Raw genomic sequence first — 69425 nt, forward strand, 5'->3', positions numbered from 1 at the left:
CTGCCCCACAGCCTCCTCCTCCAGCAGTCTCTCCTTGAGTGATTCTGTCTATACAATGTCTATTTGTATACAATGTCTATTTGTATACAATCCAGAGGTGGGACACTCTAGGTCTAGCCCCCTTCAAGGTGCCTTTATTTGTCCTAGTAGACAGCAGGCAACCACTGGATCAGCACACACATGTGTCTCCCAAGGACCACAGGAATTCTCAGAGATAATGTGGTCCAAGTCCACATCAAGGAGAAGATAGCTGTCCCGATTGCTTCTTACTCACGCTCTCAGCACCAGCCCTGCTTGTCACAGAGGAGAGATCATTTTGCACATTAGGCTCTATCTGTCGGTTCCTCTTTGCATTTCCTCCTGCTTTCAGCCGATGCCCTGCATCTTAGGAAGCAAAGTCTGGGCCTCCTCCACTCCGAAATGGTCACTACCCAGTGATGTTCACGCTGGCTATGTGTTTACGAACGTTGTTTACTCTGGGACCCATTAAACTCTGCCTTAAAACACCAGCCTCCCACCCCTTTGTCTGCTGGAGTCACGTGAGAATTTAGGCTCCTCCTGAACTTGTACCTGGGATACCCCTCCATGATGGGGAGGACCCCCTGTGGCTACTGCCTGATGAACCACAGGGGGTCTGGCTCAGGTGTCCCAAGGACAGCAGGGGACCTGGGGGCCTGGAAAATGCCCTTGTATCTTTTGGAGTTGTCTCTGGTTGGATTCTTTTTTCTGGTTTTAAGATAATATTTGTTCATAAGAGGATACAGTATATGGAAAGCACGTGATAGAATATAGAAGGAAGGGGGAAAAAATCATCCCTATCACCTCCCCAAGGCTCAGCTCCTTCCATTTTGTCATATGTCCTTCAAATCAACTACGTAAGTCCTACAGTTGAGCTAATGCAGTACTGTACATTTGTATCTTGCTTTGTTTCATTCTCTGAATATACCGTCCCTTATTATTGGGATGTTAATAATCCATTAATTAGTCCTTAATAATCTCTTAATAATCTACCGTCCCTTTTTATTGGACATGAGCTTGTTTCTAGGGTGACTCTTGTAAGTTTCATATTTGGCGGTGATGTCATAGGTCTTCGTGCAAGCTGCAAATGTCCTCAGTCAAGGTGCCCTCCTCATCCTAGTTTTTGGTCTAACGCAACCGAAACCAATGCCGATGGATTTAAGTAGAAAAGGAAAACCAGATGGAGAAAACAGGCAGGAACAAGGGAGGTAAGGCAGCGTGAATCCCAACCAGACCACGCTCCGATCCTGTCTCAGGAGGGACCCATACCGTCCCCAACACCAGACCTGCAGCACGACTGCCATAGCCCAGACCCTGTCACCAGACCCTGTGACCTCAGCCATTGCTACCCCTGAACCTGGATGCCCTGCCAGTCCTACAGAAGGGATTTTCTACCTCCTCTGATTCTGACCATCTCCAGTCCCCAGTTCAGCTCATTATCGCCTCCGTGGCAGAGGAGACAAAGCAAAGGGCCACTGCGTGGACACACTCCAACTCCCTCACCACGCGGGGTGCGGTGATAAGCCTTCTGTTCCAAGGTGAGTCAGCTGCCCTGGGGGCTCTGCAGGCCCAGACCTACCAGTCAAAAGAGAGAATAATCTTGGACATGCTTCCAGACTTTTCCCCTTCCTCCCTCCCAAGTCTGGAAGCTTGTTTAGAATTATTCTCTCTTATGACAGGTTGAACCCCCTGGGTTACTCCTGGGATGTTAAAGGTACAGGTTTATTGGGTAAAAGTCAGAGCTGACACACCCTGGATGCCTTTCCGGGGTCTCGAGGAACGCCCCACCCTCACCCTGATCTTCACTGTGCATGCCTAATTAGGACACGTATCCATCCTATTGAGTTTCTTAATGTCATGCAAAAAAAGCATTTCTGGTGCATATTCGCTTATGGTTCCATGCTTTAGGACTTCCCTGTGGACGGTGTAGGAGAAAAGGTGAAAGAGAGAGGGCAAGAGAAAGAAGGGCAAGGCAGGAGGTTTGAAACCACTGAGAAACCCTCTTTAGACACGTCCAGGTCTCTTCCTGGGTCCCAGAGAGCAAAAACCCCCAAGAGTGACCCTCCACCTGATTGCATAGTAAAGATGATCCCTGCTACACAGAGAAATGAAAACATAAATGTTCAGAACAGAATTATTCTCACAGTCCAAACACGGAAGCAACCCAGATGGATACATCAAATGTGGTACATACATACAGTGAACTATCACTGAGCCACAAAAAGGAATGAAGTACTGATGTGTGCTACAAAACATAGATGAACCTTGGAAACGTCATGCTAAATGAAAGAAGACACAAAAGAACCCATATCGGAGGATTCCATCTACAGGAAACCTCCAAAATGGCAAATCCATAGACATAGAGAACAGATTACTGGTTTCCTGGGTCTGGGGAAGGGGGTGAGGGGTAGAAGAAAAGGGAGTGTCTGTTAATGGGTTTGGGGTTTCTTTGGGGGTGATGAAAATGTTCTAAAATTAAACAGTGGTGATGGTTGCACAACTCTGCAAATATACTGAAAATCACTGACTTACACACTTTAAGTAGGTGAACGTCATGATGTGTAAATTATATCTCAATAAAGCTGTTTTAAAAATAGGTGAACGCTGCAATTTCCGGGGGCTTCATAATTCCCCTTTTTCCCTTGGGTTTTAGAGTCAGAGCCGGAAGTATCCCAGTTCTGCCAGAGCTCATGACGCTGTGGGCCTCGATTTCCTAATCTGTAAAATGGGGATGAAGTGACGGTCCTCAGAGGTTGCTGTGAAAATGACTTAGCTGCTCTCTGTAAAGATGCTGTGTATAGGAAGAGGCCTGCGGGGTGGGTTCCTAGCTTTCCTTTCTGCTTCCAGATTGCTTGACTCCCCCCTCCTCCCCCACTCCCCTGCATCACAATCACACCTTCCTTGCCACCATCCTTATCTTTCATCTCCTCTTTCCAAACAGCCTCTTTCTATGACCTTGACACTTACGTGGGAGTGTGCTGGTGGGTGGATTCTGAGCTTGGTCTCGTCAACCAGTAAGGGAAAGGCAGAAGGAAGGGGTGAGTGAGGCCAGATTCCTCTTCCCAGAGAGCTACTCTGACCTCACCCTTGTGGCCCCCGACCCTGCTCTCTGCCCTCTGTGACCCTCAGTGGCTCCCTTCCTGCTGTTGTAATCCCAGTCTGGGAAGCGACAAAGGATCCCGAGACCTATTGTTTTCAATACCTCTAAAAGCACAGAGGAAACCATACATTCACCCAGGACAAAGCAATAAAAAGAAACTCTCAGATATTTTCCTCTATGTCTGGAAGGATATCAACTCGGCATAACAACTTTGCTGATCTCACGTTGATTGAACTTATTGGCAGTTACAGAAGCTTTTGATTGAAAAAAATGGGGAGACGAGTTGGTTGTGACTTAATGAAGGGGATCCTTCCCATGCCTACAGTTTCCAGACTTATTGTGAGTCTTGGCTAATAGTGGCCTCACTCCCTGTGTGCCTGGATTTACCCACCCTAACTCGTTTAGTCTCCGTGAAAACTCTGTGAGGTCAACGCTATCCTTAAAGGGAATTAATTCCCTGGCGGTCCAGTGGTTAGGACTCCGTGCTTTCACTGCCAAGGACGCGGGTTCAATCCCTGGTCAGGGAACTAAGATCCCGCAAGCCGAAAAACAAAACAAAACAAAAAAAAACAAACAAACAAAACACTATCCTTACAGCCAACCCTCATATCCATGGGTTCCCCATCATGGATTCAATCAACCATGGGTCAAAATATATTCCAAAAAAATTAAAATTACAGAAAGTTCCAAAAAGCAAAGCTTGAATTTGCCTCCAGATGGCAACTATTACATAGCACTGACTGTCGTCGGTATTACACGTAATCTAGAGATGATTTAAAGTATACGGGAGGATGTGTGTAGGTTATAGGCAGACACTACACTTTTATAAATAAGGGACTTGAGCACCTGCGGATTGTGGCATCTGAGGGGGTTCTGGAACCAGTCCCCCATGGATACTGAGAATGACTGTATCTCCATTTTCCCCCAATCTGCTTTAAAGCGTTCAGAGATTCTTTGCTTTTCAGCCAAGTGCATACCCAGCACTTTCTCCTTTCAGGGTTTCGCTTATGCTGTTCAAACATCTAGAACATTCTCTCCTCCCTCTTTGCCTTCCTCATTCTCGGGTGAAGCCTTTCTCTTTACCCCTCCTTAAAATTCTAATTGCAATCGTGCTGCTTGTGATTTTTCCCTGTCTACCTCTGGAAAGGAGTGAACAGGACAGGGATAGTGGTTGCCTGCAGAAAGCACCTGCTGACTTGGCCATGAACTTGCATTAAAAAAAAAAGAAAATTCCAGGCATTATTTCTCAGGTCCAAGCCCTGGAAGACAGAGACCATAACTCAGTCATATTTGGGCCCTGTCCCCCTGCCCCTAAATATCTTACAAGGCCTGACACAAAGCGAGACCTTATTTGATTGCCTAGTTTAAGCTTTAAGACCTGTACCATCTTTCTCCCTCTTCCTACCTGTAGTGGGCTGAATGGTGGCCCCCAAGAGACATGGTCACCTCCTGACCGCCAGAGCCTGTGAATTTGACCTTATTTGGAAATAAGGTCTTTGCAGATGTAATCAAGTTAAGGATCTTCTTGGATTATCCAGGTGCGCCCTAAATCGGATGAAGGGTGTTCTTATAAGAGACAGAAGAGGACAAGACACACAGAGAAGAGACGATCCTGTGAAGACGGAGGCAGACACTGGAGTGATACAGCCACAGGTCAAGGGACATGGGAGCCCCAGAAGCTGGAAGAGGCAGGAAGGGTTCTCCCCAGGATCCTGCAGAAGGAGCAGAGCCCTGCCAACATCTGGATCTTGGACTCTGGCCTCAAGAACTGTGGGAGAATCCATTTCTGTTGTCTTAAGCCCCCCAGTTTGTGGTCCTCTGTTACAGCAGCCTTGGGAAACTCATACAACGCCTGACTCGCCAAGGCCAAAGAAGGGTTGAGGCTTACGTTGGAGGGAGGAGCTCACGCATCTCACTCCACAAGAGCTCATGGAACATATTTTTGCCTGTTGGCTGAGCTGCCGGCACTAAGGTTGCGTTTTTGCCCGGAAGCCTCCCAGCTTCCTCTTTGGGTTAGAAAGGTGATTAGACAACTTGGTCCAAAAGAGCAAAGGAGAATGGATGACCAGAGTCCTGGGGGCACCGGGATGCCCTCCAGACTGGTGGTCCAGGAGCCCTCTCTCCCTAGCAGTCTCCAGCTATAGCTAAATGTTTAAACTAGCCTCCCCCTGCCCTTCCCTCCTTGCAGGGACCCTGAGGGCAGACTGTGCCCTGGCCATGGACTGACAACATCAGCGGCTTCGGGCTCCATGGCTTCTTGACACTTCTGCCTCTTTGCTTTTGCCAGCGTCACTGACCCGCACGTTTGGTCAGTTTCCCTTGTGATCGCCTCCCCCTTTTGTGAACAGGGCGACAGGCCCTGGGCCCCCCACCATCCAGAGACCTGGGCAGGGCCTCAGGCTGTCCCCCTCCCTTGATGCCCCAGAAATCCTTCCTTTTGTTTCTGACCCTCATCCTTGCCTTGACACGTGTGCCCTTAATTAATGCTCTCTTCCTTTTTTAATCAACCTTTTTACTCCTTTTGCATGTTGAGAAGGAAGAAGGGAAGATTAACGTGGTTAAACTTTTTTTATTTAAATGCATGTTCTAGGATTTAAACCTCATGTCCACAGACAGCTCAGGAGAAGTCACCAAATAAAAGTGAATTTATAGACTATAAAGCCATTTTTAAATCCTCTTTCTGAATATAAACTGAAATGTTTAATTAATTCCACATACAGCATGCATCACACGGCCTTCATTCCGCACAAGAACAAATACGTGAATAACGCCTTACACACATTACCGTAATTACTAGTCTCCACAGCCTTAGGAGACACAGTCATACCCGCTTTTCCAGATGGGAGAGAGATTTGTCCAAGGTTGCATGGCTACTGGCAGATGTAGGTCTGTGTGTGATACTCTTGTGCAGCCTCACAAATATGCTTGCAAACTTCCTGGCATCTTGAAAAGTGGTTTGGTTTTGCATGAATCCTTGAAAAGTAGATTATTATCCTGATCCTCAGAAAAAGACACCTCAGGATTTTTAAAAATAGTATAGGCAGCTTTACGGACGTTTCCTATGCGCTAAGGACGTCATGGATTCTGTTTCCCAGTCTCACAGGGTATTGCACTGAGCCACCTACTGATTTGGAATTATCAGAAAAAGGAGAAGAAAGCCATCAGCCGGCTGCAGCTCCTCCTTTTCGCTGTCACTGCTGGGAAGGCAGAATGGTCATCGGTCCGGTTCGGTCACGTTCCTGAGATGGACAGTCGCCCTACTGAGATACCAGCGGGGCCTGAGCACCCTTCCTGCCTGTCTTTACAAATGAGTGTGTCATTACTCCAGCAGTACTTCTCCTTATTACGTAAAAGAGCAACTTCTATCTGTGCACCAGGAGTGGGCAGGTCGGGCGCACCCTGGGAGGTCCGCACGCGCTCCGAAGCTGGGGAGTGCTCGTCTCCTCTGAGCTTTACGGTAAGCCCGGCGCGCAGAGCGACCACGTGGCGGCTGAACCCAGGCCGGGCGGGAATGCGCGGAATGCGCGGCGCGGCTCCGGAGCCGAGGCTCAGGTTCCCGCGGCGCGCGCGCTCTCGCCTCCCTTCTCTCCCCAGCGGGACCGCACCCCAGTCCCCAACCCCGTGTCCCCGGACTCCCAGGGCAGGCGATCCTAGCTCGAGCACCCCGGCGGGGCGTGGGGACAGAGCGCGGCCTATCGGGCCCCTAGCACCCCGCACGCCCATAACTCCCCAGCGAGTCCAAACCCGTGTCCCGACACCAGCCCCGACGGCGCGAGGCCGAGGGACCAAGGGAAGGCGTGCAGGGCGTTAAGTACGCAACCCCTCTCCCCGCACCTGGAACCGCACCCCGACCCCCAGGGCAAGAGTCGAGAACCCTGGAACTCATAGACCGCCCGTAACTAAGACCCCGGCCATCCCCGCACCCATCCCCAAGGCCAGTTCGAAGGATGGAAACGTTTTCGGGCATTTCAAAGGCACCAAGAAGCGGGCTGGAACGCACGAGGACTCGGGGTCCTCCCCGCAGGCACTCTCCGGAAAAGGGCGAGGATGGGGGCTGGAGGGGGGGGAGTGACAAGTCCTGGAGGCGACGGAGGGGGTGCAGCGGGACCCAACGAGGGTCTTAGCGAGGGTCCTCCTCGCGGAAGGTTTCCGAGGCCCCGCGGGCCTCCGCAGCGGCGCCCGGCTCCCGGGGCAGAGGCGGGGGGCGGGGGGGCTGGTCTGCTCAGCCACGGGTAGGCTTGGCCACGGGTGACGCGGGAGGGGTATGGCCTCCTAGGTCATTATCCCCACCTCCCGCCCGATTCCTTCGCCTTGGTTGGAGGTGGTTATCTATCTAATGAGCCTGGGCGTCCACTCCGCGGCCCTTAGTTAGAGACCGCGCAGGAGGCTGAGCCAAGAGGCCAGGCAATTCCTAGTGGACTTTCATATTGCTCAGGGCAGCAGGCGATGCGTTTTGAGGGGCGGAGGTCAAGGAGTTAGAATCTTCTTTCATCCCCAAGAGTGCACCTTCTCCCTTGGGATCCCAGCGGCGTTGCGGGAGCCAGCACCCTCCCCCCCCCTCCGCACACACACCTGTTGGGGTTTGCTTTCATCTCCCGCGCACACCTAGCCCACGGCCTTAAGAGCTGGGGGATGGGTGTCCCACCCTCGCAACCTGCCCGACCCAAGACTGGTGCGCAGGGGTCTGTGTGTGGCTGACATTAATTGATCAGAGGCGGAAACGCACGTCCGGCGCTTGGGGCGGTGGGAGATGCGGCTGCCTCTGTTCCCAGCGTGTGAGTGTCCCGGGTGGGCCCGGGGCCAGAGTTTGCTCGGGCTCGTTCCGCAGCTTTGGGGGGCCGGGGGTCCGCGCCGGGTAGCCGGGGCGGAGCTACCTCAGTACGTGGGCCGCCACACGCCCCCCGAAAGCGAGCAGTGTGGGGGAAGTGGAGCCCGAGCGCCCCCGGAACCCCGCGGTCCGCATTCGGAAGCGTTTTCCAGAACGACTTAAGCGCTTAACAATGGAAAACTCGCGGAGCCTGAGCCAAGTCCTTTCAAGTCGCCGCCAGGTATGCGGCTGCAGGTGACCCCACCTGCATGCGCGCGCCCGCCCGCCGCCCAGCCCTCACGGGGGAGGGCGGGTGCCGGAGGTCTAAGCCCGTGGAAGGTCTCCACTGGGCCCCGCACCCCCTCCCCAAAGCCCCCGGCCGGGCGGCGCGCAGTCGCGGTGCGTCCCGAGGTCGGCGCCGCGGCGCGCGGGTTCCTGAATGAACGCGCTCCCTTCCCCCGCCTTGAATGAAGGTTCCCACAGCCAGGGACGGTGGCAAACGCGCCTGCCGCGGAATTCGCCCTCTCGGGGCCGGCGATCCTCCCCGGCCGCGGTCACCTCGGCGGGGGACCAGGGGGCGAGGAAAGTGGGAAGGTGATATAAGTTACTTTTGGATTTTCTTTCCAACCAGCGTGGTCTCCTTTCCGATTGGGCCACTGGCCCTTTGTTCCACAGGGTCCCCAAGAAATAGCGCAGAGCACTTTAAATGAGCCCAGAACGTGCAGTTCCTGCTTCGCGGTCGGTATTTTAAAGGCCGTGCAAAATTAAAACTTAAACTGTAAAGTTTTTAAAAGTTGCTTTTCTCTCTGAAAAAAATAATTAAAATCAAAACTCTTCCCCGGCTCTCCTGGAAGCAGCAGCTCTCAAGGGCCCCGAGGCTATTGGCCCGCTCTGAGTCTCCGGGGGACGCAGATCTGGGCTCCCTGGGGTGGGGGCTGGGCGGCTAGCGCTCCCCGCCGGGCCCCAAATTCCAGCGCCTCCCCCGCGGGTTCCTGGACGGCTCTTCACGCTCGCCGGCCGGGCTTGCACTTTTGCGCCCGTCCCTGAGCGGGGAAATCAACGGAGTTCCTCGTCGAGATCTGCCCGGTCCGCCTAGTAACAGCGCCGCGCCCCCATTGGCTCATGCTAATTCCAGTTTCCTCTGTCTTTCTCCCGGGTTAGGGGGAAGCTCCCTCCTGGACCCAGAACCCGTTCTGCCGGAGTGGGCGATCCTCTTTATGACCCGATGCCCCTCGCCGTCGCCAGCCTGCCTCGGGCCGGGCCCGGGCGCATGCGGGGCTCGGGTCCCCTCGCCCCCCGGGACAGAAGCAGCCCGGTGGTAGCACGCAGCCCCATAAATCATCCGGGCGGCCGCCCGGTCGGGATTTTATGAATGAAAAAGCAGCCCGGCTGCCCTCGTGCGCGGGCTGATGCTCCGAGGCTCCGGCGTGCCGGGGGCCAACGCGAGCGTGGGTGCCCAGGGAGGGGGACACGGCGGTGGGTGCTCCCTGGTCGGGCCACCCACTGCTCCCGAGGCGTGAGCCGGGGGTAATTACGCTCCTGGACCCGGAATATTAGTAACCCTAAATCTCGGCGGGGGAGGGGGCGCGGGAAGAATCAGCCCTGAAAAGGAGGGGGGGGGGTCCTCGTCCTGTGGCGTGCGCCCTTGCGAAGGGAAGGGGGCTTTTTAATCCGTTTTCTTTGAGCCTTTAACATTAGGGTATATGGTGGTTTGATGACACTAAACTATATTCAGAGGGAAGTTAATGAACAGTTTTCTTAATTTGGGGCAGGTAGAGTAAAAACTGTAAAAAAAGGTATGTTAAGACTGAGCAAAATGTCCTTTTAAAAATAAGCACCAAAGAGACTGAATCTTTAATTCAAAAAGAAGCTTTATATATTCTTTTATATGTCGTACAACTTTGCGATAATATTGGGGGACTCTTATAGCCACGAACATATATAGGTTTTGTTTAAAATCATCAGATCAATACACCCATTTCTTTAACTTGTAATTGCTCTGATTGTTGCCAGCCCCCGCCATCCCCCTCAGGCTCACGAATACAGCCCCAGGGCAAGTTCTAAAGGTGAAGAGACGTCCACACCCCCAGCAAAACCAATTAGGAAGCTTCCGGTGGTCTTGTCCCAGGCGGAGAGGCGACTAATATTTCCAGCGATTTAACTTAATTTTTAATTTTAAAAAATGAGACAGGACAGAGACCACTATTTTGCAGCCTTCCTTTCAGGGTGTTTTTCTAGCTGCCGGGACAGGGCGGGGGTGGGGGGGATTGGGGACCCCCGCAAGAATGGACTGGCTAAGGTAGGAAGGACAGCCCGCAGATTCCCCCAGGCGAGGAGGACAGGATGAAGGAAATGCTGGCCACCATCTTGGGCTGCTGCTGGAATTTTCGGGCATTTATTTTATTTTATTTTATTTTTTGAGCGAGCGCATGCTAGGCTGAAAGCCCTTTAACATTTAGGGTTACCCCCTCGGGCATTTGCAACGACCCCCCCCCCGTGTGCGGGAATGAAGCCTCCACCAGTGTTGCCGGCTCTGCCCTGACTCCCTGAATGTTAAATGGTTCCTGAAATTTACACGTGTTAATGAAAATGAAAGAAGATGTAGACGCTAAGATTCCTAGGCTGCCTCTCCGCCCGTGGGTGCCCTCGTGGCGTTCTCGGAAATGCGCCCATTCTCCCGGCTCAGATATAGGGTGTCAGCGAACTCCAGAGTCCCCCTCCATGCGGTCTCCCCAGGCTGCGTGTGGCCTGCCCGCCCTCCTAGCTGTCCCCCTCTGCAGAGCCACCTTCACCCAACCCCCCAAATCCTGAGGGACCCACTCGGGGACGGCAGGCCCCCCTGCACCCCTCTTTCCCGGCGGGGAGAAAGGCAGCCTCGGGACGATTTGCATTTCTATGAAAACCGGGCTTCGGGGGCAACTCCGCGCGGTGCCGGCGCGGCGCCTCCGGGATGGCTTTTGGGCTCTGCCCCTCGCCGCTCCCCGGCGCTCGGCGCCCGCGCCCCCTCCCCCTGCGCCCGCCCCCCCCCCTCCTTCCCGCTCCCATTCTCTGCCCGGCTTTGATCTCTGCTTAACAACAGTAACGTCACACGGACTACAGGGGAGTTTTGTTGGAAGTTGCAAAGTCCTAGAGCCTCCAGAGGGCTGTCGGCGCAGTAGCAGCGAGCAGCAGCGTCCGCGCGCTCCGGCGAGGGGCAGCAGGAGCTAGAGCCGAGCGCGGACCCAGCCCCGGACCCACCGCCGCCCCAGGCCGCCTAGCAGAGCCCCAGCCATGGCACACCAGCTCCTGTGCTGCGAGATGGAGACCATCCGCCGGGCGTACCCCGATGCCAACCTCCTCAACGACCGGGTGCTGCGGGCCATGCTCAAGGCGGAGGAGACCTGCGCGCCCTCGGTGTCCTACTTCAAGTGTGTGCAGAAGGAGATCCTGCCGTCCATGCGGAAGATCGTAGCCACCTGGATGCTGGAGGTGCGGGGCTCCGGGCGGCTCTGTTAGCACTTTCCTGCGACTTGTTGCGCAAACCCATTTTTCTTTGCCACTCATCGCCCTCCCTTCCCTCCCACCCCAACTTTTGAAGTTTGCCAGAGTGTTGCTAGGAATCGTAGTTCCGAAATATATAGATATTCTGGGTATTTTTTGAACAAGGAGGGGGTGGGGGTGGGGTCATTAGATATTCCCTTGAGGGGGAGCGGTCGAGGAGGGGTGCCTTGGGGGAAAGCCACGGCCGGGGCACCCCAGTTGGCTTCAGGGTTGGGGCCCGCAGGCTGGGCGCCCTTTGCGGCCCCCGCCTGGACCGCCACTGCTCAGCCCCCGCCTGCGCCAGAGCCCCGCTGCGCCTCTTCTCCCGGCCGCGCGGCCGCTGAGCCGCCAGCTCCAGGGGGAGGGGGCATAGATTTGATTTTTAAATTAATATCCATGGACACGTATGCAAGGGCCGCTCGTGCCAGTATTATGCGCCATCTTTGTTCTTTTATTGCAAAGCAAAAGTGTTTATTAATAATTGGGGGCAGGGTGGGGGTGGGGAGCGGCCGGCGAGGCGCTTGGGGCCGCCGCGAGGGGCCGTGCGGCCACCGGGAACCGGCGGGAGGGGCGAGGGGCCAGAGCTCGGGCAGTTGTGAGGGGACCCTGCTCGGGAGAGGGGGCCCCTTTGTTCAAGCAGTGAGTCCCGGGGCGCCCCGCACGGCCAGCCTGGGCCGGAGAGCACGCCGGGCTGCAAGGTCGCGTGGCCCCCAAGACGCTGGGGATTGACCCTCATCTGCAGGGGTCTCAGCTTGGGGGACCTGCCCGGAGCGAGCCGGGGTCCAGGGGCACGTTTTCAGGCCTTCAGTGGGCTCCTGAGTGCACCGCAAATATTTAAAAATAATTTTTGAAAGTGCGGCGTGGTGCCCTTGCGAGAGGGAAACAGCGCCCGCGCCCAGGGGGAAGGGGGGCCCCCGAATTTGAATTCCTGGGGCTCTCCCTTGAGCCTGAAACGAGCTCCCGACCCCCGGCCTGGGTAAAGGACCGCCTGAGGGTCATTTTCAGGGGTTTTTTATGTACCCAGTTAATTTTTTTATATTTTTAAATATTTTTTGAAAAGATGACGTCTGGGGAAATGCGGCGCGGCGGCCTGGGACGCCACCTTTGTGTCTCGCAGGCGCTGCGAGCGCGGCGCCCATCCCCGCGGCCCGCCCCACGGCCCTGCACCCCATTTGGTGCCGACCCCAGGCCTGGAGGGTCCCGAAGCACCCACGCGGGCCGGGGTCCGCCGCCCGCGCGCGGCACACGCCGGCCAGCCGTGCCAGCTCCCGCCCCCACTGTGCCAGCCTTGCCGGGACTTTCCCTTTCAGTTTCGGGTGGGTGGGTTCGGGGGACTCTCGGGGAAGGGGGCGCGGCGGCGGCAGCTTCTGCCGCCCCCTGCCCTGACCCTCCTCGCGCTCGGGGCCCCGCAGCCCTGGCGCGAGCCGGGTGGGGGGCGCGAGGTCTCCGCAGAGGGGGCCGGGCGCTCCCGGTGGCGGCGGTCACGGCCCCCGGTGCCCCGGCAGGTCTGCGAGGAGCAGAAGTGCGAGGAGGAGGTCTTCCCGCTGGCCATGAACTACCTGGACCGCTTCCTGTCGCTGGAGCCCGTGAAAAAGAGCCGCCTGCAGCTGCTGGGGGCCACCTGCATGTTCGTCGCCTCGAAGATGAAGGAGACCATTCCCCTGACGGCCGAGAAGCTGTGCATCTACACTGACAACTCCATCCGGCCCGACGAGCTGCTGGTAACCCTGGGACCCCCACCGCCTCCGGATGCCCCGTTAGCCGTGGGACCCCGGGGGTGGGGGAGGTGCAGAGAGCCAGGGGCCCCTGCGGGCCGCTGAGAGACCCTCTGCCCCCAGGGAGGGCGGCCACATCGGTGGGGCCGCTCTCGAGGAGCGGACGGGTCCCCCGCCGCCCCACCTCACACTTTCCCTCCGACTCCCACCGCCTCGGCGCCCCTAGCGCCGCGAAAAGTGGGCGGCGCGCGCCCTCTAGCGGCGGCGGCGGCGAGGGGGCCCGCGCGAACGACCAGACCTCGCGTTCCAGGTGTCGCGGGCTTCTGGTCTCCACCCGCGGAGGGGGGGCTTAATCAAGAACGGGAGACTTTGCGAGCGGCACCTTCTCTGTTTGGATGTGGGGTTGCGCGTTGTCCCCCTAACTTCCCGGACCCTCCAGCATGCCCCATTCCTTCTCCTCGCTTTCTGTTCCATTGGGGTCCGCGCCTGCGCCTCTCTTTACGCACGTGTGCCTCCGTTTACGCAGCAAATGGAGCTGGTCTTGGTGAACAAACTCAAGTGGAACCTGGCTGCCACGACCCCGCACGACTTCATTGAACACTTCCTCTCCAAAATGCCGGTGGTCGAGGAGAACAAACAGATCATCCGCAAACACGCGCAGACCTTCGTTGCCCTCTGTGCCACAGGTAGGGTGCTGGCCGGGCCTCTGGGTGCCCCTGGAGGAGCTTCTTGCCCTCTGCCTTGGTTTCCCCATCCAAGGAGATGGTCCCCAGGTTCCTTCGCTTTCAGAAGCTTTCCTCTTTCCCTGTTCCGGGGAACAGAGGGCTGGGCTTCTTGTTGGGGCTCCAGGGAGGGGGTGTGGGCTCCCGGGCCTGGGCAGCTGAGGCTGGGCGGCAGCCTGCCTGTGTCCGGCTGATGTGGCTTCTTCTCCCCACGCCGGGCGGGGGTCACTACATGCTGAAAAGGGTTGACTTTGGCTGTCCAGCCTGCCTCCTCCCCCCGCTCCCCAGTCCTTCCCGTGTCCTCAAGGAGCCTGAGCTGCGGGGGCCCCCTCCTGGCCTCTCCCGGGCTGGGCCACCTGCCAGGAGCGCCTACAGGGGTGGGGAGTGCCGGCCGGCAGTGCCTGGACCACGTGCTCTGGGCGGCCAGCAGCAGCCCTCGTGCGGGGGCGGCCAACAGAGGCGCTTGGCCGCCTGAGGCCCCGCCAGGGGCGCCGCAGGCCGGCTCAGCTCACTGCCCTGGGAGTGGCTTCGGAGCGGCCTGGGCTTGGGCTGCTGTGGTTGGCAGCAGCAGCAGGCCCTCCGTCCCTCCCCCGGCACCGCTCTGGACCGTCCCTGGGGGCCCCTCCCTGGCACAGCCCTCTCCCCAGCCCCCAGGCGGCCAGTCACTCAGAACCCAGTGAGACACACGGTGCTGCCTTCTGCTTGTCCCAGCCCTGCCCCTGAGCCCCTGCGACCTCTTCCTCCCCTCCCCCTCCGGTCCCATGAGCTGGGCCCAGGACCCCTGGGAACCCCGATCGGAGGACCCTTGCCCCCATCCTGCCCAGCTCTGCTGTGGGTCACCTCTACCCCTGGCCAGCCCTCAGCCGTCAGATCTGTTTGGGGCTCACTCGGAACGACCTGAGGGCGACAGGGCACCAAAGGGGGGAGTTGGCATCCTTCACCCCCTCCCCGGAAGGGGTGGAGCCCCCCCCCCCCAGCCAGCCACCGCGTGTCACTCTCCTGATGTCTGGGCGCTCTGGTGGCTGGGAGTTCTGGGTTAGGAGAGCTGGGAAGGTTCTGCTGGCCTCCCCACCTTCCTTTGCTTGCTCAAGGCGTGAACCCCTCTTCTGAGTCCTTCCAAGCGAGCCATGGGGTGGGGGGCAGACGAGAGGCCCGGATGAATCTGAGGGGTCAGGGCGCCCCCTCGCCAGGCATTCCTGCCCCGCAGCACCCGCCCTTGGGCGGGGATGGGGAGGCTCTCACCCGCGTCCCCTCAGCCTCCAGGGGCCCGCGCAGCAAGCAGGCAGGGAGGCATTCTCTGGCCGGGACGCCTCTGAGAAGAGAAGCCTCCAGGGACTTCCAGGCAGCCTTTTATGGAGCTGAAAGTGGTTCAGAGAAACGGCAAAGTCTCCCGCAGATAATGCAAAGAACACTTCCTGCATGCCCTCCCCCCAGGATGGCTGGGGCAGCCTGGACCTCCCCCTCTCCCGGGACCCCAGGAAGCGGGGTGTGTAGCTTGCGTGGGGTGCTGGCAGCGCAGAAGCCGGGCGCAGAGTCTGTGAATGTGCCTGGTGCAGCTACTGAGACCGTGCCCAGCCGGCACCCCCGGCCTGGGCACACCTCGGGTGAAGGTGGAGGGATGGCCGGGGGCGACCCAGCTTTTCACATGCGTTAGCTTCGGTGGGCCCCGGTGGGGGACAGGCAGGCCAGGGGAGGGAGGGGAGTGGCACCCCACCACGACCGGGTCCCGGTCCGTTGGAACCTGACACGCAGCCGTGTCCTTAGTCACAAGGGGGCCTCTCAGGATGAGAGCGACCTATTACAGCCTAAAAACAAACAGATTTTGTGAAGTGGAGGCCTGAGTAAAAGTCCTGGGAGATATTTTGCCCTCCACGTAGCAAGGGTCCCTTTTAAAGGTTCCGGGGGCCGGCGGGGGAAGGGTGGCCTCTGCTCTCCCTGGTCCGTGCGCCCTGCAGACCTGGGTTCCCGGGTGTGCATGGGGGCGGGAGGGGGCACGTCACCCACGCACAGAGTTGGGTTTTGCTCTGCTTTTAACATGTGTACGGATGTGTGCACGCAGTAGAGCGTTTCTTGGGCTGCGGCCGGTGAGTTACCTCTTTGAGGTTGGCACGTAACTGAGCTGAATGAATGGGCCTGAGCAGGGTCAGCGGAGCGGTGCAGCTCCAATGCCCACCCTGGCCGTGGCCCGCTGGGCTCTTTGCAGCCGGGCAGTGAAGAGGAACAGCTATTGGAACTTCCAAGCTGAAATATGCAGGCTTCTCATCTAAGCCCATAAACCCGCCAAGGCGCGCGCACACGTGCGTGTGCGCACACACACACACAGCCTGTGTTTAGTTATTCCTTCCCTGTTGGACCGGGGTCTCGAGCTGCAGCCAGTCAGAACCTGTGTTCTGGCCTCAGCGATTTCTGTGCGGTCCTGATTGGCCTCCATGAAAACCTCTCATCACTGGCTCCTGGCTCTCAGACTGGGTGGAACTGCTCCCGTTTAAAGGGGAGACAGGGCGCGCCTTGTGAGGGGCTTTCTTTAAGTGGTCGGAGCGCCCAGCAGCAGCTTTGTCGCCCCTTCAGTGAGGCTGCCTTTCTTCCTTCCCACCCCTCCACTGGCTCCCGCTCCATTGAATGAGGGGCCCTGCCTGTTTATTCTCAGGGATGAAGTCTCGGGCCAGTGGGGGGGCGGGGGGTGCCCCAGCCCCCGGGGGCCGCACTCCCTTTGTGCCCAGTCCCCTCCCACTCAGCTCACCGTCCAGTTTCTGGGCACAGGATGAGGTGATAAGGGCTGACCTTCCAGGGCCCGGCTCCACGCTGAGAGGCCCCCTGGTTCAGACGCTGCAATCAGTGGCCTCCCCTGCCAGGAGTTTCTCGTTGGGAGCGATAGAAAGGCAGCCCACAGGCGCTGGGTCCCCTCTTCAGTGCCCTTACATCCATGACAAGTGTGCCGCCAGGGGGGAAACCAGAAGTTCCCATGTCAGTGAGCTGCCAGGAGGTGACCCTGGAGCCCACCTGCCCAGAGGTGCAGGGTTTCCCAGCAGTTTGCGGACAGCTGCCGAGGACGGGCAGATGAAGTAACGCTATAGCCCTGCCATGTCCCTGGAGGCAGATGAAGTGGGGAGAAGCATCTGAGGGCAGTGGGGGGCTTCCCTGGGCCCATCTTCCCATGTGCAAGACGGCCACTCCCCCTGGGACCTGGCAGCGCAGGTACTTGGGGTTAGTGTTGTAGGGAACGTGTCTGCTTCCTTTCGGGTTCTCCCCGCCTCTCCTTTCGTCAGGCTTTTGTGAATAAGTGATACATTCACAGGCTCACGTGCTAAGAGAAGGGAGTGAGCGATGACCCCTCTGCAGAGGCCACGGTGCCTCCTCCCCCCCCCACCCCGTTGTCTCTTCCAGCAGCTGTTCTCTTGGTTAGCGTTTCTGCTGTTGGCGGCGGGGTGGGGGGAAGGTGTTGGGGAGGTTTTTTGTTTTTTTAACATTATTTATTTGGTTGCACTGGGTCTTAGTTGCAGCACTTGGGCTCCTTAGTTGTGGCATGCAGACTCTTAGTTGCAGCATGCCTGTGGGATCTAGTTCCCTGACCAGGGATGGAACCCGGGCCCCCTGCACTGGGAGCGCGGAGGCTTAACCACTGCGCCACCGGGGAAGCCCCTGTGCTGTTTTGAAATGAGCGTCGCAAGCTCGTGATCAGAGAGTCCGGCCCGGCTTCTGCTGTCGCCGGCGCCCACTTCCTGACCACGCCCTCAAGATCAGCCATCTGCGGGACAGGGGCCCGGGGGGGTCCAGGTCACAGGGGTCCTGCTGCGTCCCCACTCACAACCCCTTTGCCTCCCTCCCTCTCCGCAGATGTGAAGTTCATTTCCAACCCGCCCTCCATGGTGGCTGCCGGGAGCGTGGTGGCCGCAGTGCAAGGCCTGCACCTGGGAAGCGCCAACAGCTTCCTGTCCTATCACCGCCTGACACGGTTCCTCTCCAAGGTCATCCGGTGTGACCCGGTGAGTGACCGCTCCGGCGCCGGCTGGGGGGCCTGGCCGGCGCCGGGTGCTAGAAGCATCCAGGGCCTGGGGGTCCCGAGCTGCAGTCGTCTGGTGGGAAGTGGCAGGGGCTGGGGCCACGTGGGGGACAGGCGGCCACCTGCGTCCAGAGGCACAGGACCTGGCCATGGCCCTGGCACACGCTGCCTGGGGGCCGCTCCTCCCCGTTTCCTGGGGGGCTCCTTTGGGAGGAGAAACACCTCCCAGAACTTGCCGATGGGCGGGAGGGTCCTCCCAGGCTTCTGGTGGCCCCAGGGGCGCCCAGGAGCCTAAACCCCTCCTGGGGTCGTGGCGGGGGGTCGTCAGGAAGAGGGGCCACACGGCAGGCCGGGTCAATGATCCGTGCCCTAATGGTGTGTGGGGTGAGGCCCGGTCGAGCTTTGTCTGGGCGACAGCGTGGACGCCCGATAAATGGCCGCTTTACAAGGGCCCCTGTGAGGTCTCCCATCCACAATGGGCCTGGTACAGACAACTTGTTTTTATGACCCCCTTTGAGAGGCTGCTGCTTTGGAAGCCGGAGTCCATTGTATCTTTTTACTTAAAAATGCCATTGTCTTATTCCCCATTCTTTTCTTTTCTTTTCTCAAAGAATTAAAATAACAATTACAAGGGTTTGGGGCTTCACCAAATTAGACCAGCGAGGTTGGTGGCGGGGGTCACTGCCAGGCCCACTAGTGTCCCGGGTAGGAGCAGGTGACCGCCTTGACCCTGATCCCCGGTCCAGGTCCGGCTCTGGCCGCTACTGGTGGTCCACCCTCGAACGCCCAGGAGGCTCGGGGAGGAAAGCTGGGTGTGAGATGGATGCCTTCCTGTCCTCTGCCAACGGTGCTTGGCCGCCAGCCTGCGTGACCCCCAGCGGGTTGGGGGGGGGGCCTTCTTGTTTGTAGGCGCGGGCAGCCCGGTGGCCCCCTGGGAGGGGGAGTCATCCTCGCCTGGCTGCCAGGACCAGCGCCATCCCCCAGCTAGAAACGCCACAAACAGCGCTGTCTACAGACAGTGGTAGGAAATCGCTGCGTGATCCTTTATCTGAAGAGAGATTATTTTAATTAGATCTGAAGCAAAATGCCTTACGGCTGAGGGATGGTGGGAGGAATCAGTTGAGGCTGAAATTCGTTAGTCTGGTGACCGGGTGACAAACGTCGCTGAGCTCGGACGCAGAAAATTCTGGGCTGTGGAGGCCCCGGGGCGTGGCTGAGTGCGCCCTTCCCTAGAGCTGCCCCCGTGGTCACAGTCTGCTCTCACAGGCTGAGGCTGCAGCGCCAAGCAGGCTGCTGGGAGGAGGGAGCGTGGGCCGTGGAGCTGGAGGGTGCGCCGGGGCCTGCACAGAGGGGAGGCCCCTCCTGCATCCCTGTGCTCTCCGCTCCACCGCGCGGCCCCCCAAGTTGCAGGGGCCAGGGAGCCGCCCCCGGGGGGCTGCCTTCAGTGGGTGGGTGGAGGCTCTCAGGCCTCAGTAGGCCGTGGTGGGTGTTTGGATCAGAGCCTGAGGGGGCCGTCAGGAGTCTTGGGCCTCAGTTTCCTCCTCTGTAAAATGGGGCCTTTTGCACCTTCCCTGCCTCCTTTGCTGTGATGAATACTGAAAGGGTGGGTAGGAAAGCCCCCCCGCCCCATAAGCCCTGTCCCCTTGGGAGATCTCCAGGGATTCACTCAGAAGCCCTCTTGGCCCGGCTTCACTTCTTTGGGGCGGGGTACACCGTTTCCAGCCCCATCTAGGAGGAAGTTAGCAGCGCCTTCCCCATGCTGAACCTCGTTCCTGTGGGAAAAGCATGGGTCTATTTCCCAAGCTGCCCTGGAGCCTTTCCCTGGTTCTAGAACAGAAGCCCCGTGTGGCATCCCAGGAGTTGGGACAGCCTCTCTGTTCAGATCCGGGAGCCGTGGCCGCCCGGCTGCGGGCGGCGCCTTCGAGCTGCTGGGAGACTGGCCCGCGGTGGGACCAGGAGAGGCCCCCGGCCTCCGGGGTTCCTCCTCTCCATTGAACATGCGGGGTGGTCGCTGCCGGGAGCTGTGTGCGGCCAGAGCGTCTCCCAGGACGCAGGCCCGAACGGGAGAGGACAGGGATAAAGGCCCCAGGGCCGCCCGGCATTCATCCTCGGTCAAGCACGGCCTAACGCTTTTGACGGCCATTCATCACGGAATGCTGGGTTCACTGCGAGGGCTGACACGGCAGAGGTTAAGTCCGAAAAGCGGGGCTCAGAGGGCCTCCCCATGCTGGATCAGATGGCGCTGAATTCACTGAGGGCAGCGGTGGGGCTGGTGGGAACCTGGGGCCGGAGATGAGAGCCCTGGCGAGGAGTTCCAGCGAGGGGCCGGGCAGGCAGGGGACTCGGGGCAGGTGGGCAGGAGCGTCTGTGTCCGCCGGAGCCCTTGGGTCCTGAGTGGGCTCACCATGGCCTGGTTGGCATGGGCTTTTCAGGCCGGGAGGGCAGCTGGTGGGCAAACAGGGTGCACACTTGTCGATCCTGGGGTCTGGGCAGCGGCTTCCCGGGTTCGGGGGAGGCGGTGTTTTAGGTGAGCGTTGGGAAGGGGCCCCTCGCTGCGGACCCCCCTTCTGAGGACCCGTCTCGTGCAGGACTGCCTCCGCGCCTGCCAGGAGCAGATCGAAGCCCTCCTGGAGTCCAGCCTGCGCCAGGCCCAGCAGCAGAACTTGGACCCCAAGGCCGCGGAGGAGGAGGAGGAGGAGGAGGAGGAGGTGGACCTGGCCTGCACGCCCACCGACGTGCGTGACGTGGACATTTGAGGGCGCCGCGGCGGGGGAGGGGCCGGCCCGGGCTCCGCGGACAGAGCCGCCCAGGCCCGGCCGCCGTCGGAAGGCAGCCCGCTCCTCAGTGTCCTGGTGTTTTCCTTTGCCCTTTCTCCCTTCTGTCTCTGAGTTAAGCAAAAGAAAAGAAACGTCCCCGAAAACCTATGTTTAAGAAAAAGAAAAAAAAAAAAAAAGGAGAGGAAAAAATAGAATTTGCATAACCCTGAGCTGGAGGGGGGAGGAGGGTTGTGCTACAAAAATAGAGGATGTTATAGCCCGTAATCAACTAGTTTTTATATTCATGTGTTTGTGTCTCTGTGTTATAAGGATAGGCGTTAACACAAGGAGCGAGTCTGCAGGGGAGGATTAGATTTGATTCTTTATGTGTTTCAAACAAACAAACAAACAAAAAGCATGAAAACGTTAAAAAAAAAAAAAATAGGAAAAAGTCCACAACCCATTTTTAAAGTAGAAGAGGGTTTTAGATAGAACTCTACCCGTGTGCTTTTCCTAAGGGCACAGCTTTAAAGCGGTTCTAGGCATCCTGTATCTCGCTTATGCATGTAGTCACTTTATAAGTCATTTGTTTATTTTATTTCGTAGGTAGGCATGTAACCTTGACCTTGTCCATGGCTGATGTAACCTCTCGGCTAGGGTAGCGTAGAGTTCGGCATTTTCAAGGTCTGATCCTCTTTCTGCGTGTGGACCAACCACCTGAGGGGTTTGTCGGGCGCCAGCCTGCGCCTCGGTGACGGAAGGCCACCTCCGACTCCTAGCGTCCGCTACTAGAAAGAGAAACCGCAATAGTGACCTAATATATTCTATTTTTATAATCTTCATATTTTTGTAGTTACCTGTTTATGAGGTGCTGGTTTTTCACCCAACAGATCTGCAGCCTGCTCACATCCAGGTGAAATCTACAGCTGTGTTTTTTGTTTTTTGTTTTTGTTTTTTTGTTCCTTCTCAATATTCCAAAACCATTCCATTTCAAAGCACTTTCAGTCTCTAGGTGACATCTCTGTGTATGCTGTGTGTGGAGGGGGCGGGGAACGGTTTCTTAATGGAATGGTTTGGGAATATTCCAGTACTTGGGTGCAGACAGGATGGCGAGGCAGGTGCTTGTCAATATGGTGTTAGCGAAAGGGAGATGATATTTTTGGAGGGCTAGGTTCCGGTCCAGGAGAAGAAAATGTGCATTCATTCTCACACTGCCAGGATGATGTGTTCCTTTCCTTTTCTGTAGAGAAGTTGAAGTTTAGGGATCCTTCAGTGCCAACTGGTGTTTGAAAGTAGGGGCCTTAAAGGTTTACCTAGAGAACCAGCAGTTTCAGAGTTATCTTTAGATGTTTTGCAACGGAAGGTTTTTAAACACTAAAATATATAATTTATAGTTAAGGCTAAAAAGAATATTTATTGCAGAGGATGTTCGTAAGGCCAGTATGATTTATAAAGTAATGCAATCTCCCCTTGATTTACACACACACACACACACACACACACTTTTCTGCCTTAGATGTTGCAGGTGTAGGACAGTTAAAGTTAGGTCCTTTTATAAAAGAGGGAAAAAAAATCCCGAGAAAAAAACACAAAGATGTGGATTTGGCTAATTTGGCCTGATTGGCTTTTCACAGAGTGATCCAACTGGAGAGGTGTCAGAGTTATAAGCACAATTAGGATGCTGGAAACAAGTTCAGTTCCAAGTTCAGTTCCAATACGATCTCATCCCCGAACCCTCCTTTCAAAAAAGAAATTTAGCAACCGCTAGATAATTTGCACATCTTGGCTATGTACCTTTTTGTAATTATTCTGTAGGGAGTGTTGAAGGGAGCGAGGAGGTGAGGGAGGAAGTGTGCGGAGGGGAGGTGGGCGGGGACCACGCGAGGGACAGGCTGCGGCTCCATTTTCTTTATTCGCTGCTACCGATGACTTCCCAGTACAGTTTGGAAACAGATGCATATCGCTTCTCTATTCTTTCACATTGTTTTGCTGCTATTGGAGAATCAGTTTTTTTTTGTTTTACAATGTCATATACTGCCATGTTCTAGTTTGAATTTTCTCATAGAAAAAATGTATTACGGATGCCTTTTTTTTTTTTGGTAGTGTTGTTGGGTTTTTTTTGGTTTTTGGTTTTGTTTTTTTTTTTTATGTGATCAATTTTGACTTAATGTGATTACTGCTCTATTCCAAAAAGGTTCCTGTTTCACAATACCTCAAGCTTCACTTAGCCATTTGCAGACCAGGTGGTCAGGCTCTGTCTGCTGCTTCGGCAGACAGACACGCGGACGAGATCCCAAAAAGGACCTGGTGGGGATCCCCACCCCGCCGGGCCGCGTTCACAAGGACCCCCGGGTGTCTCTGGAGACAGGCCATGTCCGTTTCCTTTGCCCTGCGCCTGTTATGCTGGACTCTCCATCTGACCTGGGATTTACCATCATCGTAGTTTTTACAGCCCATATCGTTCTTTGCGTATAGCTATGAAAGTTGCATTATTATTATTATTATTATTATTGTAACAAGTATGTTTTAATGTGCCACTGTGGTGCTGTGCTGTAGGACTCGGTCATTTGGCATGATTGGAATCGCTTCTGGCCTGTGTCACAGTTTGGGGTGTGTTGTATCTGTTATTAGTGTTCTGTTTGTTGTTCTGGTCATTATAGCAAAAATGCTCCTTTAAAGAGACTTCAAATCTCAATGAAGCCAGCCAACAGTGCTGTGTGCCCAAGAGCCGCCTAACACGCTGCCGAACCAAAAGGATTTGGATTTGCACCGTCCGCGGCGGCCCCAGGTGGGGCAGCCCGTGCGCTTCAAGGCCATTGGCAGGTGCAAACCCGCCCCACCCCACCCCTGCAGGAACACTGCTTCCGCTTACCTCAACCATTCTGGCCGCGGCGTCTCTGTCTGAACCAAACGGGGTCCATGAGGGACGGTCTGTCCGTGGTGGGGGGTGAGATGTGTGCGCTCTAAGGCCAGAGGCCAGTGGCAGGTCTGGGAGCGCAGGGAGTCTGCCCCGTGACCCGCAAGTCTGAGGGTCTGGGCGGGCAGGCACTTGGGGGTCTGTGTGTGTTTTTGGTTGCACACCACGGTGTTTCCCAGCACAGACATGTAACCGGCACGTTTCCAGCAGGAAACAAGACAAACGTGAAAAGTCTAGAAATAAAATTGGTAAAACCCCAGTGCAGTGCCCGCTTGTCTGTTTCCTGGGGCGGGCAGGGAGCCAGGGCCGTGCGCCCCAATTTCCTTGGATGGGGGTGGTAGGCGGGTAGGGGGCCCACCTCGGCCCTGCGGACACCGGGGCCAGGCCATCATCTGTCATGGGGGGCTGCCCTGGGCACCGTGGGCTGTTGGGCTTTATCCCCAGTCTCCACCCGCTAGAGGACAGGACTGACCCCGGTCGTGACAACAAAAATGCCTCCAGACGTGGCCAGCGGTCCCCTGGTGATGCAGAAGGAAAGTGTGATGCCCTCCCAGCCGGGAGGAAATCCGGACCAGGGGTCTGTAGTGGGAGAGGGCCGCGTGGACCCCCCAGAGTTTGAGGACGGGCTTGCGGGCGGCCCCGACCACCTCAGACTACAGCTCTGGCCCCGGTGACATGACCCCCGATTGATCAGCCGCCTCCCAGCCCACGTCTGGCCAGTTCGCCCTCCTAGGTTATTTGCAGATAGGAAAGTAAATAAATGCGTTAACCCTCTTCTGGCGCAAACTGCTGTTTGCTCTGGGTGAATCATGGCCCCAAGGTGCCCTGAGCTCGGGGCGGGGGGGAACAACGCCAGTGTCCGGGCAGCGGTCCAGTGGCCTTTCACACGGACCCGGCGACCTGGGAGGCCTGGTGGACACCTGTGACGTCCACCTTTGGGCTCCAGATGCCTGCGAACTGGCCGCGTTCCCAACGCCGGTGGAGGTGGGAAGTGGATCTTGGTCCCAGCTCTGTGGGGCCGGGGCCTCTTCCCAGAGCCTGGGGGTCCCCAAGGTGCCCTCACCCCCCAGCTGAGCATTCAGCGAGCGCTCCAGAGCCAGGAGGAGGCCTGGGTCACGCGCCAAGGATGGCACTCCTTGCCAGGTCAGTTCACCGCAGCCCTAATGAAGCGCCTGCCGTGTGCCAGCCTGCCTGGGGGGTGCCCACGGGGTCGGTGGGGCCTGTAGCTTCTGGAAGGAGGTGGGGTGTGCAGGCGCCGGAACTGCTGCCTCCCCCCCTCGCCGGCTGGGTGGGGACGTGAGGCAAGGTCCCCGCCCCCGGGGCCTACAGGGTGCTCTGAAAGGGGGTCCCGTACAGCAGGGGACCGAGGGACGGCCAGAGCCTCGGGAGGTGCCCTGAAGCCCAGGGCCTGCTCTGCACCACCGCGGTGGCTCAGCCCCGGGGACCCGCTGGTCTGTGTCAGCACCGGGGCCCAATGCCATCGACGACCACGGGCGTATAGAGGGGCCCAAGCGAGGCTCCGACGCCGCGAGGGCCTGGGGGTATCTTGAGGAACGGGGGCAGCACTCTGATTGCGTTAAGTTCCAGTGAGAATCCGGGCGGAGGAAGCTGGGGGGCCGCCGCACGCCACAGGGAGGTGGACGCCCAGGACGACAGACTGCGGGGCTGTTTGACGGTTTCTAATGTTTCAGGTGGAAAATCTATCTGTGGGCTGACAGGTCAGACAGTGGAAAGGAAGAGGGCATGACGGGGGTGGCCTCGTGAGGCACAGGGGGAGGAGGGGAGGCAGGGGCAGGGGCGCAGATGGGACCCAAAGTACACAGAGGGTTTGGACCAAGCGAGGAGGGGCCCGGAGCGCCCCAGGGCCGTCTCCCCAGCCGTGAGGCCCCCGGAGGACGGGCAGTGGCCTCCTCTGCTATGCCACGGGCCCAGACCTCTCCAACCGCCCGCGTCAGCTCGGGCATCCCCTCGTGGGGACCCCCCGTGGGGGTCTGGCTGCCCTGTGCGTATCAGGAAAACAAAAACTGGCCTTTGGAGACAAAGCCTTTCCGTGTCCACTCCGCTGCCCCCTCCCGGAAGCCCGAACGCCTGCTCTCACTCCGGCCCACGGCCACTCACCTGGGGCCTCCCTGCCTCCCAGTCTCCCTGCCCCAGGCGGGCCCACCACCCTCTGCCAGAACCCCCTGAGGCTTCAAGCTCCATCCGGGGTCCTGGGACCTGGCCCATCTCTCCAGCCTCACCCCCCCATCTCCCCCCAGCCTCACCCGATGTCCCCCCAGCCTCACCCCCGTATTCTCCCAGCCTCACCCCCGTCTCCCCCCAGCCTCAGACTCCTCATTCCCCGAAGTTTCTGCCCAGGGGACTGCAGGACACACCAGACTACTTCCGGCCTCCAGGTTTGTGCTGGAGTGCCCACCCCCTGCTCTCCCCCAGGCTCACATAAGACTCTCCGCGGTGTTCTCCACCCTGCCCCAGACAGGTGGCTCTGGGTGGTCCAGGAACCATTACACGTGGTGTTTCCCCTCCGGGCTGTGAGCCCTTGAGGACAGCTGTCTGGCTGGTCCTTCTCTGCCCACGCCCTGCCCCCCGCCTGCACTCAGCGGGTGCTGAGCAGTAGGGCCGCGCGCGGGCTGCGGGCTTTGTGAGCTGCCGAGGGCTGGGCCCTGCCTGACCCGGGTGCGGTGGGCAGACCCCGAGTTGTGAGGAGTCGGGGGCTGGGGGCTCCCCAGGGGCCGGGAGCACCTCGTCACCCTGAAAAGGCCCCGGGACACAGCCTGGGCACTAAGGCGAGTCAGTTGCCTGCCAGGACCCCAGATTCGAGGGGCCCCAGGGCAGGCGCGTTTGCAGAGGTGGGCACTGCTGGGACGCTGGGCTCCAGGCTCCCCACCTTCCCTCTGAGCCCATCCCTCCTGGAAGCCCGGCAGCAGCGGGGCTCAGCTGTCCCACCACGAGGCCAATCCCAACTCCGGGGGGCGGCTGCGTGGGGCATGTGTCCCGCACGCTGGGCTGGCCTCCGCCGTGCACAGGGCTCTGTCAGCCCAGGAATGTCTTTGATCAGGAGTTTATGCAGAGGGGACGCAAGCCCCCAGCCTCTAATCCGTTCCCACAGTCCCCCTGCCCGCCGGCCCCTGCCCTGAACCACACCTCGGCCCAGCAGACAATAGCCGCGGCCGGTGGGCGGGCAGCGCCGGGGACGAGGGCCGGAGGCCCACATCCGGGGGCACTGTCACCGCCACTCACAGGGCGCACAGGAGGATGGGGAAGCTCTTGGCTCAAGGGCTGCCGTCGGCCCGGAGCCTATCAAAGACGGCAGCGTCTGTTAATCCTTTCAAGTTCCAACTAGCAGCGAGATAGCCTCCCCAGGGCGGTCCCTCTAGCGCAGACCCGTCTAGCTGGAGGGTCGCCCCGCATTCTGGACCCCAAGCCCGCCGAGCACGCCGGGAGGTGTTCCTTCCCTGGTCCCATCGCAGGAGGACAATAGCTCAAGTTCACCCAGCACGTACTGGGGGCCAGGCATTGTGCTAAGGGCCAAACACACCATTTCTCCCTACATCTTTTTGCTGTTGTTGTCGTTTTGTTTTGTTTTTACGGCTGTGCCGCAGGGCGTGCGGAATCTTAGTTCCCTGACCAGGGATCGAACACGCGTCCCCTGCATTGGGAGTGCAGAGTCTTAACCACTGGAAGGCCAGGGAAGTCCTCTCCCTAAATCTTGAAATAGCCCCCCGGGGTTGATGACAGGCAGGGGACACACTGGCGAGGGGGCCCTGTGGAGCCCACGTTCCTCTCGCAGGTACAAGTATTCCCATCTTCCGGGTCAATGGTGGGCAGGCTTCTCCACAAAGGGCCAGACAGTGAGTGTTTGGGGCTTTGCTGGCCACGGTCTCCATCCAGCTCCTCGACTCCACCGCATGGAGCAGGCAGCCGCGGAGGACAGTACGGCGACGAGCACAGCCAGGCGGGATCTGGGCTGAGGGTGGGAGCGAGCCGACTCCTGTTGGGGACGAGTAAACCGGGGCCCAGAGAGGTGAAGTAACTGAGCCAGGATCACACAGCGGGGAACTGACCGAGCCAGGCCAGTGGCCGAGTTTGTGTCTCTGGGGCCTGCGCCCCTGGCAGTCAGCTTGGCTGCCTTGCTGAGAACGAGGTCTTCAAAAATGGGCTTGAAGAAAACGCACGAAGTCTTCATTTGAGTATTTTCACCCAACGGTCAGTGTGTGCACTCGGGGCGGCCCTGCTTTGCCAGGAGGCCCAGGGGTCGAGGTCAGGTCCATCCACGTCCAAGACTTCAAGTCAGCGGTCCCTGCAGTCAGGGCAGTGTCTTGGTCAGCTGGCCTGGAGAAGGGCAGCCAGGCACGCTGGCAGTGGCGTCTGACGTGGTCAGTCGTTGTTTGAAAAACACTCTCTCACACATGAGCACGTTTTAGAGGAAAAGACCCAGGAGTTGGATCTCAGCTCTGCAACTTTCAGGCTGTGCGGCTTCGCCTTCTGGGCCTCAACTTTCTCATGCATAAAATGGGGATAGTCACGTCTATAAGAAGGGCGGCTCTGCGAGGGCATCCTAGCATCTGTGACACACCCAGCACGGAAGCGGGGCTCTGTCAATCTGTTCAGTGACCGCCTCCTGGGGTGACGCGAGGACCAATGGCTCGACGTCCATGAAGCATTGAGCACAGTGCCTGGTGCACAGGCATCACTCAGTAAACGTCACCATACTGTCAGTGTGACCACCACCATCCCGTGCATCGTCCAGGTGTGCAAGGAGGCCCCGCTGGTCCCCGAGGGGTGGTCGAGGCCATGCTTATTTCCCTCCTCTGGCAGTTCTTGGTCTTTGTGCCCACACTGAGCCCCCCCACCTGGTGTTGACAGCACCCAGATTTCAGTCGGTGGGAACCACCGTTCTCAGCTCTGTGGCTCAGGTAGGACTGACCCCATCCCCAGCTCCAGGACAGGCGCCAATGGGCTCAAAGCCAACAGCACATCTGCCCCCCAGGACGAGTGGCAGGTTCAAGGGTGGATGTGAAATCTAACAGCCAGCGAGACTCGGGGCGACGTTTTCTGGAGCTTCTGGAAAAGAGAGCACTCCACCCTGTTCCTTAGGACTCCTGGGGGCTGGCACAGCCCTTCTGCCCTGACAGGGGCGCCCGTGGTGCCGCGGCCGCAGGATGGAGCCCGAGCGTGAAGCCGGTCGTGCAGGAGCGCAAGAGGGGGACCAGGTCTCCAGACGAGCTGCTGCAGACTGCCCATCACTGCCCCTTACTGTTTGAGTCCAATTGATATGAGTTTCCTAGCATTTTCAAAGCTTCTTAACTATCACACCGTATGTGTGTTTTCTACCTTTTCTAGATGTAACATGTATTACTGATATAAACAACAGGGGCTGAGACCAGGGGAGAGCTTCGAGCCCGCCTTCACTTGGCAGACCCTGTCTCGGCCCCTGTACAGAGCCAGCGGGGCCCCCCAAAGGCAGCAGCCTCTCGGGGGAGGGAGCCAGGGGGCTCCTGTGCCTTGAGATAACAGCGTCTTTCTGGGGTGTAGGTACCACCTGCTCCTCAGAGCAGCTGAGACCAGGGAGCTGAGGCAAATGCCGTAAGGAGGAAGCTCCCCACACGTCAGGCCAGGAAGAAGGGGCTGGACATCACCGCGTCCTGCCTCTTCACTCAGCAGACGGCCAAACAACAGCCCAGACCCCGTTATCAGTGTCCTGGGGATGCTATAACAAGCCATCACAGAGTGGGTGGTTACATCAGCAGAAATTTATTCTCTCACAGTCCTGGAGGCCGGGGCCGTGCTCCCTCCGCCAGGTCTCGTGGCTGCTGGAAACCCCCGGCGTCCCTTGGCTTATAGCCGCCTCACTCCGTTCTCAGTCTCTGCCCTCGCACGGCTGTCTCTCTTCCATGTGTCTCTCTTCACATGGCATTCTCCTCTTCAAGGACACGGTCATGTGAGACATAGGGCCCCCTACTCTAGTACAACCCACCATAACGTACACCCGAGTCACAGCTGCAAAAACCTTATTTCCAAAGAAGGTCACATTCACAGGTACCAGGGGCTGGGACTTGGTCATATCTTTTAGGGGACATGGTTCAACTCAACAGATGTGTCTGAGCTCTCAGAGCTAGGGAACCTGTTCGTGGAGCACCCTGGGATTTCAGGGGCGCATGCCCACCAAAAATAATGGAAGTTCAATAAATCTTTGCTGAAAGGACGCAGACAGCCTGCCACTAAGTCTTCAGTTCCATGGCCGTATACTTGGGGCGTGGGGTCCCCTGGCCCATCACACTCCTGAGTGGGTAGAAACAGGATCATATTCAGGTATCGCTCCAACCCTAGGGACCCAAAGCCCAGCTGATCTGGTAAAGGGCACCAGGGAGATGGGGCCGAAGCGCTGTCTCCACGGGGGCCCCCAAGGGACACACCAGCAAGGGCCTCCATGTCAGGTGAGGAGTTTAATCAGCCATCAGAGCTATGGAGAAGTTCACAGGCAAGGAGTGACTGTCCTTCTTGGGACACTGAAGCCCCTGAGCCCCTAAGTCCTGGTGGCTTGGATAGGCCCGTCCCTCTGGGGGCCTGGCCCAGCACCTGCACGACTCTCGTGTCCTGTGAGAACTGAACGCAGTGCCCGCTTTTCTCTGATGGATCATACTCGCTTGGGGACACGTTTCCTGGGCCGCAGACCAGTTCCTCACTTCACTAAGGAATGGAATAACTGTGGACTTGGGACGACCTCACCAGTTACTTACAGGTTTTGATCTCTCCAAATTACGTTGTGTTTTCAGGTAGGGTGGAAGAGACATTCTCCACGGTGCTGAGCTCAAATGAAAGCTCACAAAGCAAGTCATGCCAAGGTCACCTCCTCCAGGAAGGCTTCCTGCCCACCTTCCCACTCTTATCCCCCAGGCAGAGCTGAACGCTCCCCACCCCACCTCCAGGCTCCCCATCCATTCCTTAGTGAGCCACGCTCAGAGGGTCGAGGGCAGCTGATGGCCCACGCGGTCCCTGCCTCTCCTACTGCAGCCAGCACGGGTCCCTGCCCGTAAAGCCGACTGTCTCTGCCGCGATCAGCTAGATGCAAGACTGGTCAGACAGGCTGTGAATTATCGGGAAAATGAGAGTCTGTTCTGGCTAAGAATAATTTAAGCAAACCCCTTGACCCCCGCTGTGCTTAGGCCTGAGGTCAGCCACTTACTGCGACCGCTGGCACATCACTCAACTCAACTGGGAGCCCCAGGCCCCCATCTGCCGGGGTGAGCGGGCCAGGCAGCGACCCCACCTCATAGGCTTTGTGGACACTTCAGTGACCCAAGGAAGGTCAAGGCGGCCACGAGCAGCCACTCGGTAAATAAGACTTCTTATCCCTTCCTCCAAATTACTTCATTCTTTTCTCACCACTGGGTAGAGAAAAACAAGCTGAACGTGAAGTAAAAGTAAGTGTCCGGGGCTGGGATCTGGCCTGTGGGTGGGTGTTTCCCACCACCCACCATGGTGCCTCTGAGAGTATAGTTCCAACGTGGTAAGTTCAGGGGGAGGATGGATTAGCCTGCTTATTCCCAATTACTAATGTTCTAAAAAATAAAATGAAGTAACTTCAACTTTTTTTTTAATAAAATTTATTTATTTATCTATTTATTTTTGGCTGCGTTGGGTCTTCGTGGCGGTGCGCAGGCTTCTCATTGCAGTGGCTTCTCTTGTTGCAGAGCACGGGCTCTAGGCACGCGGGCTCAGTAGTTGTGGCTCGTGGGCTCTAGAGCACAGGCTCAATAGTTGTGGCGCACGGGCTTCGTTGCTCCGCGCCATGTGTGATCTTCCCGGACCAGGGCTGAAACCCATGTCCCCTGCACTGGCAGGCGGATTCTCAACCACTGCGCCACGAGGGAAGTCCCAAAGTAACTTCAACTTTTAAGTGAAATGGCCTTCTTCTCTCCCAAGTTAAGTCCGTCCAGTCAGCCAGACAGGGTGGCTATTACAGGCCACCCTGTATTCACCCTATGGCTGAATTATGTCCCCACCAAAATTCATGTTGGAGTCCTGCCCCTCAGAACCTAGAATGTGACTATATTTGGAGATGGGGCCTTTAAGGAGGTCATCAAGGTGGGCCCCAATCCAACAGGGCTGGAGTCCTTAAAGCAACACCGACACACACAGGGACGACTGTGTGAGGACACAGGGAGAAGACAGCCGTCTACACGCCGAGGACAGAGGCCTCAGGAGGAACCGGCCCTGCCCACACCTGGATCTCAGATTCCAGCCTCCAGGACTGGGAGACAGTGAATGCCTGTTGTTTTAGGCACCCACTGTGCGGCATTCGCTATGGCAGCCCCAGCTGACTAATAATATGGCACAAAATATGCTGGGAATTTCCGACAGGGCAGAGCAAGTAGGCCAGAGCCGTGGGAAATCTACGAGCCCCTGGAAAGGGGTGAAATCCAACAAGGGTTAATATCCAGCAGGACCAGGTGAGGTGTACCTGCACAGGAAGGGGTGGGGTGGGGTGGGGTGGGGTGGGGGGAGGGCAAGCAGGATCCCTTCGCCTGCTGACAATGGAAGCCCTACCGAAGTGGCCTTGAACTAGGGCGTTCATCAGCTCCTATAACCGAGGCTGGCAAGCAGAGCGCCTCCCGGGGGTCAGTCAGCACAGCTGCTCGGCAATGTCCTCGGGCTGGGTCCTCTCTGGCTGGGCTCTGCCATGCCCAGGTCTGGCTTCATCCGTAGCTGCTTGCAAGCTGCCTGTCATAATTCCAGGTGTCGCATCCCCACAGCACAACTTCCAAAAGAGATACCATCTCTCTCAAGAGTGATGTGACCTTTCCCAGAAGCCCTCGGGTGTCCTCCACCGTCTCATCAGCCAGAAGAGCAAGCTCCCCGGACCCCATCGCTGGAGGTGGCATCACAGGAGCAGAGTGGTTGTGACGCGAACAGGGGCTCTGTCTGTACTGGAATCCAGAACATCTGTCTTGGGTGACCAAGGGGTCCTGGAAACTGGGTCTCATCCTCCAAGAAGGAGCCAGGCTGGCACAGGTCAAGTCCGCTGTCCAGGGGCCCTGAAGATGATCGATGAGGCAGCTCGGCCCCGCGGGATGGGGGAGAGGAAGTGGCGGCCGGCTGCTCTGGCTGACACCTGGCGTGGGAGAGGCTGAGAGGAGAGACGGAAGGGGTGGGGGGGAGTCAGGTTTGGGGCAGGAGAGGTCAGTGGTAAACGCACGCGGTGGCTGGCCAGGGGCAGCAGGACCCGACCCCTTCCTGAACATCACGGAGCGCCGTCCTGTCGCGGCAGCTGCCGCCATGCATATTAATGAAACACACAGACACAAACACAACAGAAGGCTGTTCAGTGCGACCCTGGCACCTCAACCCCAAATATCACGGAGAAAGGAATGAATTCGCTAGATGTCGCATCAAAAATGGTCCCAGACGGCCTTGTGCTTTAAAATATACTTTTGTTTTTTCAATTATAAAAATAATACATTATCCAAACAGATTGCTTAGGAAGCACAAAAATCCACCCAGGAAAATGACAACAAAAGCCCCTCCATCCCACCAGCCAGAGATAAGCGCTGCTGGTGTCTGTGACGAAGGCGCACCTGGGGCCGTGCACCGCGTACAGATGATGCCTTTTAAGTCCAGGCAGAAGACAGAGAACTCACACTAGAAGGCAGGCTGCAGTAAGGCTCCGAAGTTTCTGCACATAGAGCGGTGGCCTTAAAGTCTCCTCCCCGTGACCATTTCTGATGCTGCAGAGCCCCACCCACCCGGGGACACAGGAGGAGCACGTCCCAGCTCCCTGGGGACAGGGCTGGCCTCTGCTCCTCTCAGACAGACACCCACGGCCATGGCCACATGAGATGCCCCAGGGCTCCACGGGGCGTAGCGGGGACCTGCGGGCAGGGACCCCGAGACTGTGGGTGCGAACGTGCATTCCAGAGCGGGCACCAGGAGACAGGGCTGGAGTCCCAGCTCTGCCGCCCACTGCCCTTGGACCAGGCAGTCTCTTGGGCCTCAGTTTCCTCGTCTATAAAATGGGAATAACGCCTACCTCATGGGCTCCTGAATGGACTAAACAAAACATGAGAAGCAGGTCACAGCACTGGCACATCTCAAAGGTCAATAAATGTCACAGTACCCATCACTCCTTCCATTAACCTGCTTCATGTCAACCCTGTGGCTCTCATTTTTTAAAAAACTGTCCCTCTGAGCGCTGACCAAAGCCCGGGGGGTAAAGGGGAGGTTTATCCTATCCAGAGCCAACCCGAATCTAGATCCAGCCAGGCCTGCCAGGTGACGAGAACCCGTGAGCCAGGGGCCTGGACCCTGGACCAGAGAAGAGCAGCCCAGTGAGGGCTCTGCCAGGGCCGCGTTCACGCTGCAGAGCAGACAGGGTCCAACAAAGGACGGGCCTATGTGGAGGGGCCCCGTGGGGGGCACCGAGGCCACCCGGCAGACCTCGGGGGAAGGAAGCCCTTTCAGCGGCCAAGCTGGAACCCTCCCTGCAAAACAATGAATCCCCCATCATTGTTTTGCCTTTAATCACATTTTTAAACACTTAACATACAAACATCTGTTCCCTGATGTTTCGTCTTTGTGCGTCTGTCATCCTCAAAATGAAAGTCCGGAACCTTCTGCACTAACTTTAAAGTCGGGATGGACGTTTAGTAATGAACAAAGCTGAAAACACAAAAGAAAACAAATGTTTTTTTAAATTAGAGCAGAACTCTCGCTCTCTAGCTGCAGCTCTACTTGTCTAGGTCACCACCCTTCAAGAAGTTCTCACACCTGTTCCCTAGACGGTCCTCGGTTTCCTTACATCGACATACACAAGGATTTGCTTTACTGACCATTTATATGTTACCGGTGGCCCCAAAACCATTAGCAAAGTGAGCCCCCAGGGCTGCCCCAGCTACATCTGAGAAAGGCCCCCCGATCAAAAAGATGCACACAGGACACAAACCTGCTTAAATTTCCCTCTAATTCTGTCTAAGTCTTCATGAAGTTTATCGTAAGTAGGATCATCATAAGGGAATTTCTGAATCATTCCAATCAACGATTCTAAGACCTTCATCTTTTTGCTGTAAAACACAGAAATAAATCCTTTTAGCCCTTCGCACACGACAGGCTCAGCTTGTGTAACAGCAACGCCGCTCGCCGGCTTTAAGGTGGTGGTGCTGAGCGTGTCTGGCCTCAGGCGCTGGTGACTGACTGTCACCACACTGAACAACCTTTACTCACCTGGCAATGTGAGCCCGCCCACAACCGCGTCCCGACATCAAGAGCGAACTGACCTTACAGGGACGGCTCCATCTGGACCCAGTGGCCAAGGCAACACCGACCAGCACGCCAACCGCCGGTCCCCAGGCCTGACCCCAGAGCAGACAGAAGCGGACGGGAAAGAGTGCCGGGCGTGGCCTTGCCTGCTCCGGACCTGGGGGTTTTCCAGGATCTGCAATCTTCACGCTCACGGCCTCTGGGAGTTTGACAGCAGGTAAACTGGCAAGCCCCCTCCACCCATAGGGCAGAAACCAGTGGCTGCTGTTTGAGTTCGTCTCCCTTTCCCAGGAAGACGAGGAGCTCAGCTGGTGGGCGGCCTGGACAACCGCCCCAAGGCACTCAGGTATTTCACATCTCCGAGCCTCAGCGTCCACATCTGTAAAATGGGGCCTCAACGGCCACCTCCCAGGCTCTCAGGAGGATAAGCCCAGAACGTGCTACTGAGTAGGGGCTCGATAAACGTCAGTCTCCTCGCTTCATCTGGGAGGGTGGGTGCCCTCTGGGTCGCGGGCAAGCGATCCTGCCGAGCCGCCTCCCCCTGACCACATCTGATCCCCAGGGTGTCAGGAGCATGCTAGATATCTGATCCCTGGCAATCTTGAAGGACTCATCCTTAGGATGAAGCAACAGCCATTCAAAGTGACCAGGACCTGCTCACATTTGCGGTTTTTAAACCAGTTCAGAAGAACTATGATGGCCACCTCTTGGAGAAAACACAAAACCGCAAAAGGTCAGAGGGAGTTAATTAAAGCAACAAAGCACTTGGTTTCCAGGGAGTTGGAAGGCAGATGCCGCCATGCGGGAAACGGGAAATGGCTGCCCCTGCCACGATACGACGACTACCACCCACTCCCAACTCTGCAAGCGCGACGGGTGGTTCCTGCCTTCCCGGGTCAGTGAAGCTACTCCAGACACACCCAGCCCGTCGCACAGTCAAAGCCAGTGCACGTCAGGAGGGTGTGACCCGCTCACGGCTGGTGTAAGGGAAAGCACCTTCACCAGGCTGCGGAACGGGCAGAGGAGCGTCTCAGGGTGGCTCAGAAAGCTACAGTCACCTGATGAAAGGTCGCCATCCTTCAGGCTGAGATACGGCTCTCCACACAGCTTCTCTGGTGTGAAAATTCCCTTAGCTCACTGAATGATAACACACGGCAGGTGTTTCTCTTTTAACATCCTTACTTGAAACATAAAGAAGCAGATCCTCTGCCCGCCTTCTACCATTTTTTAAAAAACTGTACAGACTTAGAAAATCCAAAAACCATTGCTCTAAGATAAAGGGTCTTAGGCTGTGTTTCAAAGGGCTCCCCGGGCTCTGCTGGTGGGGTGGGGATGGCGGGGCGGCGGGCCACGGGCCCTCTGATGCACAGACCAGGGGCGCGGCTTTAGGAAGGGAGGGAACCCCTGCCCTGGGGTGTGGGTTGGCAGCCCCCGGGTGCGAGACCCTTCACACCCAGTGCAGGGCCCTCCGTGAGCCGCAGATCCCGGTGCGGGGAGAAGGGGAGGCTGCCGGAGCATTCCAAGTCCGTGCGCCCCACCCCGCCTTCGTGGGCCGGCAGTGGGGAGGCACGCTCCGCTCCGACCGCCGCCCAGTGGCGCCCGGGGCTGCCAACCACTGTCCCAACCTGACCGCCAGCTACCCGCCCACTCCCACTGAATCTTCAGAGGAAAATCTCCCCAAGATGGCCCTCGGCTGACGGACGAATCCGGTCAACTCCCACTTGCTCAGTGACGGGACAAGTCAGAGAGCAGGCGACCCCACAATCACCCCGACTCTGTCTCGAGCATCCCTGCTCTGACATTTCAATATGGCTGTGGCCCAAGTTCTAGAAATTCAAAATATTCCAAATAAGATGACAGGTCACGTGGACGGGGGAATGCCAGCTTCCCTGCTCTGTCATCCACTCTCCTGGCACCCCTCCCAGGCCAGGCAAAGCCACCAGACATCAAGACGATGCAGAGCAGCCGCCGAAGCCCAGTGTCGGCTCCCATGAGCGGCAGGACGGCCTTTCACATAAGGGTGCATTTCCAGCTTAAGAGTGAAGACCGGGGGTGGGGACAGGGTCCCGGGGCTTCAGGAAGCAGCACCAGCAAGAGCACGCTCCAGAGGCTACAGACGGGCTTCCCTCGTGGCGCAGTGGTTGACAATCCACCTGCCAGTGCAGGGGACACGGGTTCGAGCCCTGGTCCGGGAAGATCCCACACGCCACGGAGCAACTAAGCCCGTGCTCCGCAGCAGCTGAGCCTGCGCTCTGGAGCCCGCGAGCCACAACTGCTGGGCCCGTGTGCCACAACTACTGAAGCCCGCATGCCTAGAGCCCGTGCTCCACAACAAGAGAAGCCACTGCAATGAGAAGCCCACGCACCGCAATGAAGAGTAGCCCCTGCTCGCCGCAACTAGAGAAAGCCCGCGTGCAGCAACGAAGACCCAATGCAGCCAAAAATAAATAAATAAGTTAAAAAAAAAAAAAAAAGGCTACAAACACTACAAATAACAGCTCATGGTTACTTAGTGCTTCCAGGTACCTGATACCTGTGAACCACATGAAATGGGTCATCTCATTAGCAGACCTTTCAGCTACATTAAAAAACCCAGTGACAAGGGAGTCACCATTTCTGAGCCCTGATCATACCAAGACTGTTCTGCTCTGTTTGCTAGAAGCTCAGAGGAAAGATGAATGAGAAGATAGTATCATTTTCATCGTGGTTTGACTGGCAGGGTAACTAAAAGCCACTTAGCGCCCTAAGGTCTCCAGGGAAAAGGCAGGGGGATCCGAGGACCCCTGGGAAGTAATAACAACGGATGTTCACCCAACACCAGAAATGCGCCCGGCGCTTTCTAGTTACTATTTCCTGTAAACCTCATGACAGCATTTCAGGTTCGGCCTGGTTATTTCCCCATTTTACAGGTGATGAGACTGAGACACTAACCGCCCAAGGTCAGAGTGAGCTATGAAACCGGAACTTCCCGTCCAGACACCGAAGAAGAAAGAAGGCTCAGCTTTACCTGTCCTTCTCAGTGGTGCAGCCGTGCAGGAGACATCTCCAAGCAAAAGCAAAACCTTGGTAGCACCCGATCTGTGAATTTACGAAACATTCAAGAGTGAAATGACTAACCAACAGCTATACTTGATCTAAATATCTAACTCTCAAATCAAAAAGGCGGGGGGTGGGGGCCAGGGGGCAGTGGTGCTTCTTCTCTTGCTGTTCTGGAAGCACCCATTGGGCACCAGGCTACAGAAGTTGGAGGTCAAGTCACCAGCGGGGCAGCCAGCCTCCAAGGTGGCCCCACTGGACCCCACCTCCCCACCCCCGGGTATTCCTGCCCTGTGCGGTCCCCTGACTGGATCGGGGTGACCTTGCTCAGCAGGAGAACACACAGGAAGAGGCAGCACACGACCTCTGAATCTAGCCACTAGCAGACAATGTCACCTCTGCCCTGCCGACGTGGGTCACTCGCACAGTGTCACGAGGACACTCAAGCAGCCCTGTGGAGAGGTCCACGCGGCGAGGACAGCCGCGGGAGCAGCCACGTGAGAAGTGGCTCCTCCAGCCCCAGCAAGCTCTCAGCTGACTGCAGGCTGGCTGACTCTTAACTCCAGCATCCAAAGAGCCGGAGCCGGAACCGGCCGGCTCAGCTGCTCCTGGACCACAGACCCTCAGAATCCGTGTGAGACGATAAACACTGCTTGTCTTAAGCCCACGTGTCTTGTGCTGATTCGTTCTGCAGCCACAGACACCTAATACAGTCCTGACGGCCTCAGACGTTACTGCTTAGGGCCAGTTATCTCCGTAAGTGAGGGCCAATCTAGGTCGAAGGGCTGGAGAAAAGGAAAATCGGGGATTTTATGGAACTCCAACAGAAATATAAACGGCATGTTTTCACATGACACAGGGCGCTCAGTCTCTGGGGGAGGATTCAGCTGGCTTAAGACACAGGCCAGCACCATGACACTGGATGTCGACTGAGGTGAGGGGGGCCTTGTTTTCTCTTTCTCCAGCCCACCCGACTTCATCATCTCCACACAGCAACACCCTCTGCGGGTTCCCTTCTGAGACGATTTCTCCATCAACGTTCTATCTAGCCTACTGCCATGGGAAGAGGCCTGAAGTGGTGGCTCGATCATACTGATCATCAAGGCAAATTGTCAATGGTCAGAGAAAAGGATTCCTTTCTAAGTCGGGGGGTCCCACTTACCTCGGATCCGATTTTAGCTCCATGTAACGTGCCATACTGTCTTCCTTCAATCATGCCCAAACTACTTCCTTTTTCATAGCCTTCCTGATAACCTTCCCCGTGAAACCTGCAACAGAGGAGAGGAAGCGTGAGCAAATAAACAGGAGAAGGCGCATTCTTCCTGCAAAAACTTTCCTCTTCCACATCACCCAGACCCAGCAAGACAAGACCTAGTACTGTAGAAAAAGAACAAAATTTAAGCCAGAAAACTTAAGTTCCAATCTCAGCTCCACCCCTCCCTAAGTCTCTCCGTCTGGCAAGTCGCTGTAATTCTGGAAGCCCCATTTACCTCTTCTACAAAGAGGAAGGTGGGCCAAATCGGTGATTCCCAAACCTGGCAGAATATCAGAAACACACAAGAAAATTTCAAAGATACAAATTCAGGGGCCTCACCCCTCGTATTCAGTTAAGTCTGGAGTAAGGCCCGGGAATCTGCTTTTCAAAATCTGCCCGGTAATTCGTCTGCAGCCAGGTCATCGAGCCCCAGTTCTGCGTCTGTAAGCTAGACTGCTTGGTCAAGCGCTTCAAAAAAACAAACAAACAAAAAAAAACTCTGCAACATGTACCGGGCTTTCCATCACATCTCAGGAGACTAGCAAGGAGAAACGCCATCAGATATCACAAAATGTACCGTGACCGTGGCGCCTGCAGTAGAATAAAGGCTCTGACTCTGAAGGCCCAGCAGTGTAACTGGCACCATCATAACCTGCAGTCACCAAAGTGAAAGGGGTGTGCGGGAGCGCCCAGTGAGGCCGAGGGGATAGCTCCCACTTACTGGCTGTGGGGCCCTGGGAGTGACCTTGCCTCCTCCTCTGAAAGACAGGGTGAAGGACAGGATCCACTTCACAAGTAGGGCTAAAATAAATAACGGGATACAACGCTTAGCTCAGCGTCCAATTCACAGCGATCTCCAAATAAACGTCAGCGACTCTTTACTGTTCACTCTCTTTCTTAACTGACATCTATTGATGTCTCAAGTGGGCAGGGCACTGGAAGACAGCCACAAAGCAACCAACAGCTCCCCCGCCCCCCCGTCACAGCCCTAGGCGCTCCCCGGGGGCTCAGGAGGGAAAAGGATGACGCCTGACACCTTTAAGAGCATGTCCGTGAACGCTGCCGTATGTCCTACCGCTGAGGAACAAGAAAAACGGGCAGCGCCCAGATGGCAAAGGCCCGTCCCACCCGAGGAAGGGGCGTCCCTGGAGGGAGGCAGTCACCAGGCCGAGCAGATGCGTGAGGCAGCCCCGGACGGGGGAGGCGGGTCTAGAGGGGCAGCTGGGCACGTGGCGCTCGCCCGAGAGGCCGATGAGCAAAGGAGAAGCAGCAGCATCTCGGGCCCTCCCGCGCCAGCCGCCTTCTGAGCCACAGCGCGTTCCCCCAGGGCCCGGGCGGCCGCCGCAGCCCAGCGGCTGAGAGCAGACCTGCCCGGGTGGGGGCCCGGCCCAGCCCCGCTACCCACCTCTCATCCGCCATCACGATGGCTTCGAACATGTCCTGACTCCCGGCCATGGCGGCAGCCGGCCCGCCCCTCGAGCTCCGGCGCCAAGCGCTGCGGCCGCAGACACACGAGCCTCGGGCACTGACGCACCGCTTCTGAGGAGGCGAAGTCCACTTCCGGGGGCGGCCGCGCGGGGCAGGCCGGGTAAGGACGGCACGCGGGAGGGCTCAGCACGCGCCTGCGCGGGGCCAAGCCGCGTGCGCGGCGGCGGCGCTGGGCGGAGCTGGGCCAGGACGCGGCCCCGCCCCGAGGCTTCTTCGCCCCGTTTCCCGGCTCCCGCCAGGGGTCAGCTGCTCCCCGGCTGCAGCATCCACCTGGCTGCGAGGGGGGATGGGGGGGTGGAGGGTGACCCGGGGTGGGGGGTTGACCCGGGGGGGGTTGGGGGGGCCCCGGGGGTGGGGGTGACCCGTGACCTCACCGTCACAAAACCAGGCAGATGCAACCGAACTGCCAAAAGCGGCTTGGAAGGAATCAGGGGAAAAAACTGGAAAAGTTACCAAAGAACCAACGCCTCCGGAGGCTCTGCCAGTGGGGTTTTGAGGGGAAAAGTTCCAGGAAGGGCAATTCCCGGGTTGGAGACACGACCCAGAGGAGAGTGGCCCGGTCCCCCACCGACCCCGACCCAAAGCCAGGGGCCACCTTCCAGGACGACGTCAGACTTGAGACCCCGCCTACAATGCCATTAAATCCATGTTAACTGTAATCCAGGGACTGCACGCCTTTGTCCAAGAAACGCAGGGCTGACGCGACCCCAGGGAAAGTGAAACAGCAGCAGGTGACAGAGAAACAGCCTGGTCGTCTTAACACTCGCTGGGAAAGGCATTATACATGTTGAAACTTGATTGAAACTCTATAGTTTTTTGAAAACTGGAAATAAAAGTTTTTGTGTTTTTATTCTTGCAGTTGTTTGATTGTAAAGCAAAAGCAGAGTAATTAATAATTCACGTAGAGAGTCAAGAATCAGCACAGAAGGGTTCACGGTTAACAGCCACCGGTGCCCTCACTCCAGCCGGAGGCATCCCTGCCTCTTGAAAAAAAATAGCTTCTAGCTTTAGTCCTCCCATTTGTCATTGCCATGACAGGTACTTCCTGAACACGATTTTTAAAAGGTACTTCAAACTATCAGCCACAATAGAACATAGATATGAAATACCAAAAGCATTCCCATTAAAATCGGGAGTTAAACGAGAATGCCTTTATGACGTGCCCATTGAACACATCTAGGAGGCCTAAACAACGCAGTAAAATTGAGCAACAAGTCTATCCAAAAAAAAAAAAAAATCCAAGAAACTACTGTTAATTGTAGGTGTGATGGTCCATCTAGAAATCCCCAAATAAGCATTTAAGACACTCAGAATTCATAATAGAATTCAGCAAGTAGCTATATACATGATGAATCGCCAAAAAAATCACTTGCTTTCTATTATTCTAACACTAATTGGTAGTAGCCTGAGCAGGTATGACTGGGGAAATCCACTTTATTAAGGTCACAGTAAATTTCTTAGAAATAACAAGATTTGAGCAGGACCTATACAAAGAAAACTACAGCTATACCACCACCCTGGATGGGAAGAAATGCAATACCAATCAGTTTCCACATGATCTGGGGAGAATGTGTCAAATTCTAAATTTTATCTAGATGAATAAATTGATAAGAATAACTAAGATGTTTTTGAAAGAATGCTATGGAGGGCTTGCCGTACCAGATTTGAAAAGATAGAAGTCTCCATAAAAATATTGTAGTATATTGGTTCAAGAATAGACAGATGAATGAAATAAAGATGGAATGGCCTGGAAGGAGACTCTAGGAAACGTAAAACCTTTCCACATGACAAAAAGCACCACAAATTAATGAGGAAAGGGGATATGCATCAATCACTAAAATGGGAAAATTTGTGGTTTGGGAAAAGTCAAGTTCCATTTATATCTCATCCCATTCATCAAAATAGTTCCAAATGAATTAAAGACTTTTTTAAAAAGACATTTAAAAATTTAGGTGGAACATTCAGGTAAGCACGGAGATGCATTTTTTTAAAAAATATTTATTTAGTTGTGCCGGGTCTTAGTTGCAGCAGGTGGGCTCCTTAGTTGCAGCAGGCATGTGGGATCTAGTTCCCCGACCAGGGACCAAACCCGGGCCCCCTGCATTGGGAGCACGGAGTCTTATCCACTGCACCACCAGGGAAGTCCCTGGAGATGCAATTTTTTTTTTAAGAAGGAATGCTACCCAGCTCTTAGGGCTCAACTGACCCTTTCAGTCAACTGGTTCTTTTTATTTATTTATTTATTTATTTTTGGCTGTGTTGGGTCTTCATTTCTGTGCAAGGGCTTTCTCTAGTTGCGGCAAGCGGGGGCCACTCTTCATCGCGGTGCGCGGACCTCTCACTATCGCGGCCTCTCGTTGCAGAGCACAGGCTCCAGACGCACAGGCTCAGTACTTGTGGCTCAGGGACTTAGTTGCTCCGCGGCATGTGGGATCTTCCCAGACCAGGGCTCGAACCCGTGTCCCCTGCATTGGCAGGCAGACTCTCAACCACTGCGCCACCAGGGAAGCCCTGGAGATGCATTTTTAACACATGAAAAGCCACGGAGGACATCACGAAGGAAAAACCAATGCAAATGTGGTAATGAACAAAATTAAAAACTAAAGAACAATCCGGGGATATATTGGTCATAAATTTTGTAACTAAAGGAATAATATTTCTGGTTTATAAAGAACTTATTCAAATGCATAAGAAATAAATGCATCTTAACGGGAAAAAATGGGCCAAGGACTTGAATATATAGTTCACAGAAAAGAACAACAGCTGACTGGCAAACAAAAGTATAGCAAAGACAGACTTACTAGTAGTAAAAGAATGAGAATCGAAAGAAAAAGTTGAATTTTTTACCTTTTTAAAATTGTAAAAAAAAAAAAAAATCATCTTTTTTAGAATGAAGATACTCTCAATGCCCATGGATGCCTAAGTTAAAGATACCTTTTGGTCCAGCAGTTTGAAAAGATAGGAAGGGCATTTAAAATGTTTTTTACCCTTCCACCTAGTAATTTCACTTCTAGGACTTCGGCTCAAGGAAATAAACAGAGAAAAGTGAAAATTTTTTGTACAGCGCTGTCCATTGCAGCATGATAGCATGATCTGTAAAAGCCAGAAAGAAAACCAGCTGATGATGACAAAAGGGAAGATGATACATGTATGGTAGGATATTCATACGGAAGACTCTTAAGCAACCGCCAAAAATAATATTTGAAACAAGAGTAATGTCACAGAGAATGCTCGTGATGTTTAAGGAAAGAGAAAAAAACTCTGGTACACCTGAAACTAACACGATACTGTAAATCAACTATACTTCAATAAAAAAATTAAAATTAAAAAATAGAAACAAAAGGGGAAAAAAAGAAAAAACTCTACATATACTCCAATTCCATCAACATTAAACAATTATGCTTTTAAAAAGACTAAAGTAAGCGCACCAAAATGTTAACAGTGATTATATCTAGATTTTGGAATTACAGTAATTTTTAAATTTCCTTTTATATTTTTTCTAAGTACTCCATGTTCGCACAGTGAACACGAGTGAGTTCTATAAGAATAAAAACGTCCAAAAAAATATATTTGGGGAAGATGAAATGAAATAGACTTTGTATTATTTGTCCTTTAAATGTCTTTTCATTTTTAGCTTTTTTTTTTTTTTGTAAGCAAATCAAATCACAAAACATTTGGGTTGTAGGAAAAAGAGCCAAACAAGAAAGCAAACAAATCCACTCTCCCACCACTCTGGCCACCGATTCATTTTTGCTAATTTTGTTACATTTTTCCCGTTGAATTTCCACACAAAAATAATCTTCATATATATACAACCTTATATCCTTCCCATACCCACTTCACACTGTATTACAAACATGTCCCAAGTAAGGGAACTGTTCTCTTATTACGACATACATAAAATACATGTCCTGACCATAAACCTTATCAGCTGAAAGAAAATAAAACAAGCTATATCTTTTGGCATAGGGAAACAGATATGTGATGAGAAAAAAAAAAAGAGACCAATCACAAGATAAAATTCGTGGGTATAAATATTTGTACAGAAGACCATGAGTCAACCTCAAGTTTTTAAAAAAGTGTGCAAAGCTTTGAAAGATTATACGCATTACAAATATCAACATTATTCATTTCACACTATTAGTTTGAAAATTAAAGCTTTAGAGGGTTCCCCGGCTGTGTTCCTAAAATATTGTTTTTAACACAGATTGTCTTAACATTGAAGGATAAGAGTTTGATTACATTATCTTGGATTTTCAATATTGTATTCAGAAATTGCTTCCTTTTGCAATAAGGGCCAGACTTTAAAACTAGGGCCTTGAAGGTAGAAAAAGGCAAAGTTTTAAAGTTCAAATATAATTTATTTCAAAAGCCTTAAGTAACTTTCAAATTTGGTGCCCATGTTAGCAACTGAACCCATAAAAAGTAGGCAGGGGACTTCCTGGTGGCACAGTTGTTAAGAATCCGCCTGCCAATGCAGGGGACACGGGTTCGATCCCTGGTCCAGGAAGATCCCACATGCCGCGGAGCAACTAAGCCCGTGTGCCACAACTACTGAGCCTGCGTGCCACAACTTCTGAAGTGCACGCACCCAGAGCCCGTGCTCTGCAGCAAGAGAAGCCACCACAATGAGAAGCCTGTGCACCGCAACGAAGACCCAACACAGCCAAAAATAAATAATGATAAATAAATTTTGAAATATATATCAACTAAAAAATTTTTTTAAACACAATATTGTGTTAATTTGGACCCAACACAGCCAAAAATTAATTAATTAATTTATTTATTTATTTTTAAAAAATAGAAATGTTTTTAATGGAAAAGAATATGACAAAAATATATGTATAACTGAGTCACTTTGATGTACAGGAGAAATTAACACAATATTGTAAATCAACTATACTTCAATAAAATTTTTTTAAAAATAGAAATGTTTGCATATTCTTGTTCAAGTTCAAAGAGAACCAGATGGATATAACTAAAATGAAAAACAAACTTCATCAAAGCTTATTGGAAAGTGCTGACTTATTGGAATTGATTTTTTTTTAATTTTATATTCACATGAAATACTAGGCAGCCTCCAAAACTAACCAAACAAAAACTGATCTGTAGCTGTACAGTGGTTAACCTGGAAACACATCCATTTTATTAGGACAAAAAAAGCAAGTTAAAAACAAAATGTGTCATTTGCTCCTATGGTGGTTGAAGAAGAAACCTGCAAGCATATTTTTTTAATATAATTTTACTTATTTATTTTTGGTCGTGTTGGGTCTTCGTTGCTGTGCACGGGCTTTCTCTAGTTGTGGTGAGCGGGGGCTACTCTTCATTGTGGTATGCGGGCTTCTCATTGCGATGGCTTCTCTTGTTGCTGAGCACGGGTTCCAGGCACACGGGCTTCAGTAGTTGTGGCACACGGGCTTAGTTGTTCCGCAGCATGTGGCATCTTCCCGGACCAGGGCTCGAACCCGTGTCCCCTGCATCGGCAGGCGGATTCTTAACCACTGCGCCACCAGGGAAGTCCCCTGCAAGCATACTGACTGGTTTTATTATATATTCAAAAATAATCTGCAGGAGGGACTTCCCTGGTGGTCCAGTGGTTAGGACTCTGTGCTTCCACTGCAGGGGGCACAGGTTCGATCCCTGATCGGAGAACTAAGATCCTGCATGCCTTGTGGGGCCAAAAATAAGTAAAGAAAATAAATTAAGAACTACCTTAAAAAATAATAATAATCTGCAGGAACAGGGTCCCTTTCCTAGTATAGATTAACTCTATCCAAGTCCTAGAGTTACAGAGCCCCTCTCTGGGGGATAGGATTGATGAGATTATAAGTAATCTTTATTTTCTCCTTTATATGTTTTTATGAGGTTGTTTTTTTTTTTAATCACAAAGTAATATCGCTTTTCATAATCAGGAGAAAAAAAGGATTTCAGTTTCTTAAAAGGAAGTCATTAAATGACAACTCACTTCCAGGAAACAAACCTCCGTCTTGTTCTCTATTCATCATACATAAGTGAGAACACAGTTGGCAAAAGAGGAGTGCTTCGGGCTTTCATCCAAGTTTGACCCCCTGGGGCAGGGGGCAGAGAATCCAAGGGTTGAATCCCTTTCAGGCTTTCTGTTGGATTCTCTTCTGCTCCTTCCCTGCAGGAGGCGCTCTGGAGCCTGCCTGCAAGGGCCATTTTCCACCTGCCTCCCCAGGAACCCTCAGCAGCCACAAAGCAGAAGACCTGGGGTAGGGGTGGGGGCCTGAGCTGTGACCAGTGACCGTGAGCAGGGGTCCTCTGAACACCCACCTGCTACAGAAGGGCCCTGGCCCCGCCACCCCCAAAGCAGCAGGGACCCCTGGGTGGCTGAACGGCATAGGCCAGTGCTGTGCAGGACAAGCTCTGAGATGCGGGCCATACTGTGTGACCCCAGCCCCCCAGCTCCTAATCACCCATCTTTCTGGCTCGGCTCCGGGATCCACAGGCACAGAGCCATCGCTTCCCAATGCAGGAAGGAGAAACGGTGGTGGCTGCCACTTCCTTTCTTGAAAGGAGAGTCCTCCAAGCAGGCAGGGCCAGACTCCCTGCCTCCTTAAACCCCGGGCCAGTCTCAGGGGAGTCACATGCAGCTAGAGAAGCAGAGAGATTTGGGGAAAGTAGCACAAAGATGTGACAACAAGCCCTCCAGTGAGGGGGGCGTGGAAGTCTAAGAGGAGACTTACTTTCCACTCTTAACCCTTGTGTTAGTCAGGCTGGGCTACGCTGGGCTGCGAAAACAAAGAAACCCTGCCGTTGCTGTGGCTTAACCCGGGAAGGGTTATTTCCCACTTACGCAGACTCCAGTATGGGCCAGGCAGCAGTTTCTCCAAAACCGTGATTTTCAAAGTAAATAAAGTTTGAAAAGACAATAGGAACGTTTGGGTGTTAGCAGATACCAAAACTGCAGAGCTTACTTTGCACAGGGTCTAGCACAGAGTAGATGCCCAACAGATGGCTGTTGAATAAATAAGTGAGGGGACGTGGGCGGCTGAGAGGTAACCCCCTCAGCTTTGGAGGGAGGAGGGGCCAGAGGCCACCATGGCTGTGCTTGTCCATGGCCTGCAGGGTCATTCCGAAAGAGATAAAGGGTTTTCTTTATCAGAGCTCAAAGATCTTTTACCAGGATGGGAGCCAGCCCTTCAGAGCTATACTACACCTGTGGCTGAGGAAGTAGAGCCCCAGACCAATCCATGACCGGTCCAGGCCTGGCATGGTCTTCCAGAGAGGGAGGGGTCCGGCCGAGGCCACGTGATGGGCGAAGGCACAAGCCAGCTCTGCTCCGTCCCCTAGCGTAGGGGGCGTGTAAGACTCATGACACCCCCCCCCATTTGTAGAGACGTGGATGGATCTAGAGATTGTCATACAGAGTGAAGTAAGTCAGAAAGAGAAAAACAAATATCGTATATTAACGCATATGTGTGGAACCTAGAAAAATGGTACAGATGAACCGGTTTGCAGGGCAGAAATAGAGACACAGATGTAAAGAACAAACGTATGGACACCAAGGGGGGAAGGGGGTGGTGAATTGGGAGATTGGGATTGACATATATACACTAATATGTATAAAATAGATAACTAATAAGAACCTGCTGTATAAAAAATACAATTCAAAAAAAAAAAAAAAAAGACACATGACCCCCCTGTGGAGGCTCTTGAAGGTCTCCACAGGGCTGACACCTCTTCCTTTCTTCAAAGGGGCCTCAGCTCTGAGCCTCCAGTGTCTGCCTCCAAGGGCTGGGGTCCCCCCTGGCCGGGGACCCCTCTCTGGACTTTTCCTCTACTGCGCCAGCAGCCCTTCCCCCTCCACGCACCCCCGCCCCATTCCTCCCCAGCTGGAGGGCAGCATCCGGAAGAACCCCAGTCAGGCCCAGAGTGCGGTCTTGGGCAACAAAGGGTGGGCAGTCCCCTCAACAGCCTTCCCTTCCCTCCTTTGCTTGGTGGCTGGTTCTGGTCCAGGAAACCAGCTTTTGCAGCATCTGAAATGCAGTCTCACCCACTGGGCATTGGTGGAATTGCCCTGGCCATGCCTCAGTTTGCCCATCTGTAAAATGGGAGGAATACTGATACCCACCTCGCAGGGCTGATAAGAAGATGAGTATCTGGCACGCGGGCAATAGAATAAATTCATAAATATTATAAATATAATACATTTAAAATGTCGGGTTGCAGAAGGGATGGAGACTTCCTCACCTTTCGCACTCTCCCCGCGTCCACGATCCGAGGTTCTCCCGCCTCCCATGGGGGTTGTCTGCGAAGGAGGGCGGGTGGGCGGTGGCTGATCAGCCAACCACAGGATGAGACAGAGGATGGGGCGGGCGGGAGCCGCGGACACGCTCCTCCGGGTCTCGAGCCCGCGCGGGGCAATTCGCACATCCGCCACCGGGGGGCGCCATTGCGCTTCGGACCGGCTCCCGCCCCACTCGGGCCGCCGCCGCCCCGCAGCCAGGGCTCAGGCACCCCCTCCTCTCTGCCCTCCTACGGGTTCTGGAACATTCTTCTCCGGAGCTTCCATTTCCCCAGCCGGGACACCATAACGACGATAAGGACCCACTGTGTGTCAGACCCTCTTCGTAGGGCATCACTGTCATTCTTAAAAGCAGCCTTGGAGATGGACTTTATCAGCATAACTCACAGAGGCTCTGGAAGGGTACGCGGCTTCTAAGAGGCAAATGTCACAGCCCGGTCCCCGGGCAGACACCTCTGTTACAACCCGACTCAGCCCCTGCCTACCCATCCCCCACCGGGGACTGATCAGGGGGCCTTGGTCCACCGCCCCTGTCGGCTCGGAGCCCTCAGATCACATATGGGAGAAAATGTGGGCCAAGTGACAGGTTACCCAGTTCTGATGGGAGAAGCGAGGTTACGGAGTCCCGCCTTCCAGGCCCCCCAGGGGTGCACTCATGTCCTGGAGCTTTGCCCTGCCAGGCGGCTTGAGTCTGGGCCCAGCTACCCGCCAAGGTCTCAGACTCCTCATGGGGGGTCCAGGCTTCAGCATCAGTCGCTCCACCTGGGGCCCAGGGGCTGTGGGCAGAACAGCTGACAAAGAGGTGACCCCCACCAGCCCTCATGTAGGGGGAAGCCCAGGCTGGTTGGTGTCTGCCACGCCGTGGGCGTGGCACTATCACCACCCGTTCTCAGTCTCCCCTAAAGTAAATTGAGGTCGGAGGTGCTGTTGAGTCTGAGTCTGTGCCCAAGTGTGTGTTAAAATTGCGCCTGGGTAGATACATTGAGAATGCAGTCTGGCAGCCTCTGGAAATGTTTGTAATGTGCCTGCCCTTTCATGCAATTCCACGTGTATCTGTCCATCTGTCGTGGGTTGGATGATGGCCCCAAGAAGATATGTTTAAGTCCTAACCCCAGAACTTGTGAATGTGACCTTAGTTGGAAAAAGTGTCTTTGCAGATATAAGAATCTTGAGGTGAGAACACCCTGGATTACCCACATGGCCCTAAATCCAATGACAAGTGTTATATTGTGACACAGAAGAGGAGACACACAGAGGAGAAGATGAGGCAGAGGCTGGAGGGATACGGCCACAAGCCCAGGGACACCTGAAGCCCCCAGAAGCTGGAAGAGGCAAGAAGGATCCTCCCCCAGAGCTCATGAGAAAGGGGGGCCCTGCCGGCACCTTGATCTCAGACCTCTGGCCTCCAGAACTGGGAGAGGACAAATCTGTATTGTTTTAATCTCCTGGCTTGTGGTCATTTGTTATGGCAGCTCTAGGAAATGAACACAGCACCCTGGAAAATGCTTGCTGATGAGCACGGAGAGACATGTTCAAGGATGTTTCTAGAGTACTGCTGATAAGAGGAAAGCATCTCAGCATCCGTGTGCCTCCACAGTCCATGGTGCCGAGAGCGGTCCACGTGTAGGACGGAATCCTGTGTAGGACGAAGTAGGCTAGTTTAGTTGTCGTGGTCAGGAAGGTCTGCAATAAAGTGAGAGGGCGCAATCACTCCAGGCAGAGCCTAAGGGTGAGTGGTCAGGTTGGAGGAGCCGTCAGGAGGCCAGAGAGGCTGGTAGAGGGATGGAGTGGGATGGAGAGAGGGGGGAGGTGAGGGCAGGGAGAGGAGAGCAGTGCAGCAGGGGATTACAGGGCTTGGGACCGCGGTGGTACCAACAACGGATGTAGCAATGCGCACAGCCCGGATGGGTGGGAGAGTGAGCCGGGGTGGGGGGATTGGGGAGGAAGATAGACTTCTTCTTTGCCCATAGAATTTGCTTTTTCACAAGAATAACTCATGCATCTTTATTAGGGTAATTAAATACACACCTTTTTAAAAGGAATCTCATGTGGAATCCAGGGACCCAAGTCTGATTCCCCATTTTACAGGTGGGAAGGTGGAGGCCCAGAAAGGACCAAGCTCTGCTGCTGGTGTCATAGCTGCAGCCAGTGAGGACCCCTCACCAGGCTCCCCACTCCCGCAGTTGTCCATCAGCCCCCCACCCACCTGGCCTGGAGGGGGTGCGTGTTTGGTGGACAGCACTCCTGCAATGATGTCCCCCGCATTCTCTTCTGCACCCCAAGACAGATGGATCTTCCCAGGGCCTGCAGGACCCCAGGGCTCTGAATCCCCCCCCCCACCCCGTGACTCACCCTCCAAGTTATACTTCTTCCTTTGGCCAAAAGGACCCCTCCTCACCTAGGTTTTCCCTCCATCACCCACGAGCAAGCGCCTCCAGGATGCAAGATGCTGGGTGAGACCTGGATCCTGCCTCCCCAGGAGCTCCTGGTCCATAGCCTGTGGTTCTGTGAGTGATACAGGCTGACATCATATCAGTGAGTCTGTGGGTGTCCTGGGGCTGGGGGTACAGCGGGAAATGAACATTAAAACCTGCCTCATGGGGCTTAGGTGCTAAGAAAATGGGCTAAGTCCAGGTTAAATTCTCTCATCTGGACTTCATTCTCAGCAACATATGTGGAGATATTTATTAGTTTGCTAAGTGTGCCATAATAAAATGACCCCAGTGATCCCACTCCTGGGCATATATCTGGAGAAAACTCTAATTTGAAAAGATACATGAACCCCAATATTCACAGCAGCACTATTCACAATAGCCAAGACATGGAAGCAACCTAAGTGTCCATCAACAGATGAATGGATAAGGAAGATGTGATATATATATATATTATGATGGAATATTATTATATTCGGCCATAAAAAAATGAAATCATGCCATTTGCAGCAGCGTGGGTGGACCTAGAGATTTTCATACTAAGCAAAGTAAGTCAGAAAGAAAAAGCCAAATGCCATATGATATCACTTATATCTGCAATCTAAAATATGATACAAATGAACTTTACAAACCAGAAATAGTCTCACAGACATAGAAAACAAATTTATGATTACCAAAGGGGAAAAGGGGGATTAATTAGGAGTTCGGGATTAACATACACACACTACTATATATAAAATAGGTAAACAGCAAGGACCTACTGTATAGCACAGGGAACTATACTCAACATCTTGTAATAACCTATAATGGAAAAGAATCGAAAAATGAATAAATAGCTATATATGTATGTATAACTGAATCACTTTGCTGTACACCTGAAACTAGCACAACATTGTAAATCAACTATATTTCAATAAAAATTTTAAAAACCACAGATGGGAGGCTTAAACAACAGAAACCAATTGTCTCTGTTCTGGAGGTTGCAGATCCAAGGTTTGGTTCCTCCTGAGGCCTCTCTCCCTGGCTGGCAGCCGGCGTCTCCCATTTCCTCGTGTGACATTTTCTCTGTGTGCACAAACGTCCCTCATGTCTCTTCCTCTTCTTTTAAGGACGTCAGTCATGTTGGATGAATGACCCACCCTAATGAACTCATTTGAACTGGATTAAACTCTTTAAAGACTCTATGTCCAAATACAGTCACATTCTGAGATATACTGGGGGTTAGGGTGTCAACATCTGATTTGGGGGAATGCAATTCAGTCTATAACACACACAGATATATGTACAGGATATATATATATCCTACAGTTATGTGCTCCCTGTACTTCCTTCCAGAGATGTCCCCCGCACACATAAGCCTCTGGGAAGGATGGCAGTTGGTGACATTTGCCTTAAACTCTAGATGGGAGGAAGAGAAAGCAAGCAGGAAACTTAAAGTTATTAAGGAAGTTAAGAGGGAGGATGGAAGGAAGTTTGTATAGATGGATGGCTGGATGGATGGAGGGACAGAAGGAAGGAAGGAAGGAAGAGGAGGGGGAGGAAGAGGAAAGATTGAGTTCTGTCTTAGTCCAGCAGGGCTGCCATATAACAGAATTTCAAAGACCAGGTGGCTCCAGAATGAAGGAGAAATAGACATTCTCTGATGAAGGAAAACTAAGAGAATTTGTTGGCAGCAACTCTACCAATAAAGAATGGCTAAAGGAAGTTCTCTGAAGAGGAAGAAATTAGAAGAAGGCTTGGAACTGCAGAGAGGAAAGCGCATCGGACTGGTCACACCAGGGCTAAATACACGAGACTATATTTATCATGCGTTTTTTAAGATCCTATTTGGTGAATCAAAAACAGTAACATCTGACGTGGGACTCAACGTTTGCAGAGGAAAGACGTAAGACGATTTTACTTGGAAAGTGGGTGGGGGAGCAAAAGATGGAAGTACAAGGAAGGTTCCTCCCCTCCACTCAGAGTGTTAAGGGTCTGATATCAGTAGGCAGTGAGGACTTGGGGGGGTGTGCTGGGACACCCAGAGCACAGCCGCTAAGAAAACTCTCTGTCCCCCAGTTCCCCTCTCTCCCCTCTCTCTCTCCCCTCCCCCACCTCTCCCTTCCCTCTCTCTCTCCCCTCCCCCACCTCTCCCTCCCCTCTCTCTCTCCCCTCCCCCACCTCTCCCTCCCCTCTCTCTCTCCCCTCCCCCACCTCTCCCTCCCCTTCTCGTGTCTCTCCACCTTTCTCTGTCTTTGTCTCTCCCCCCAGTTGCAAAAGATACACCTCCCCTCCCCATTCCCTAAGTTGAGCCTCCTTTCTGGTGCCTCGATAGTGGGGGAGGGCAGGCTGATAGCGCAGGTAGCTTGGCCTGTCCTCTGTAACTAACTGGGTGAGCAGTTTCTGCATCCTGGGTGGCCCTATGCTCACCCACCCCTTAGACCTCCCGGTCTTTTGGATCCTTTCTGGGTGGCATGTCCTGATCCAGGAGAGGGAAGCTCACCCAATCTATCCCTAAATGGTGAATATAGGCATTTAGAGGGAATTCTTCTCCCCCTGGGTTTTCCTCTAGGGAACCAACCCCCCTCCATCCCAGAGCTTCGCGGGGCTGACTCTTCCAGGTGCTGGAGGAAGTGACATGGAGCTGACGAGTCAGAGCATCCTGGCCCCAGCTGTGGACACCTGGTGCGGTATGAAGATGGGACAGGATAAGGGTCCGCCAGACCTGATTCTGGGACTCCTGCTGGAGCTGTTGGTAGGAGAGAACTGTGTGTCACCCCTGCCGAGGCTGCAGGAGGACGGAAGAGAAGCCAAAGCTGCTGGGGACCGTCTTGTCATCACGAACAGGAAAGTGCCTGGAAACAGACAGAGACGCACAGAGATGCTGACACCTGATGCTGTGTCTGGGCCCAGACCCAGCGTGCCACAGGCCTTGAGGGGGTGCAACGATTCTCACTTTACAGACAGGAACCAACCCAAAGAAAGAATGGGATTCTCTCAAGGCTTCCCTGCCCCTGGGGTCTTTCGAATTCTGCTTCTGGGCTCTGACCACTGGACAGGCTCGTCCAAATGAGCCATTTTCTGCCCCTGGTCCTCCCTCCTTATTTGACCCCATGTCAATGGTGTGGAGCTAAAGCAAGGGCTGCCAGATAAAATACAGGACACCAGTCACATGTGAATTTCAGATGAACAATGAATAGTTTTTTAGTATGTCTCAAATATTGCACAGGACATACTTATACTAAAAAACCCAAAGCGTTGCTTATCTGAGATTCAAATTTAACTGGGCATGCTGAATTTTATTTGCTAAATTTGACAACAGTATCTAAGGCAGGAAGGGAAAGACAGCAAGAGGGCAAGGCTACCTTCCTAGGAGGTAGGGCAGGCGGGTGCATGCTAAGAGACAGACCCAAAAAAATATTCTTCCCTATCTCCTGCCCGAGTGCCCACATCATCCATAGAGACAGTCATCATGACTCTTTGGCCACCAGGTCAAGTGAAAATGTGACCTGGAGGGAAAGCATATCAACCATCAACACTCTAGTGTGAATTAGTTTACAAGGTTGTGCATTAACTCATTGCCAGCTGTGCTGTAGGGAGGAGGTTCCAGGGAGGGAGGCTTTTCATTTTCCCTGTTTCCCTGCGGTCCTCAACCTGGGCTGCAGAGGAGAACCACACGGGAGCTTTAAAAAATCCCTCTGTCCATGAGAACAGACTGGTGGTTGCCAAGGAGGAGGGGCTTGGGGGAGGGGTGGGGTGGGAGTTTGGGGTTAGCAGATGTAAGCTAGTATATACAGGATGGATAAACAACAAGGTCCTACTGTATAGCACAGGGAACTATGTTCAGTATCCTATGGTAAACCATAATGGAAAAGAATATTTAAAAAATTCCACTTTGCTGTACAGCAGAAATGAACACAACATTGTAAATCAACTATACTTCAATTAAAAAAAAAAATCCCTATGTCCAGGCCACACTCATTCCAATTCAACGAGGATCTCCAGGGCTGGGGTCTAGTTATACCCCAGGGGACTCCAATGTGCATCCTGTCAACTGAAAAAATGCACTACCTTAAAGTTGAGAATTATGTTTTATTCCACGGCCTTTCTGAGGACTTGAGCCTCTCAGAGAGCTTTGAGGGACTGCTCCAAACACCCACCCCCCAAAATAAAACAAACCGCCCCCCCAAAAAAACAAAAGCCAGGTAGTCACATCAAAGCCTTGGACATCAAAATATTACTGTTACTTAAAGAAAAACCAGACAACTCAAGTTAATGAATTTAGTGCAACATTTCTCTGTACGGGGAGATGGAAGAGTCTGGGCTGATTGAAATCATTCCTTTGGTATGCACCTTAGCTATCTAGGGCCAGCATCCCGCTTTTCTCCATCCTGAATCCCCTTAGGGTGCACAGTCTGGCGGCGGGGGGGGGGGGGGGGTGTTGGCGGCTGCAGTGTCTGAGGGCTTGATGGTGGCAATATCCTTTGTTTACTGATATGGCAGATGATATTTCTGATCCACAGCCAAATCTGAGAACCAGTGGAAATAATGGTTCAGGGTGGAGAGTTCTAGCCCTGGTGAGGGCTGCTGTCACTGGCAGCCCACCATGTAACAGGGTCTTGCAGACAAAATTCTATTGGATTTCCCCAACAGTTCTGCAAGGCAGACATTGTTCATCTCACCGTCCGCACCAGGGTGCAGACTCAGAGAGGCTACAGGTCACGCAGCAGGTTAATGGCCTGAGGATTCCTTGCCGGGTTGGCCTGACCCCATAGCCCTTCCACCAGACTGCCTCTGGGCTGTGCAACTTTGGATGAGTGCCTTGCCCTCTCTGGTCCTGCACTCCCTCATCTGTAAAACAGGGCTAGAGGATGCTGTGTCAGCAAGCATCATGCAGTTCTGCCTGCCCACGATGGCTGGGGCGTTAAACAGTGAGGGGGCCTCTTGATGTGCAAATGGCATGGGTCAATTCTGAGTGACTTGGGCGTGTCATCTGTGTGAAAGGTGGTTTAGAGGGTGGGGCCCCCTTGCTGGTGGGGTGGGAGGTGCCCGGTGAAATGGTTTTCATAGACTTTAACAGTGATCTCAATCATCCTAAGGGCCCCACCTAAGCACCCAGTAATCCCCTGCTGAGCGAGTGAAGCAGACACTTGCCCACTCCAAGCAGTGTGCTGCAGCTCCATTCTCATCCCACCCTCGGCCCATTTTACAGATGAGGACGTTGAGGCTCAGCTAAGAACGAACAGCCAGTGTCTGTCCCCCAGCAGTCTGTTGCCCCGCCTTCAAACTTATCCACGCTGCATTTGTGACCTGGGCAGCTTGAGGAGCAAACATTTGTGGTTTTTATGTTGTCAGAGAACAGGTTGTTTTTGCTTTGGCAGTTGGTGAGGGGGCTTTATTTTTTATTTTGAAATAATTATAGATTCACCGTAAGCTGCAAAGTCGTTACAAAGAGGTCCTGTGTCCCCATTGCCCAGCCTCCCCCAACGGTTGCATCTTAAGTAACCTTGGTGCTACATCAAAAGCAGGGAATTGAGGTCAGTCAAAGGTGAGTGTGGTTCTGGCATTTTATCATGAGTGTAGATTTGATGCCACCATCAGGAAGATAGGGAGATAAAAAGCTGTCTCAGCACCACCTTTACATTCACACCACTCCTAACCCCTGGCAGCCCGTCAGTCTTGACTTTTAATGCACATTTCAGCAGCTGAATCCATGTATCTATACTTGCATTTAGGAGGTAGGTCCTGAATTAGTCGCCCCATGGAGACCGTCCCCCATCCCCCTTCTTCCTTGCTAACAGACACCACCCCCCCGCCCCGTTTGATCAGAATGGCAGTGTGCCCCACCTAACACCTGCTTTCCCAGCCTGCCCTGTAGCTGGGGGTGGCCCTGGGATGTAAGTGGAATCTGCTGGAAATTTCTAAGAAAGCTTTGGCTTTGCAGATGAGAGGCCAAGGCAGCAATGAGTCCTTGTCCCCGGCTGGAGAACAGAAAAAGTTTCAGCTGAAGGCGCACAGCCACGCTGAGACCACAAAGCCACATGACAGAGACACCATGAGGGTCACAGAAAACAGCCTGGGTTATTGCTGGGCCGTGAATAGACATCACCACCTGCTTTGTAACTGGACAAAAGAAACCCTGTATGTGTAGGCCAGTGGTTCCCAATCAGGGGGTGATTTTGTCGCCCAAGGACACGCAGCAACTTTTGGACATTTCTGGTTGTCACGATGGGGGGTAGGGGAGGTTACTGATGTGTTGTTGAGTAGAGGATGGGGATGCCACTTCTCATCCTAGAACATTCCAGAACACGTGCCCCCAAATATCAGCGTCCCAGACACGGCAAACACACAGCAAGTGCTTCCTCCCCTCCCCCGGCTTCCTCCCAAATATCCCAGTTCCACAAATACTCCAAACAATTTTTGATACAAAGTCTGCTTTAATGTAGAAAAAAACCCTCGTGTACATACATAAATACCATTTGGGGGTATAAATAAAGTAAGAAAATAAAGAGATGTACATATCAAACACAATAAATTACTCATAAATATCACAGTGGAAACCAAGTGCTGGGGAAAGGACCTGATCTCCATGCGGCTTTTACAAGTTACTAGAGAGATGGAGGGCTTTCATATCTTCCTTTTTCTGGCTTTGGGATGAAATGTTTGGGTTTACCTAAGGCGGGAGGCTGCTGAGCCCCGATTCACAGAATGACCCCACACCAGGGGCCACGGGCTGGAAAAAGGGAAGCAGCTGCCGGAAGACAGCGTTTTGCCCTTTTCAGGACAACATCCCAGCGTGTAAGGAGGGAGTCAGTCCCCAAAGTGAGGTGAGAGCAAGGAGCGGGGTGGTGGGGGGGGGCAGTGGGGTTCCATCTCTAGGGGGCCTCAAGTGAAATCCACACAACCAGAGATCCCATTCCCTGGAAACCCCAGCGGCTGTGACAGGGACGGGCTGCTGGGACCGGCACTTTAGGGGGTAGGGAAGGAGGTGGGTAGACTGCCTTATCTGCCCTGGGCAGGTTGCGAAGGGGTCCCGTGGAGATTACCCATCCCAGAACCAGCCATAGCAGGGAGTTCTCAAGATTTACACCCAGGCTGGAGGGGGCCTCTGCGCTCTCCCTGCTCCTGAAGCCTGGTGGGCAGTGCCTGCACCCAGTTACTTCTCTGCCGGAGGGGCTTGGGGAGGGCCAGTGGGCCTCCTTGGAGTTGAGATCTGGAACAATTTCCACATGCAGCAGAGTCAAATTTACCTGAGGTTTCACCAAGGTGATCACCTGTACATGAATTTAAAATGACTGCTTTTCCTCTGGCTGCCCCTGCTAGAAAGGATGGGAGAGAACTGCAGAGAATGTCAGCTTGGCATAAGATCTTTGCCAAAGGTAGTGAGCTCCCCACCAGTGGAGGTATTCAAGCAGAACCAGGGCAGCACAGCGACTTGTCCAGCAGGGTTGGGGGGCTGGGGTAGGTAGCAGCTGGACGGGTAGGATGGAAGGCTTACAATTTTATGATCATACAAGTCTATCCGCTAGAAACTGGCACAGCCAATGCAAAACTTTGTCTATGTACAAGTTCTAAATGTTTCTTCCTAAAGCTAAATAGAACCTGGACTCAGGATCATACTTGTAGAAAACCCAGTCCGCAAGCACCACAGGCCTGGGGTCCTGGTCTCCAGGGGCGGGGGGTGGGGGGAGGACAGAGCCTCTAGTTACTTATAGAAGCTGGGACTCTTCACCACTCCCAGATTGGTGGCGAGCCCAAACGGGTCCATGCTATCTGTTTTCAGGGGCAAAGCAAACAAATCGGGCTTCAAGTGGTCCTGGATTTCATCGGGCTCTGTTGGGATGGTGGACAGCATGGGGAGGAAGTGAGACAGCGGCAGAAAGCCCCTGCTTTTGAACAGCTGCCTCTGCCTGGCGCTGCTCAGGGAGACCGGGAGATGGTGTTTCTTGGACCAGTACACGTTGTAGCCGTCCGGACGGATTTCCTCCTCAAAAGCACAATCCTCGGCCGAGTAATGGCTCTGCAGAGCAAAGAGGCAGCTTGTGAGCGTAAGTGGGTGCCCACCAGGGTGTGACACCGGCAGAGGTAGTAGAGAGACCAGAGCCAGGTGAGCATGCGTGCTACATACCGCCCCTTGGGTCCACACCATTAGCCGTGTGTGTGTGTGTGTGTGTGTGTGTGTGTGTGTGTGTAGAGAGTTAAAGGTTATATAAAGGTATAAACTATGAAGGTGTATAAAGCACATATTTATATATTTATGCTTATATGTATTTAGTATAATGTTGTATATATACTTATATAAAGTATACAGCATGTGTTATATTAATACACTCATTAACCATATTACTTTGTATTAGTATATAAATATAATTATATAACATTAAATGCGTGTTAAATATAACATTAAACATATATACTAAACATATACTTTATATATATATATAGGTACTTATATATATTTAGTATAATGTTATATACACATATATGAAGTAGAAAGCTTTTTGTTATATTAATATACTCATTAAACATATATCACATTGTATTAATAGGTTAATATTTAATAAATTATATCATATTAAATAAATGTTAAATATAACATTAAACCTATATACTAAACCTATATTATACATATATATGTACCTTATATACCTTTATACTTTGTAACCTTCAACTATACACACATACTTCATGTGTTTTATGTATATTCTCAATATCTATATATACCTTACATAAATCCTTTATATTTTTCACTAAATCATGTCACTTTTTAAACTTAGTCTTCTTCCGAGCAATATCCATAAAATCACAGCCACGATAGGCACACGTTTCCCTTCCCCTTACATTGACTATATAATTATTGCCATGAAAAAGTCCCTTGTATTCCACTGGCACTTTGGGAGACATTGCTAAGCTAGGTTATCCTTTTTGGATCAGTCTTTTAATTAAGAATCAGGAGTAATCCAATCCGGGCCCCAGATGAAAGAACCTATTCCCCATTTAGGCCCAAATGACTGTGGTTCTGAGCCTTTTTGTCTGGTGCCCTGGTAAGAGAAACCTCAACCCCTCTGGCTCCTTTATTCAGTAGCTGGGGCCCTCCAGGCAGCCTGCCAGGATCGGGGAGATAAAGGCAGCCCCCTCCCCCCAGGCCAGGAAGAAGCCGCCACCCCGTGGGTGGCCAGAAGGACGGAAAGCAGTCCCTGGTTCCAGAACACAGAGAACGAGCAAGTCGTGTCCCAAACTGGAGAGGGTCATTACGTCTTGGGGACACAGAGGACAGCCAAAGGCGGGGAGCCAGGAGGGCTGGGCCATAAACTACGCTGGGAGGCACCCAGTCTCACTTCTGCCCAAGCCTACAAAGGTCGCTGAACTGCAGGTGGGTGAGCGCTGTGCTTAGATAAGGCCCTGATAAGGCCTGCATCTAATGAAGCAACCCGTGCGGGAATGAGGCCACCAGACCGCCGGGGAAATGCAAATTGGTAAACAAGGGAATTAAAACCAAATGGAGCAGCTACTTCACTCTGCTGGTTCTTTGGGAGAAATTAGCATCTCATTTGCCATAGAGGAAATGAAATGATTTCGAGTTTCTAGAAGAATGTGGAATTTGTTTAAAAAAAAAAAAATCCTCAAGTTTTGCTAAATCGTGACCACGGGATCTAGAGGCAAAACAGGATTTTAGGTGAGGAGACCCTCACCCCCCAGTTTGGACTAGAATGGTGGGTTAGACCCATCCGCCCCTGCCGGCGCTCCCTCCACTGGCGCCCTCACCCCACCCCCATAAGTAAACGTCACAAAAGTGGCAACTGCGGTTTTGGAGTGGCTTTGGGTATCAGCTTTCTTTGCCTCCATTCTTGTCCTTTCACGCAGGACTGCCATAAAGCCTGCAAGAGGCAGGTTCATTTATCTATGGATAAACAATAAACGGGCACCAGAACCACAAAATTTGGGGACACAAAAAAGATTTGCGCTGCAGAAAGGCGGGCATCTGCATCCATCTTTTCCGGATGGTGGGGCATCCCTTGAGGAGCGGTCCCCTCCCTACCCCCTGGCCCCTGCCCCTCCATCCCAGCCCCCGGCCCAGCGGGGCTGCATTGAGGCCCCGCGCCAGGTCCGGACCTCACACAGCCTCCTCTGCGCGCCCGGGGCGCGGGCTCCCTTTGAACTCTCCCCGCCTTTGTTCCGGCGACCAGAGACCCGGCATCTGCTCACTTCCTGGCCTGAGACCTCTATGGTTACCTGGGCCTTCCCAGCCTGCCCCCCGCCACCCAAAAAAGCCTTTGCAGTTCAGGTGAGCCCGACAGGAGGACGAGCACGGCCACTGCAATATTACCCTAACGCGGCTGCAAAAATCAGTTTTTCATTGTAAAAAAACTCTTCAATACCAAATGCGGTTTTTCTTCTGACTTATTTGAAGGTTGACTTAAAAAAAAAAAAAAACCCAAGTTGTGGATATACCCTTCTTTCTTTCCTCCCCACCCCCTTCTTTTAAAATACCGTAGGGAGAGGGGGGAGGGGGGCCGAGCACCACACAGGCAGAAGAGGAAAAGGCCCGAGGGGGTTTTCCCCGTTTAACGTCAAAGAGCCGAGAAATGGGTTTCCTTCGTCCGACTGGACCCGCTTGTGGTTCAAGTGGAAATGCAAAGGCGGGTCTCAAGCATTCTCCAGCCATAAACTTCCATATTAGAAAGTCGGACATTAGCTTAGTCCGGCCCTTGCAGCCTTCCCCTCCGAGCTCCATGGGGACCCCGGCGGAGGAAGCAAGGAAACCCTGTCTCCGATCCAGCGCGCCCCCCTCGCCCGCAGGCCCGCGCCCCAGCGCGTCCTGCCGGGTGGAGACACCTACCAGCCCTTGCATTTTGCCGTCGGCGCCCATGCAGAGGTACAGGACGCTGCGCTCGCCCTTGATGGCCACGGTACTCAGAGCGACTGCCCTGATCTCCATCAAACCTGGGCGGGAAGACAGCACAAAACTGCAGCCGGAGCCCGCGGGGCCCACAACACGTGGAAATGGTTGGTGGGTGCGCGGGCCCGTGTCCCCCCATCCCCCAGTTCCTCTCGATGTCTGGGGGCCCGGGAAGGGAGTAGAATGCCGAGGTGCCAAGACCTGGGGTTCCCGGGAGTGGTGGTGGGGTCCGCAGGAGCCGAAAGGGGGAAGGGGAGGGTAACGCGTGGGTAAGGTAGGTCCATGCGCCCATTCCCCCCTCCGCCAGCTCCTCCCGCTGTCGGGGGGTCCGGGGAGGGAGTGGAGCGCCGAAGTGCCAAGACCTGGGGTTGCCGGGAGTGGGGAGCTCGCGGGAGCCGAAGGAGGTAAAGGGAAGAAGGGGAGATGTGACGGGTGGGGGACCCGGCGGGCACTCACTGTGCGCGCTCTGAACCGGCGCGCAGTCCACGGCGCCGTCTGAGTGGATGCGCAGGAAGCAGCTGGAGAGGCCCTGGGGGCCCGCGGTGTACAGGTGCCGCAGGCGGACGGACTCGCCCCAGCCGTAGTGCACGTGCGGCCCGGCATCCGAGAAGGCTAGGGGGCGCCCGGCTGCAGCCAGCCAGAGGCCGGCCAGGACCAGGGCGCGGGCCACGGCGCACCGGCTCGGAGCGCTCCTCATGGCACCTCCCTCGGGCTCGGGGCTGTGGGCGCAGATCGGGCAGTGAGGGTGCGGGAGGCTGGGCGGCAGCCGGGAGGGCCTGCGGAGCTGAGCGTGCGGAGGCGAGGTGGCCGCGGCCCTCGAGACAGGAGGCAGCCGTGTGCTCTGGGAACCTGGGCGTTCGGCTCCCCAGCTCCGACGGCGCGGCGACTCGAGGCCGGCGACCTTATATAGCGCGTCTCAGCCGCGACACCGAGCATTTCTTATCGGGATTGCATCAACCCTCCGCCCCCCACACACACCCACTCACACCCCGCCCCCGACTCAGCCTCTCCCTGGGCCCCGCCCGGGTGACCCCGCCCAGGCCGCCCAGATCTGGGGGAGGAGGAGGCCCCCGCTTCGCCGGAGACTTGGGGGGAGCTCCTCCCCGCGGCGCGGGGGCGAGGCCTGCGGCCAGGTCGCTCTCGGCTGGGCGACGTTGGTTTTGCAAAGAAATCAAGGAGACAACGGAGCCCAGCCCCCAGGCCACGGGCTCCCCGGGGAATGCGCCGGTCGCGGGGCGCTAGCAGGGGCTCGGACCAGGAATCCCGGGATCAAAGATCGGGGGGCGCGGGGAATGGCGCTGAGCTTTCCGTCCTTTAATCCCGGTCGGAAAAGCCTCGCCTCGGCTTTGGGGTCCTCTCCCCGAAACGTCCACATCCACTCCCTCCCGTCACGGTCCCAACCCTCAAAGCTCCAGAGCTAAAGCCGTCCACTAGAATTTTCCCTGCAGCTCAGACCCTCTCACGTTCTCCGGCTTTCTGTTCTCGCGATCCCTGCCCGCACTGACAACCCCCCACCCCCACCCCGCTTTATCCCCAGTAAATTGTCCCCCAACTGGGGACCGGGCGCGACCTCCACTCTCGGAGGAACAATGGGGTCGCGCGGGCGAGCGCTAGATGGCGCTTCAGCCCCGGTTTCGGCCCGGCTTGGCTCTGCGCCCCGTCGCCGTCCCGCCTCCGCCCGGCCCGGCAGTCCCCGGAGATGGAGCCTGGAAGGGCCGTCGTGGTGAAGGCGCCTTTCGGGGGGCAGGGTGGGCTCGCAAGCTGCCGATTGGGAAACTGACTTTCCAGGGTGCACGGCGCAGGGAGGCTCCTTTGTTTCGGAGGGGCCCTTTGCCGTAGGTCCGGTCCTTGGGTCCCTGAGCGCTTCTGCAGTGCCAGGGTGCGCTGTTTGCGGGGGTGGGGACAGGCACCAGCTGGGGAAATTGGGGCCACTCAGTGCAGTGACTCCCGCGAACTGGATGGCTTTTCTGATGAGGCAAGGAAAAAGGAGACCGCGTCCAGAGCATGCCCGGCGGGAAAAAGAGGGGTCCTCCTAGGGGGCTTTTAGCTCAACACTGATTCTTTCTCATTGTTCCTCCAACCCCTCCGCCCCCAACTCTGGGTGAGGGGCCCCAGGAGGCTGGTTTTGGGGAAAAGCCACACTGGCTGAGCTCAGGGGCGACGGGAGGGCAAACAGGGGAGACAAGGGAGAAAGCAATGCCAGGCCTAATGAATTTCAATGAGCAAAGGCCATGTTCATACCCCAGTCGGTGACTGGCGTTAATGACGGAGCGTGCAGAAAATGTCACCAGGAAAGTCTTTACAAAAAGACATCATCTCGAAAGCTTTATAGGCCGGGGACCCCCACGCTGAGTGTCTTGGTTCAGAAAGCCGCGGCTTCTGTTAAATCTAATTACTTCCCCCCTGTGGCTTTAAATCGACAGCGGCTCCTATTAAACTTAATTACCCTCCCCTGCAGCTTTCGTTTTAAAGATCCTGGATAAATGCAGGGCATTGAGGAGGATGACAGAGGCTGCACTGGGGGCCGTGCCCCAAATTGGGCTGGGGGAGGACGGGGCAGCCTCTGGTTCCACCCGCACCCCTCCGCTGCCCCTCCTAAGGCCATGGTGGGAAAAGAGAGGCCACCGTGATCCAGGAGCTCAGGAAGCTGGGAAAGTGGCAGCTTCCTACGCCCAGGCCCAGTTCTAAGCGTGTGATGGGTGCTCTCCCCCCACGGTATTCTGCCCTCCCCCACTGAGCAGGGAGGGGGCCCCAGAAAAGTGTCACAGTGACCCAGGGCTGCACAGCCTGTAAGTGGTGAACCTGGAATTTGAACCCAGGCCGTCGGGCTTGTAAATCTAGGCCAAGCTGCATTTCAGGGAGACAGTGTGGCCTCCTAGCAGGGCCGCGGGTCCCAGGGTCAGACCCTCTGCAGCACAGATCACACCCCGCTGGTCCCTGGGCAGGTCATGAACCTGCTGGGCCTCTTGCCTCCTCCTGCCTGCTTTCAGCCTTGTCCTGGGTCGTACGGGAGAGTGGACAGATAGTGCCTGGGACATAGTTCATGGAGACGGACAGCCATCGCCTTAGGAGCTGCTGTGTACGTGACATTTCATGGTCAGAGCAATGGTCTGCGAGTTTCGGTGGTTAATCTGTGCTACACGTGAGGAAACTGAGGCTTACAGACTCGGCCAGACCGCCAGCCAGGGTCTGCACCCAGGCGGTGGGGCCCAGAGTCTGGGCTGGTTTGCTGGTACCCTGGGTCCATGTGGTGGCAGGAAGCCAAAAAGGGCCGAGGAGAGGCGGCGCTGGCCAGCAGGGGGCGCTGCCGCTAACGGTGGGGCTCTCCAGGTGAGAGCGGTGATGGCCCAGGAGGTGAGGACCAACCAGCTCCCGAGCTGCTCAGGGCAGACCCCGACCCCTGCAACCCCCAGTGTGCTGGGTGGGGCTGATTTCCAGCGTTCGGGCTGCATTTGATTTGGTCCAGGTGGCTGAGCCATCTGACTCACCCTGGTGAGGGGAGCGGGCAATGCAAGCAAGGTCCAATCATCCCCACACTCTCTCAACCCACGCAGGGCCCCAGGGGTCTCAGGCCCAGATGGCCAGAAGGGCTTGGCGTGGCGGCTTTGTTCTGGATCTGATGTTAGCTGGGATCTTTTTTAACTGCCCTAAACCCTTCTCCGGGGGTCTCCCTCCTGCATCTGAGCTTGTTGGTGGTGTTCTGATCGTGGTCAGTTTCCATTGTTTCTAAACCCACATCCCAACAGCTAAGAAAATCTCTTTAGCTTGACTTCCAGGCTTTGCATTGTGGAAGTAATCCCTTTTCTTTTCACTTTACAGTTAGAAATTTACGTTACAATGTCAAAAGTGCCTTCTTAAATACACAAGCACTTCTCTGTGCCCATCCCAAATCCCCCGCCCCCGCCCCTTAGTTGAGAAGTACTTTGTAATTACAGAAACTTCTGGGTGTTGGTAAAAATCTTCATCAGAAAAAAATAAGAACTTTGGGGACAGAAAGGATGGTGAAGACTTGGATGGGGGTGGCGGGCAGGGGGACGACAAGCCACACAGAGAGTTCTTGGCCTCGCCAAGACTGGAACCCGGGGTGGGAGGGGGGCACCTGAGCCTCAGCCTCATGTTTTTGCTAGAATCTACTAGAACATGAATCCTTTCCCCCAAAGCGTTCTGCTTCACCAAAGCCCTTTTTTTCCCCTATTAACATCATTATTCTAAAAACAGGGCATCCTGCTAGCCTAGAAAAGGGAAGTCTTCTCTGAGCCTCAGTTTCCTTATTTGTGAAACAGAAAAAGGAAAGTTTTTAAACTCCAAAAGAGTTCATGTGAGAATTAACTCACATTAGAGATAAAAGATATCTCTATCAAACACGGGATCCATATTTACACAGAGACTGCCTGGCAAATGTAGGTGTATAACAGACGGTCTATATTTACTACATTTATTATTTATTTTATTTTATTTTTATTTTTAAATTAATTAATTAATTATTTTGGGGGACTGTGTTGGGTCTTCGCTGATGCGCGCAGGCTTTCTCTAGTTGCGGTGAGCGGGGGCTGCTCTTCGTTGCGGTGCGTGGGCTGATCATCGTGGTGGCTTCTCTTGTTGCGGAGCACGGGCTCTAGGTGCGCAGGCTTCAGGAGTTGTGGCACATGGGCTCGGTAGTTGTGGCACACGGGCTCGGTAGTTGTGGCGCACGGGCTTAGATCTTCCCCGACCAGGGATTGAACCCGTGTCCCCTGAATTGGCAGGTGGATTCTTAACCATTGTGCCACCAGGGAAGTCCCTATTATTTATTTTAAAATGTAACGGTACTAAAGAATTGAAATTAAAATATTATTTTAAAAATCCAAAAAAAAATGTAATGGTAACATTAAAGAAAAGACCAGTCTAACCTACGGTGACAAAACCTGGCCGGTGGTTGCCCAAGGCGGGAGAGGGGGTGGGGGTCTACTGGAAAGGCCCAGAGGATGCTTTCTGGGATGATAGGAATGTTCTTTTTCTTGATTGCTGTGAATAACAGGCAATGACATTTGTCCAAACTCCTTGAACGGTGCCCTTGAAATTAGGCGGCATTTTATTGTAAATTATGCCTCAGTAAAGTTGCTTTTGAACACTGTCAGTGCAAAAGTCGTCCTTGTTCCTGGTTGAAAATTTGGAAAATACAGGAAAGCACAAAGGACAATTCTGAAACCTGGAATATCATGACTGCATTATGAGTCGCTGTTTCTATTTGGGTGAATCTCTTCCTCAGACTTTTGAAAGTGTGTTCATATATATGTTTTTTGTTTTTTTTTGTTTTTTTTTTTTTATGGCTGTGTTGGGTCTTCGTTTCTGTGCGAGGGCTTTCTCTAGCTGTGGCAAGCGGGGGCAACTCTTCATCACGATGCGCGTGCCTCTCACTATTGCGGCCTCTCTTGTTGTGAAGCACAGGCTCAGACGCGCAGGCTCAGTAATTGTGGCTCATGGGCCTAGTTGCTCCGCGGTATGTGGGATCTTCCCAGACCAGGGCTCGAACCCGTGTCCCCTGCATTGGCAGGCAGATTCTCAACCACTGCGCCACCAGGGAAGCCCCATATATATGTTTTTAAGTATTTGAATTGTATCCTCCTGTTGCCCCACTTACTGTAAACATTTCCCGTGGCATTAAATATCCTGCAGGCGGCCTCTCTCGGTGCCAGCAGATCTGAGTGGTGTACCATGGGGTATGCAGTCTGTCCCCTGTTGCTATATATTTATCTTGTTTCCAGTTTCCCCATCCACATCAACCAGGGGAGGACATCTGTGGAGGCACATCTCACATCTGCCCACTCTCGGAAGGGGAGTTACTGGGCCCGTGGTCTCTCTTCCCATGTGCGTTCCATCAGCGTGAGGCCACTAGATCAGGGCAGGCTGGAGCGGCGTTCTCCTGGAATTCGGGAACTACCCTGTCCTGTCTACACTGAGGGAGGTATAGCTTCCTCCACACATCATCGGGCGAGTCTGACATGGTGTTTAAGTCACGGCCACCACCAGCCATCACCCAGGTGGCACAGCAGCTGGGACCGGCAGCCTCTCTTGCTGTTGATTCAGACACCCACCCCACCGACCCCCCCAGGGCCTGAGACCCCCCCACCCCCGCAGTTGGCCAGCTCCTCCCCCACCCCCATCGGGCGGGGCCTGGGTGTGGTTGTGCCTGACTTTTGTCATTTGTGATGATGGGAACTGGCAACTTTTTCCTGGGATTGATTCCTGCCCATGAATTCTGTTTTCCCACTGCCTCCATCATCAAAACAGAAATATGTTCCAACGGAAGAGATTTGGACCCATCAGTGTAGCGATGTAAGAATGCAGCAGTGGCGTAAATGTGACCCAGTGAAAGAAAACAAAAAGTAGCTTGATGAGAAAACATTAACTGTGCTGGTAGTGATGTCCTTCAGATAAAATTAAAATATTGAAATTGGAAAGTACTGGGACCCCAGACCTGTGATTGCCAACCCAGCCTCCACCAATTGACTATTCTTCAAACTTGATACACAAAGTGGGCTCAGTTTGCTGTATGCCTGTTATATAACAGACGCTGTGCTGGTCATGATGATGATGATGGGGATGAGGATGGGGATGGGCATGGGCATGGGCATGGGGATGGGGATGGGGATGGGGATGGCTGACACTTGTTAAGCCCTTAGTACGTGCCAAGAAGTGTGCTAGGCACTTTATGTTTTTACATTTAATTTTCACGGCACCGATTATATTTTTATTGAAGTGTAGTTGATTTACAATGTTGTGTTAGTTTCAGGTATACAGCAAAGTGATTCAGTTATACATATATCCATTCTTTTTCAGATTCTTTTCCCATATAGGTTATTACAGAGTACTGAATAGAGTTCCCTGTGCTATGCTGTAGGTCCTTATTGATTTATCTATTTTATATATAGTAGTGTGTATATGTTAATCCCAAACTCCTAATTTATCCCTATCTCCCACCTCCTCCCCAAACTAACCATAAGTTTCTTTTCTATGCCTGTAAGTCTGTTTCTGTTTTGTTAACAAGTTCATTTGTATCATTTTTTTAGATTCCGCATATAAGTGATATCATATGATATTTGTCTTTCTCTTTCTGACTTACTTCACTTAGTATGATAATCTCTAGGTCCATCCATGTTGCTGCAAATGGCATTATTTCATTCTTTTTATGGCTGAGTAATATTCCATTGTGTATATGTACCACATCTTCTTTACCCATTTATCTGTCAATTGACACTTAGGTTACTTCCATGTCT

The 69425-nt window shown here is 54.1% G+C and overlaps 3 protein-coding genes across 4 annotated transcripts in view; 1 reads left to right on the forward strand and 2 right to left on the reverse strand.

Annotated features, from left to right (window-relative positions):
* Nucleotides 1-11034: 11034 nt before the first annotated feature.
* On the forward strand, nucleotides 11035-21128 carry CCND1 (cyclin D1). The gene is made up of 5 exons (XM_036859845.1): nucleotides 11035-11393; nucleotides 12950-13165; nucleotides 13686-13845; nucleotides 17716-17864; nucleotides 20470-21128. The coding sequence occupies exons 1-5, from the start codon at nucleotides 11196-11198 to the stop codon at nucleotides 20635-20637; spliced, it is 891 nt and encodes a 296-aa protein (XP_036715740.1). The 5' UTR covers nucleotides 11035-11195; the 3' UTR covers nucleotides 20638-21128.
* Nucleotides 21129-31153: 10025 nt separating this feature from the next.
* Nucleotides 31154-40723, reverse strand: LTO1 (LTO1 maturation factor of ABCE1). Of its 2 annotated transcripts, XM_036859847.1 has the most exons (6): nucleotides 40507-40723; nucleotides 39009-39114; nucleotides 37818-37888; nucleotides 34497-34614; nucleotides 34101-34213; nucleotides 31154-32684 (listed from the first exon to the last, which is right to left on the reverse strand). In XM_036859847.1, the coding sequence occupies exons 1-5, from the start codon at nucleotides 40554-40556 to the stop codon at nucleotides 34145-34147; spliced, it is 414 nt and encodes a 137-aa protein (XP_036715742.1). In that variant the 5' UTR covers nucleotides 40557-40723; the 3' UTR covers nucleotides 31154-32684; nucleotides 34101-34144. The 2 variants fall into 2 exon arrangements, with proteins under 2 accessions (XP_036715742.1, XP_036715741.1); XM_036859846.1 differs by lacking the exon at nucleotides 31154-32684 and having other exon boundaries at nucleotides 32992-34213.
* Nucleotides 40724-58974: 18251 nt separating this feature from the next.
* The window catches only part of FGF19 (fibroblast growth factor 19), a 14584-nt gene continuing 4133 nt past the window's right edge, over nucleotides 58975-69425 (reverse strand). The window contains exons 2-5 of the mRNA XM_036861384.1: nucleotides 63740-63902; nucleotides 62626-62888; nucleotides 62110-62213; nucleotides 58975-59289 (exon numbers count right to left, since the gene is read on the reverse strand). Of these exons, the coding sequence (XP_036717279.1) occupies nucleotides 58975-59289; nucleotides 62110-62213; nucleotides 62626-62888; nucleotides 63740-63902 (845 nt within the window). The remainder of the gene's footprint in view (nucleotides 59290-62109; nucleotides 62214-62625; nucleotides 62889-63739; nucleotides 63903-69425) is intronic.

This window comes from Balaenoptera musculus, chromosome 8 (assembly GCF_009873245.2).
Source record: "Balaenoptera musculus isolate JJ_BM4_2016_0621 chromosome 8, mBalMus1.pri.v3, whole genome shotgun sequence".
In the NCBI taxonomy this organism is placed as follows: domain Eukaryota; kingdom Metazoa; phylum Chordata; class Mammalia; order Artiodactyla; family Balaenopteridae; genus Balaenoptera; species Balaenoptera musculus.

Coding starts and splice junctions, on each gene's coding strand:
- CCND1 (XM_036859845.1), top strand. CDS start 11,196: ATGGCACACCAGCTCCTGTGCTGCGAGATGGAGACCATCCGCCGGGCG. Junction 13,166..13,685: donor TCCGGCCCGACGAGCTGCTG/GTAACCCTGGGA, acceptor CCGTTTACGCAG/CAAATGGAGCTGGTCTTGGT. Junction 17,865..20,469: donor AGGTCATCCGGTGTGACCCG/GTGAGTGACCGC, acceptor CGTCTCGTGCAG/GACTGCCTCCGCGCCTGCCA.
- LTO1 (XM_036859847.1), bottom strand. CDS start 40,556: ATGGCCGGGAGTCAGGACATGTTCGAAGCCATCGTGATGGCGGATGAG. Junction 39,115..40,506: donor ATCGTGATGGCGGATGAGAG/GTGGGTAGCGGG, acceptor CCTCTGTTGCAG/GTTTCACGGGGAAGGTTATC. Junction 34,615..37,817: donor TGCACCACTGAGAAGGACAG/GTAAAGCTGAGC, acceptor TGTGTTTTACAG/CAAAAAGATGAAGGTCTTAG.